Genomic DNA, 72089 nt, shown 5'->3' with positions numbered 1-72089 from the left:
TCTCTGTCTTTAGATGTAGATATACATATGTCTACACATGCAACCCATTTTGTTTTCTTCTTGCTTGCAGGTCCTTCTTCACACACCTGTGAAATGGCAGTGCTTACATTCTTGCCTCCACTTTGCCCCAGAACAGAGCTTAGCACATTCTTTACTCCATATGGCTGATCCCTTGGGGGACAGTGCAGAGTGGTGACTTCTTCCACCAGCCTCTTTGCAAGATACATCCATGACTGATGGCAGTAACAAACGCCCTGGATTATTTCCTAGACCATCTTCTCCTTATCTGGAAAGAGTACACAACAGCAGGAGCCCCATGAAGTGGGTGGAGCAAGGACTCCTAGAAATAAGGGTACAAGAGTGAAATTCTACTTCCACTCCCCGTCTTCCCAGGCTGTATATCCACAGGCCAGCTGCTTTCCTCTAAGAACCTCAGTCTCTTCATCTGCAAGGTGGAGATGGCACAGTATTTGTTCTTCACATACACCAATGGGTTACTTTTCATTTACATTTACTTTCTATTGACTGAGAAAATCCTAAATAATCAACGAACTTCTTACAGAAAATTAATAAATGTCTCTATGTGTTCAAGCAGCAAGACAAAGGGCACAGTGTGCATACCTTGTCATTTAAGTAGTCATCTATCCATTCATCCACCCATCCATCCATCCATCCATGTGTCCATCCATCCATCCTTTCACCAATGTATTCACTCACCCATCCACCCACCCATGTTCGATCCATTCATTCATCCATCCATCCATCCATCCAACCATCTACCACTCATATAACCACTTACCCATCTACCCATTTATCCACTCCACCATTCACCCATAAATCCACCCACCCACTCACACATCTATCCATCCACGCATCTACCCATCCATTCACCCATCCACCCATTAATCCACCCATATACCCGTTTATCCATACATTCACCCATCAGCACATACAGCCACTCACAAATCCATCCTTTTATCCATGTATCCACCCATCTACTTGCTCACCCATCAATGCATCCACCCATTTATCCATTCACCCATTCTCCCATTCATCCACCCATCCATCTGCCTGCTTACTTACCCATCCATCCATCCACCCATCCACCCATCCACTCACCCATCATCCATACATTCACCCTTCCATCCATCCATACACCCCCCTACCAGTCCTTTCATTCATTCATCCATTCACTCACCCATCTACCCATCCACCCATCCATCACCCATTCATCCATCCACCCATCCATCTACCTGCCCACTCATACATCCATCCACCCACCCAGCCAATCATCCATCCATCTTATCTATCCACCCATCCACCCATTCACTCATCTACCCACCCATTCACCCATCTACCCATTCATCTATCCACCCATTTATTCATCTGCTCATCCATTTGTCTACCCACCTATCCACCCACCTACTCACTCATCTACCTATCCACCCATCCACTCACACTCATCCATCCATCCATCCATCCATCCATCCATCCATCCATCCATCCATCTACCCCTCCACCCATTCTTCCATCCACCCATTCACCCATCCATCCAAATATTCATTCATTCATCCATTCACCCATTCTGTCATCCACCTATCTCTTCATCCACCCATTTACCCATTCATATACCCATTCACTCATACACTCATCCACCCAACTACCCACTATCCCATCCATCTATCCACTCATCTTCCCATCCATCCATCTACTCAACCATCCACCCATCCATCCACCCATATACCTATCCACTCATCCATCTATCGATTCATCTACCCATCTGTCCACTCATCCATTCATCCATACGTTCACCCACTCACTCACCCATCAATCCATTCACACATATACCCATAAATCCATCTATCTACCAATGCATTCACTTCTTTCCATCTTTACTTCCATCATCCTAGTAAAAGCCAGCACCATTTTTTATCCTTCAGTACTGTAATATTCGTCTAATTGGTTCCCCTGTTTTCATTCTTGCCTGCCCTTCCTGCAATCAGTTTTATCTAAAAGCCAGAATGATCCTTTAAAAATATAAGCCAATTCTTGTCACTGCCTGCCTAAAACCTTTCTATGACTCCCACTCCTCTTAGCTTATATCCCAAATTTCTTATTTAACACAACGTTCGGAGTGATCTGACCCCTCCTTTCCTCTCATATTCTTTTAGATTACAATCCTTCCATCCCACTCTACCTAACCACTTGAGAATTGTCTCAAGACCTCTATCACACCAAGACCTCTTTTGCCTAAGGTATTTCTGTTGCTGCTTAGATTTCTGCTTCCTTTGAGCAACATGGCCTTGTTAGACACTTACAAATGCCAACTCCCAACTCACCAAGCCAGCATTGGGCACAGCCTCTTGGGATGTCTTGGTGAGCCATGTCTTGGCTGGGTAACATTCTCAATTCTGATCATGTACAAATCTTCATTTTTTTCTCTTCCCCTTTGCCCAACTTGATGAACTTCTACCCAACACAATTTATTCAGATCACAGCACTACTTGGTGCAAGTTTAAGTTACAGTAATACTTTGAGTCTTAGAGCTTAATAGACCAGGTCAATCTATAGGATATGTAATTTGGTAGAAGTTCCCAATATAAATAATAATGTGGTGTCCAAGAAGAGCAGCAGGAGCTTCTACACCAAGGGCAATTGGATTTTCTTCTAAGGGTAGTATGTTTTGACTTGATCTGTCTGAAGCCAATGTCTTGAATTCTGTCTCCTCAAACAATATTTCTTCCACTTGCTGATTTCAGAATTCCATTGCAAATTCTCAGCTTCATGATCTGCTTTTCATATTATTGCCTTGAATGTAACAAGTGTTCTCAACTCCTCCTAATCTTATTAAACTGCTGTTTTTGCAAAGTAACTGGGTGATTTTCAGTCTATACATGTTGAGATTTAGCACAGCATGCAAGCAGCTGAGCTGACGTCAACTTCTGAATTGTAAGCAGCCAGATACACCCAACATCCCCTGCCCCTGGTCAGCCAAAGGCTTCACTTGTCCAGGTTTGATGACTTTGATATCTCCGAGGGCAGAGGGGACACTGCCTCTCTGACTCTTAGGAATAAATAGCAAGGTCAGAGGTGACTGATGGGTGACAGAGGAGAAGAGCTCTCTCCTGATTCTATCATGTGATGAAGAGAACTGGGAGTTAGGAAAACCTTGGTCCCACCTGCAGCTTTGACTGCCTTCCCATGAGCAATATTGACCAAGTCACCATATGTCACTAGGCTCACCTTGGATCCTAGTTCCTTATTTTTGAAGAGAAGTTGAACCAGTAGTTCTAAGTCATTATTTACACTATGGCCTGCCAATCGCCCAGTAAACCCAGAGGCTATGACAAGTCTCACAGACTAGCCAAATAGCCTATGTCTCTAATTTTTAAAATAAAACTCAAAGGGACAGAATTGATCTCTCTAAAAAACTGTCTACAAGATGTCAGATTATACAAACAAAAAAAGCTATTTATTTTTTCTCTTTCTCTCCTTTCCTCATCTTTTCCCCTCTTTCCTCTCCCCTCCTCTCTCTCTCCCCACTTCCTGTCTTTTTTCTCCTTCCTCCCTCCCCCCCCACCGCTTCTTTCCTTATTTAACTCTTGGCCTTCCTTCCTTTCTTAACTTCCTTCCTCCCTTCCTTCCTTCCTTCCTTTCTTCTTTCCTTCCCTCCCTCCCTCTTTAACTTCCTTCCTTCCTTTAACTCCCTTCCTTCCTTTCTTCCTTATTTAACTCACTTCCTTCCCTCCCTCCCTTTCTTCTTCCTTCCTTCCATCCTTCCTTCCTTCCCTCCTTCCTTCCTCCCTCCTTCCCTTCCCTTCCCTTCCCTCCTCATTTTATCTTTCCTTTTTCTGTTATGTGATAACTGCAACCCAGCCTCATCTTTCTCTTGGAGTCTGTTTGTCTTCGATTTCTTATTGTTATTGTGAGGCTGGATAGCATCACTATCCATCAGGGTTCTCCAGAGAAAGAGACCATTTGTCTGTGTGTGTGTGTGTATGTGCACCACATGTGTGTATGTCTATATTAAGAGACTTATTTTAAGAAATTGGCTTACATGATTGTGGGGGCTGGCAAGTCTGAATTTGTAGGGCAGGCTAGCAGGCTGGAAACTCAGGCAAGAGTTGATATTGAAGTCTTGAGGCAGAATTTTTTTTATTGGAAACCTTGAGTTTTGCTCTTAAGGCTTTCATCAGATGAAATAAAGCCCACCTATATTGTTGAGGGAAATCTCCTTTATTTAAAGACTATTGATTATAGGTGTTAACCATATCTGCAAAATACCTTCAAAGCAACTCCTAGAATATTGTTTGATTAAATAACTGGGTACTCTAGACTTGCTAAGTTAACACAAAAAATTTACCATCACATCATCCAATCACTTTCACATACACAGTGCTTGAGATCTTCAGGCGTTAATCAAAATTCTGTACATTCACTCTGATCTGGGTCTTCACTGAGTCCTCCTTTCTCTCTGGTACACGGGACTGGAAGGCAGAGGATACAGCTGTAGCAAGGATTATCCAGCTCAGGGCAGCTCAGGAGCCTTTCTAGGGTTCAGAAAGCTATGACTGTAAGAGCATTCCTGGAGGGTAGAGTTGGGCTGAGGATGGAAGCACAGCCCAGTCCCGCAGGCCGGGCTACTGGATCAGCAGGAAAGAGGCTACTCTGGAAGGAGATTTTCCTTCTTAAACCCAATTCTTGTTGTCAGCAAGAAGGCAAAGGGATGGCTGGTGCTTATAACTGGAGATAAAGATGACACAGGGAATGATGATGGTATGGGTTTCATCAAGAGGGCACTTACTGTGATGGTTAATACCGAGTGTCAACTTGATTGGATTGAAGGATGCAAAGTATTGATCCTGGGTGTGTCTGTGAGGGAGTTGCCAAAGGAGAATAATATTTTAGTAAGTGGGCTAGGAAAGGCAGACCCACCCTTAATCTGGGTGGGCACCATCTAATCAGCTGCCAGAGTGGCCAGAATATAAAGCATGTAGAAAAACGTGAAAAGGCTAGACTGGCTTAGCCTTCCAGCCTGCATCTTTCTCCTGTGCTGGATGCTTCCTACCCTCGATCATCAGACTCCAAGTTCTTCAGCTTTGGGACTCTCACTGGCTTCCTTGCTCCTCAGCTTGCATATTGCCTGTTGTGGGACCTTGTGATCATGTGAGTCAATACTCCTTAATAAACTCCCTTCATATATGCATCTATCCTCTTAGTTCTGTCCCTCTAGAGGACCCTGACTAATACACTTACCATAGTCATTATAATAAGAGAAAACTTGGATGACCTTAGGCTTGAAGCAGGCTGAGACTTCAACAGGGAGAAACAGAGAGGAGAATTGGTTGGAAAAAAGCTTCTATAACTATGAGGCAGCCCATCTATACTTCACAGTAATGGTGGTAATAGTATTAGTAACAGTAACAGCTAACAGTTGTGGTTCTATGTGCTAGCACTGTTCTAAGTACTACACACACATTAATCCATTTGATGCTCATGGCAATGTTATGAGGTAGTTACCATTACCATTACATTTTAAAATGTTAATTAATTTATTATTATTATTATTATTAAAGACAGGCTCTCAACTCTGTTGCCCAGGTTGGAGTGTAGTGGCACGATCATGGCTCATTGCAGCCTTGAACTCCTGGGCTCAAGCAGTTCTCCTGCTTTGACCTCCCAAGTAGCTGGGATACAGGTATGAGCCACCATGCCTGGCTAATTGTTAATTTTAATTTTAATTTTTAGAGACAACATCTCACTATGTTGCTCAGGCTATTCCAGAACACTTGGCCTCAAGCAATGAACCCTCCTGGGTTCATCCACATTTTATGTACAGGAAAGCTTAGGCACAGAGATATTAAGTAACTTATTTGAAGTTCCACAGCTAGTAAGTGGCAAAGCTAGGATTCAAACCCAGGAAGTCTGACTTCAGACTCTATGTTTAAAATCACCATGCAACACTGTAAGAACACAAGATTCAAAATGTGGGGCAAACCTGGGCCTGGCTCTGGCCGGAGACTATACTCAAACACAAATATTCATTGAGCAGTAATTACATTTCAAGTGTTTTTCTAGGCAGTAGCAATGTAGCGGTGAACAGGATGTGACAATGGACTCTAGTCATAATGATGAACTTGGCAATTGGAAGTCCTAGGACAAATGTCAAGTTTATTGATCATTAGTAGCATATAGATCTAAATTAATCTAGAGATCTTGGCATGTCCCCACAATGTGAGGCCTGTGGGATGGTAGGAGTCATTTCCATTTGTCAAACTCAAGAAAGGTGAGTAATTCAGATTTGTAGATTATTGCTTGGATGTTGATGTTCCCAAAGATGATGTCCTAACGTGGTTGAGGAATGACCTCTGGAGCCGATATTTCTGGGTTCAAACCCAGGCTTTGACGCTCATGACCCATGTGACAGTGGGCAAGTTGTTCTACCTTTGTGTACCTCACTTCTCTTGACTGCAAAACAAGGGTAATAAGAGAAAACATTCCTCGTAGGATTGTATTTAATATGTCAATATTTATGAAGTACTTAGAATTGGACCTGGTCGATTGTAAATGCTGTAAGGGTGCTTGTGAAATAAATTCCTCTAGCTTTTATTCCTATCAAAAATCAAGTTGATTATCTCTTTATGAATAACTTTCTTTTTTCAGACTCCACTACTTCTGTGAATGGCACCTGCTTTGGCCTCCCAAGTAGCTGCGACTATAGGTATGAGCCACCATGCCTGGCTATTTTATTTTTATTTTTAGAGACAGCGTCTCGCTACGTTGCCCAGGCTATTCCCAAAGGCTGAACACAATCTTTGCCCAATTGGCCAGATTCACATGGAACTCATGCTGAGCCTCTCCTGGCACTGCCTTGGGGAGACTTTGACAGGCTCTTGAGAGACACCCTCTAGGTTCCTAAGGCTTCTCTCTCTAATGCCATCAACTCCTTTTCACCACTTGCAGCCTGAAACAATTTGATGGTTCCTTATCAATAATCCTTCAGTTTAGAATTTTATTTATTTAAAATTTTAACTTTTATTTTTGATTTTGGGGTACACATAGGTTTGTTACTTGGGTATATGGCATGACACTGAGGTTTGGGTTACAAATGGTCCCATCACCTAGGTAGTAAACAAAGTACCCAATAAATAGTTTTTCAGCCCTTGCCCCCATCTCTCCCACCCCTCTCTAGGAGTCTCCAGTGTCTGTTGTTCCTGTCTTTATGTCCAGTGTACTCAATCTTTAGCTCCCACTTGTGAGAGCATGAGGTATTTGGTTTTCTATTCATGTGTTAATTCGTTTAAGATTATGGCCTCCAGCTGCATTCATGTTGCTTTAAGGAGATGATTTTGTTATTTTTTATGGCTGTGTAGTATTCCATGGTTTATATGTGCCACATTTTCTTTATCCAATCTACCATTGATAGCCACCTGGCTTGATTTTATGTCTTTACTATTATGAATAGTGCTGTAATGAACATATGAGCACAAGTGTCTTTTTGGTAGAATGATTTATTTTCCAGTGGGTATATACCCAATGGTGAGATTGCTGGGTTGAATAGTAGCTCTGTTTTAAGTTATTTGAGAAATCACCAAACTGCTTTCCACAGTGGTCTAGCTACCTCTTCAGACTCTTGTCCCACACTTCTTTGAAAGGTATTCCAAGCTCTCATCTTCCTGAACTGCATAATTTCCCCATTCCCCATCTCTGTGCCTTTGCTGCATTATCATTTATGTCTAAGGTGCATCTTCTCACTATCTGATCAAATGGGGCCCTTCTCCAAGGGCCAGCATGCCATCACTTCCAGCATGAAGTCCTCCCTGATTTGCCATGCATCAGCAGGGGTTTGCTCTCTCCTTTGAACCTCCAGGTTGAGATTTGTACACACCATACAATGTGGATCATTTTGGGTCTTTTACTCAAGTTAGCAGGGAGTTGGTGGATCACAGGAATTAATGGCAGAGAGTCTGGAGCCAGACCATTCTGGCTTTGTCCTCTAACTTCTTTACTTACCAGGGTTGAAACCAGTGATAACTTTCAGCTTCCAGCATCAGGTCTTCTTTTCTTTTCTTTTGTTTTCTTTTTTTTTTTTTTTTCACTCTGTTGCCTTGGCTCACTGAAACCTCTGCCTCCTGGGTGCAAGCAATTCTCATGCCTCAGCCTCCCCAGTAGCTGAGATTACAAGTGTGCACCACCATGCCCAGCTAATTTTTTTGTATTTTTAGTAAAGACAGGGTTTCACTATGTTGGCCAAGCTGGTCTCAAACTCCTGACCTCAGGTCATCTGCCTGCCTTGGCCTCCCAGCCTCAGCTTTTCTGATGTCCACAATGGAAATAGTTGTGGCTGCCCTTAGAACCTCACGACTGGTCCCCAGCTTTCACCCTTGTTCCTGTACATCCTTGTTCATTCCTACACTGTGCTCAGTGATCCTTTGCAAACTTAACTTAGATAGTTACTCCTTTGCTTTAAAATCATCTGTTAAATTTTCACTGTCCTTAGAATAAAACCCAAAGTTCTTCCCTTGGCTTCTTGACTTCTCTGATCTAATTTCCCACCCTCCTCCCTCTCCCTCTGCTTTGGGCTGCTGGCCTCCACATGCTCAGAGCCTTTTCACTGGCTGTGTTCTCAACCTGGAACACTCTTCTTCAGGCATCCCCATGACTCACTCTCTTATACCATTCATTCATTGGTGAGGCTTCCCCGTTCCTTTCTGTTTACTTTGCCTTGTAAGTGATCACCTCCAGGTGTATTATAGACTTCTTTCTTTCTTTATTGGTTGTCTTTCTCCTCACTACCACCCTCAGGGATGATAAACTCCACAAGGGTAGAGGACTGCTGCATTGTTCCTTATTTGATTCCAGGCACCGAAAAAAAAAACATTCTTGACATATTCTGGGCACTTGATTAATAGTTATTAAATGAATGAGTGAGGTTTAGCACAGTACCAGGCTCCTGGTGAGTGTTCAATGTGCAATAGCCATTAGTATTTAACTCTTAGTGCTTGAGCTCACATCCGTCTTCCCCACTGGTGTGTGTGCTCTTCAAGGGCAGTGGCCATGTCTTATTCATCTCTGTATCCCCCATAGAACCCAGCACAGGGTAGGAGCCAACCCATGCATGTTAATGTCAAAGACTTCTGCAGACATCAGAGGGCAAAACTGAAAAAAGAAAAAAAAAAGAATAGAGCAAAAGCAGCCCCTTGCCTCGGTGTGCAGGCATTTGATGGATTCGGAACATTTCATCACCCTGTTATCTCTGGCAGTGAAGACACAGAGCCCTGACAGAGTGGAGAAAGAAGAGCTTCAAGGACTGCCGCTGGGGCCAGGCTGCCATCCCCCTAGGGACTGTGCATCTCCCAGGAGGAGCACACTGGGGTCCCTGCCTCTGCCTGCCTCCTCCCCTCCTATTCCTTCCTCCAGCAGTTCTATGTTCCCAGCACTCAGCCTCCCCTGCTGTCTCAGTCCCTGGAGGGGCAGAGACACCCTCCCCTTTCCTACGTAAACATTAGTCACTCTCCAGGAGAGCGCTATGACAAGATCCCATCTCAGCAGTGCCCAGGGAATCCGACACCTGTGAGCCATGTGTATTTTCTTCCAACTCTTGGTCGTGCTGTGAATGTTATTAAAATGCCCTATTTATCAGAGTGAAAAAAATTTCAGCTTAAGCCAAACAATACATAGGATTTAAAATACAGGCTGGGAATTTAATTTTCATGGGAGCAGTGGTGAACAAGTAAAAGAAGGTAATTTATGATTCTCCTGAGGTGAAGCAGAAGGCTAGCCAAGTACTTGGAGGTGATTCTTTCCTCTCCCCCTGCCCCTGCCCAGACCCTCTCTCCCAGGCCTCTGTCTGCTCCTGGTTGTCTTTGGAGCAATGCAATTCCCTGAATGGGTTGAGAGCACAGCTGGTAGTGGTGTCGATGTGTGAGTGATGGAGAAAGGGGTGATGATCCTGCCAGCACCAAACATCTGGAACATCCCCAGGTGTGTTTACCTAAAGAGAGAGAGAGCATCAGATAACAGGGAGGAGTAGAGGCAATGGTTTAAAAAGAAAACAGTGGCCAGGTGCAGTGGCTCACACCTGTCATCCCAGCACTTTGGGAGGCAGAGGCAGGAGGATCATTTGAGGCCAAGAGTTCAAGACCAGCCTAGGCAGTATAGCAAGACCTCCTCTCTATAAAAAGCTTTTAAAAATTACCTGACATGGTGGCACATGCCTGTAGTTCAGCTACCTGGGATGCTGAAGTGGGAGTATCAGTTGAGCCCAGGAGTTTGAGGTTGCAGTGAGCTATGATCATGCCAGTCTTCTCCAGCTTGGGCAATAGAGCCTGTCTCAAAAAAAATAAATAAATAAGTAATTACTATGTATTATGTATCAGGCTTTATTCTAAGTAATTCTTCTGTTACTTTGATTTTCACCACTACCCTGAGGCAGGTGCCAGTATTCTTCTCCTTTTATAGATAAGAAAACTGTGGCTCAGAGAGGTTAAGAATTTACTCCAGGTCACACAGATGTAGGTGGCAGGTGGATCTGACTAAAGGCAGTTTGGTCAGCCAAACCCCACACTGGAGAAGAGTGGTTGGATCCTGCAACTGTTGCAAGCATCATCTTGCACTTGAACAGTTGCTTTCTGCAATGTAGTTCCCTGTAATGCCCAGAATAATGATAACAATCACCCATATTTACTGGTACTTAGCAGGTGTTTGCTGAACACTTCTCTGTTGTATTGTTTATTCCACACAACAGCCTCAGGAGGTAAGTTCTATTATTATCCCCACATTTCAGATACAAAGACTGAGGATGAGAAACAAGAATGGATGTGCTCAGCATTGCACTGGAACCAGAAGACAAAGCCAAGAAGTCTGCCTGCACAGAACACGCACCTAACCTTTATATATTCTGTCTCCTACACACACTCAGACACAAGATGCCACTCCAATGCAAGAGACTGAGCTTGTTCCTTAACACAATTCCATGATTTCTCCAGGAGAAGCACATGTACTGCAGGTGCACACAATGCATTAGGTGACAATGGAGGAACCATCTTAGTTTTCACAAGCATGTATTATATTTAGTGTGCGTTTAGGAACATATCAGCTCATTATTGCACTTGCTATGTGAACATGTGAAAATCATGTGTCTTCTCAAAGCTGCAGCCTCTTCAATTTCACCTGTGAAATGAGAAAACAAGATGCATCATGTATAGGAAAGTAACTAAATTCCCTGAGGTGTAGGAGGTCCTCTGGGTGTGTGAAAGGCAGAGAATTGAGGGAAGAAGAAAGGAAAAATGGATGTGGGAAGGAAGGAAAGCACTTGAGAGGAAGAAAGGAAGGATGGTAGAGGAGGAGAAAGAGAAGGAAGAAGGAAGGAAAGAAGGGACAAGGAAGGGAAAAAAGGAAAGGAGGAGGGAAAAAAGGAGAGAGAAAGGAAAAAAGGAAGGAAGGAAAGAAGGAAGGAAGGAAGGAAGGAAAGAGGAGGGAGAGAAGATAAGAGAGGCTACAAACTGATGTGAATCAGCATATCTGGACATTTAAAAAATCCCTTTACTGTAACCCCAGCACTTTGGGAGGCCGAGGCAGGCAGATTACAAGGTCAGGAGATCGAGACCATCCTGGCTAGCATGGTGAAAACCTGTCTCTACTAAAAACACAAAAATTTAGCAGGGTGTGGTGGCATGGGCCTGTAGTCCCAGCTACTCAGGAAGCTGAGGCAGGAGAATCACTTGAATCCAGGAGGTGGAGGTTGCAGTGAGCCGCAATTGCACCACTGCACTCCAGCCTGGGCGACAGAGAGAGACTCTGTCTCAAAAAAAAAATCCCTTTAGCTTGGCAACCCTTTAAATGGCAACTTTCTCTGCACCAGGCACATCATTCAATCCTCATGATGTAGCTAACATTATCTCCACCTTGCAGATGAAGAAACTGAGGCACAGAAAGGTGAGATGCCTGCCAAGGATTGCTTCCCTGGTAGCTTGCACAGCCCAGGCTGTAGCACAGGCAGCGAGGTCCTGGGTCTCTGCCATTAACCCAGAGCTGCCACGGTGAGGGGCAAGAGTGGGCAGCTGCAGCAACACTGGAGCTGATTCTATTCCTGCATGGTGGCTGAGCTGCCCCCACACCCCAGATTCAATCAGTGCTGCCTGTGTAAGGATCGTCTTCACATGGGAGGCTGGCATTAAGGAGAGGGTGAAACAGATAAGTACTGGCTATTTCTCATGTGCAGGTGCCCAGCTGCGGTCTTACTCCCTCCATGTAGAGGGTCTCCAAGTGCATTCCACACACCACTGAGGTGGCACATGAAGGAGACAGCTCTGTTTTTTTGTTTGTTTTGTTTTGTGTTCTTGTTTTTTTCTTTTTTGAGTCTCACTCTGTTGCCCAGGCTGGAGTGCAGTGGGGTGAGCTTGGCTCACTGCCACCTCCACCTCCGGGGTTCAAGTGATTCTCCTGCCTCAGCCTCCTGAGTAGCTGGGATTACAGGCGCTCACTACCATGCCTGGCTAATTTTTGTATTTTAGCAGAGACAGGGTTAAGCCATGTTGGCCAGCCTGGTCTCAAACCCCTGACCTCAAGTGATCTGCCTGCATTGGCCTCCCAAAGTGATAGGATTATGGACGTGAGCCACCACGGCTGGCTGAGAGAGCTCTGTTTTTAAAGTTATCTGTTGCTTAATGTGCATTAGGAAAGGACAATGTTATTGTGGTCTGCAGGATGCTATTAATAAAGTTATGGATAAATAATATTCACATTAAAAATAGAAGTGGTTCAATTTAAAGGGGAAAATTAACTAGTAGCCCCAAAAGTACAAGTATATGAAGGCAAGACAAGAACGATGGCAGTTAGGAAATTGCATTGTTTCGTCTAATTCTCGCTACAACCCTGCATTTGAGTTTATTAATCCCGTTTTATAGGTGAGAAACAGTAAGTTTTAGATCAATCAAAAAGCTTGCCCAAGAATGCAAAATGGTGCAGCCACTAACAGCAGTATGGATGTTCCTCAAAAAGTTAAGCAGAACTATCGTATGATCCAGCAATCCCACTTCCTGGGTATTTATCCAAAAGAACTGAAGTCAGGATCTTGAAGAAATACCTGCACTCCAGTGTCCATTGCAGCATTATTCACAACATCCAAGATGCAGAAACAACCTAAATATTTAGCAGTGGGTGAGGGAATAAAGAAAATGTGGTCCTCACATACAGCAGAATCCAATTCAGCCATAAAACACAAGGAAATTCTGCATTCCAAGACAACATGGATGAAACTTCAGGAACTGGGACATTATGCTTAGTGACATACGCCAGTCACAGAAGAACAGGTACTGCATGAGTTCGTATTTAGGATATATCTATATCTAAAACAGTCAATTACATAGAGCCAGAGTAGAATGGTGGCTATCAGAAATGAGGAGGAAGAGAAATGCGTTACTAACCAAGGGACACAGTTCCAGTCAAGCAAGATGAATCAGCTCTAGAAATGCTCCAGGTGAATTTCAAAGAGGTTAAGCAACTGGCTAGGAATTATTCAGCCAATAGGCAGTGGTGCTAGAATTCACACCTGGGGCTGTCTGACTTCTGGGATCACAATCCCACCGCTCCACAAGGCTGTGAGAATGATAGAAATTTATGAAATTGTGATATTTTACAACATTGTACCTATGGTCAACAATAACATATTGTACACTTAATTTTGTAAGAGGGTAGATCTCAAGTTGAGTGTTCTTATGACTATATATATATTTTTCAGTTAGCTTGCCCTAGGTCTAAAATGTAAAATGAGGCTTGGCGTGGTGGCTCATGCCTGTAATCCCAGCACTTTGGGAGGCCGAGGCTGGTGGATCACTTGAGGTCAGGAGTTTGGGACCAGCCTGCACAACATGGTGAAACCCTGCCTCTACTAAAATACAAAAAGTAGCTGGGTGTGGTGGCAGGCAACTGTAATCTCAGCTACTCAGGAGGCTGAGGCAGGAGAATCGCTTGAATCCAAGGGGAGGAGGTTGCAGTGAGCTGAGATTGCACCACTGCATTCCAGCTTGGATGACAGAGCAAGACTCCGTCTGAAAAATAAATAAATAAATAAATAAAATCAAACGTAAAATGAGCAAATTGGAGCTCTGAGTGAAAGTGATTGACCAGTGTGGAGTTCTTTGTTCATCATTTCAATAGTTTATTCCTCTTGCTTCCCTTAACCTTGAGCTCATAGCAAACGCCACCGTCACCCACCCATCTCGTTCCATCTCCGCCTTCCCTTTCTGTCAAAGTACTCTCTGAAACCTAGTGGAGTCACTAAAGCTGATGGAAGTGTATTTATTTAAATTGCCAAGATAAATTAACTTTTAGAGCCCCGTTGGAGGAGTCCTGCAAGCCTGGGCCATGGGTTGGGAGCCATGAGTATGCAAATGCGTGCAGCCATGCCATTGAATTCAGCGGCTGCGAACATAATTGGAGGCAGCTGTTCATTTAATAATCTGGGACAACCACAGGAATAGACAACCGGTGGCTCTGGCCCATTTGCGTGGGTAAAGTGATAATTTTATAACACAACTGCAGCAATTAGGTTTCCCCAGCCAATGCCAGGGGAACACCATTTGGGAGCAATCTCGGGTGTTGTCAGCCGAAGCCTACTGCAGCCTCACCCAGTTGTCAGACATAACAACCTGTTTCCTATAGATGCAGCCTTACGAAGTGGTGGGGAGGCTGACCCCAGGAGTCCGACAGACCCAGGTGTGGATTCCAGTATCACTTCCTGCTGTATAAACCCTAGCACGTTGCTTAATTTCACTGAACCTCATTCATTCATTAATTCGTGAATGAGGAAACTGATGGTACTTTCTTTTAACGGGTAGTTGTGAAGATTAAAAGTGCTAATATATCTAAAACCTTTAGAACACTGTCTGGTAACATGGGTTTCAAACTTCTCTGTGTAATAGAATCACTGGGGAACATCTAAAAAATTACTGATGCCTAGGCTGTACCTCTAGAGATTCTAATTGGAGCATGAATCTTTTAAAACACCCCAGGTGATTGCAATATATAGCCAAGGCTGAAAACGACTCTTCAAGTACAAAAGAGATGCTCTATAGACAGAAGCTAATGTAATTATTTCCTTAGTCTCAGCACTCATGGGGGTAAGTATAAAACTCTTTCTCACTTACAAGGAGGCTTGGAATTCACCTGCAATGCAAACTTAATCCCCATTCCTGATATAGTCAAAGTCTACTCTTCCTAGAAGAGGAGAAAAGTGAGATGTAATGGGATGCAGGAAGCATTGCTTCCACGGGAACTGGGTGATGATGGGTTCAAGAAAAACCATGGAACACATAGACAAAGTGGTCAAAGGGTATTCCCCATATATATGCTCATCCCCTTACCCCACACACACCAAGTAATGGTGTGGACCAGTTACCCTAACAATTCCACCCAATGCTGTAACCCAGCTGTTCTTCCCAGAGGGGCATGGGACATGAACATGACCCCTGGGCATCTATGTGAGAAGCAGGCTGCAGCTTCCTGATCTAACTACCTGTGGCCTTAGTGCTTGTCCTCTGCACCTTTTATTGCAATTCCCCGACAAGACTGAAATCCATCCCACATCCAAGACCTTCTCACCTGGGTCATTGGCCACATACCCAGTCCCATCTTCTTCTGATTTTAACATCTTCTTTGTCACCTTGGCTGGAACACTCTGTTCTAAGCTGTAGGCACACATTGGTGTAACAACCAAGAGCCATTCTCAGGTCTATTTTGCTGGCAGAAACCACTTTCCATCTTAGAGAACAAAATGCCAGATACTCACTCTCCTAGAGTTCCTTGCTGCTAATGGTGGCCCAGTGATGGCCAGTGTGACACAGGCAAGAAAATCTTCTGGAAGGCTTTGGAAAAAGATGCTTCTCTTTGACGGCAAAGAGAGAAAGAATGAAGAAAGCCCTGTGATTTCTGCCTTTGGTCCTGACTTTGAATGCTGTTGTGTAAGGACGTGGTGCTTGGAAATTCTGGGGCACACTGCAGTGCTCCCTAATACCTAGGTTTCTTCTGTCCAGGCAATACACCTATGCTACATTCACCATCTTCCTTTGCAGTAGATGAAGCTCTCTGACCAAGTTCTAGATCTTCAACAGAAGCAGTGCTCTCCACACCCATGCCTGGCCCATGAAACCTTCCTGTTAGGAATATTGCCCTTTTTTTAACCTCTCTACTGGGTAGAGAAGACTCCAGACTTAGAATAGGGTAGAACCAAGATGGAAGGAACCTGTGTCTCTGAGTGACAGACAGGAAAAGAGCTCCTGCCTCAACTTTCTCCCATCAACTCTTGTTGGACTATGATGAGCAAAAGAAAAATATTGTTTAAAGCACATTTTTTACTGCCACTAAAATTTTAGGGTTGTTTGTTAGAGCAACTACATTACCTTAACTGATAGAAAGCCACTGTGGTCATTTTGCCATCCGGTGGGAGATAAATCTGACTCACTGAGAATGACAGACTTGAAAACAGAAGGACTTTGTCATCTGATGGATATTCTGAGCTCCTCCACCAACCTGAGAACTCCTATCCCCAGAGGTAATAAGAAATCTCCCTGATTCCAAGCCACATTCCTCTGAGGCTGGGCAAGGGCCGAAGGTGAGCCCGGACAACTGGATCTGAGAGTTTGAGAGTGAAAGACCGTAGGGCAGTTCAAGATGACTTTATTAAAAAGGAAGTGAGGTGGGATTTCAATAGTTTGGGGTGTGTTGGTCAGGGAGGGGAGGCCCTCTTTCTTTAAAATAATGCTATAAAACCAAGGCAACCATGCACTCTCAATCATTCATCCTGGGGCTGGTGACCCTCAGTCTCAGCCTCCACGGGTATTGTGGCTCATCTGGTTGGGAACCAGCACAGGCTCTAGGAGCACTTTCCCCTCAACTTGGTTTCCATTTGTTACCTGCCTTGGAGCCCACGGCGCAACAGAGGAAGGAGAAAGGTTCAGTTGCTCTCAGAGCCCCAGACACAGATGATGCTGAACTCAGCCTTCACTGCTGTGGCCTCAGATCTGACAGTGAGGACACTTCAAGTCCGAATGTCAGTGATGTCCTAGGAAATTATTTGCTGAGGCTGTGGCTGCACTGGATACACTTGCAATAATGAAAAGTTAATTTGAGGTCCAGAAAGTGGTGAAGTCACTGAGCAATACTGCTTTATTTCACAGAGTCCAACTGCCAAGTATCTCTTTACATTTTTTAGTGTGAAATAATGGAGTTTTATTTATTAAGGAAAAAGGAAAATCCAACCATGATAACTCTCTTTTTAAATGTGCAATGAGTTTATTTATTTTTATTATTTTTCTTCTCAATTTTTATTTTAGGCTCAAGGGGTACATGTGCAGGTGTGTTATATGGGTAAATTGTGTTTTGCAAGGGTTTGGTGAACAGATAGTTTTGTCGCCCAGGTAATCGTAATACCCAGTAGGTAGTTTTTCAGTCCTCATCCTCTTCCCACCCTCCACTGTCAAGTAGGCTCTGGTGTCCATTGTTCCCTATTTTGTGTCCATGTGTACTCAGTGTTTAGCTCACGTTTGTAAGTGAGAAAATGCAATATTTGCTTTTCTGTTCCTGTGTTAATTTACTTAGGATAATGGCCTCCAGCTCCATCTGTGTTGCTGCAAAGGACATGATCTCATTCTTTTTTATGGCTGTGTGGTATTCTATGGTGTGTACGTACCACCTTTTCTTTCTCCTGTCCACCACTGAAGGGCATTTAGGTTCATTCCATGTCTTTGCTATTGTGAATAGTGCCATGATGAATATCCAAGAGCACTTATCTTTAGGGTAAAACAATTTATATTCCTTAGAGTATATACCCAGTAATGAGATTGCTGAGTTGAATTGTACTTCTATTTTAAGTTCTTTCAGAAATCTCTAGACCACTTTCCACAGTGGCTGAACTAATTTAAATTTCCGCCAGCAGTGTGTAAGCATTCCCTTTTCTCCACAACCTTGCCAGGTTCTGTTATGCTTTTATTTTTTAATAACAGCCATTCTGACTCGTGCGAGATGGTATCTCATTGTGGTTTTGATTTGCGTTTCCTCAATGATTAGTAATATTGAGCATTTTTGTATGAGTTTGTTGAACTGCAAAGTCTTTGAAGCTGTAATAGGGATCCCAGAAAGACTTCTATCTTACCATATAATAATAATGGACCCAAAGCAGCCCATTGGTGATGTGACAATTAAGAATGATGATAATGAATTATTGCACATGGCTCATGACCTGGCCATGTGACTGTGCCTTGCTTTGAAACACTAAAACACAAATTCTTTATCCCCTAATCTATAGGCAACAATAGTGCCCAGCAGAAGCTGGCTCTCTGTGGGTGGAATTTGGGATTCTTAGCTAATGCCTAGGGAAGTCTACATGAAGCTCTTTGGAACCTCTGGAACAATAGTATGGAATTATGAAGTCACATGTGAACATTCAGTTGGACTATTGGGTTAGAAAGCACAGAGGCATGGATGCTGGGCTGGATTCCCTCAAAGAATATCTCTTGAAATCTTTTTCTTTGGAGAAAGAGAAGACCTACACATGTTTAATGCTGTTACTGCAGAGGACTGAACTGCCTGTCCCCTAAATTTATATGTTGAAGCCCTAACCTTAATGTGATTATAATTGGAAGTCGAGCCTTTATGAAAGTAAGTAAGGTCAAATGAGGCCACAGGATGGGGCCCTGATCTGATAGGATTAGTGTCCTTGTAAGACAGGATGCAAGAAAACTCACTCTCCCTTTCTTTTCACCATGAGAAGACACAGCAAGAAGGTGGCTGCCCAAAAGCTAGGAAGAAAGTTCTCACCAGGAGCCAAATTGACTGGCAACTGGATCTGGGACTTCTAGGACCTAGATAAATATATTGAGATGGAGTCTTGCTCTGTCACCTGGGCTGGAGTGCAATGGCACGATCTTGGCTCACTGCAACCTCCACCTCCCTGGTTCAAGTGATTCTCTTGCCTCAGACTCCCCAGTAGCTGGGATGAGTGTGCACCACCACGCTCAGCTAATTTTTTGTATTTTTAGTAGAGACAGGGTTTCACTATGTTGGCCAAGCTGGTCTTAAACTCCTTACCTCAGGTGATCCACCCACCTCTGCTTACCAAAGTGCTGGGATTACAGGTGTGAGCCACTGCACCCAGCCAAATTTCTTTTGTTTAAGCCACCCAGCCTATGAGTATTTTATTATAGCAACCCGACTAGACTAAGATGGCAACATGTCAGGGTATTCAGACTTACTTAACGAAAGATCAGGAGAACTGAAAGAACTATGTCCAGTGGGCAGCTGATAACCTCCTGGGTTGACTGTGCAAAGCTTAATTCCCTGGGCTGAGGTTCTAATAAGGGTTGGCATTTTCCTCCACACTTTTTATTCTGCTGTGTGGAAAAGATGCATAACCCTTCTGAGGAAGTTTAACTGGTGTCTCCAAGTCTCTGATGTTTTCTTCTACCCACTGAGACCAAAGTTAGTGGAATCTTTGTATCTTCTCTTTCAGACAGCCAAGAATCCCTTCTACCTTTATGTGGGAATGAAAGTTCTGCAGAACCAGAAAACAAAAACCAAAATCCAATGTAGGTCTGCTCTGCTACATTGTGGCAAAAGAAAATCAAAGGAGGACTAGATAGACTTCGGGAGGCTGAAGTGGGAGGATCACTTGAGCTTAGGACTTCAAGGCTGTAGTGAGCTGTGATTGCGCCACTGTACTCCATACACTCCAGCCTGGGAAACAGAGAAAGACCTGTCTAAAAACAAAACAAAACAAAACAAAACAAAACAAAACAACACACATACACACGCACACAAACACACACACAAAACTAGATGGTAGATGGAAGTTTCTTTTTCAGGGATATATTCAAATACTTTTATCGGCCATTTACTGAAGAGACTCCAGCTCACAAACCTGGAAAGCAATGCATGTTGGCAATTGAGACTTATATTATCTGTGGACAAACATCTGAGGAAATCATCATGAAAGAGCTCCTCCTTTTCTAAAGAGGGAAGACAAGACCACATGACAAACCTATGCAAAGGCCTAAATCTCATTAAGTAACAGCTATCACTCCCAGTTACAATTGCAATTGTGTTTCTATTTACTTTTATTTATTTATTTTTTTGAGACAGGGTTTTACTCTGTGGCTCAAGCTGGAATGTAGTGGCACAATCATAGCTCAATGCAGCCTTGACCTCCTGGGCTCAAGTGATCCTCCTGCCTGAGCCTCCCAAGTAGCTGGGACTACAGGTTCAGGCCACCATGCCCAACTAAGCAATTGTGCTTCTAATGACAAGAGATACTCCCTGCCATTCAATATTACCTAAACGAGACAGACTGAATTGTTGCCTTGACTTCATCTGTTGCATCTCCTGCTTCCTCATTTTAAACCAAATGTCAACTTAGCCCATACTACACCAAAATCCAGTTTGAAGTGGAAGTCAGAGAACAGAAGTCTGCCATCCATGCTGGTGTAGGGTTTTCTGTCTACCTGCACACCCAGCATATAATATAACCTTGCATGTTTTGTTTTGTTTTTTTTTTTTTAGATAGAGTTTCACTCTTGTTACCCAGGCTGGAGTACAGTGGTGCGATCTCGGCTCACTGCAACTTCTGCCTCCCAGGTTCATGTGATTCTCCTGCCTTAGCCTCCCAAGTAGCTGGGATTACAGGCGCCTACCACCAGGTCCAGCTAATTTTTTGTATTTTTAGTAGAGATGGTGTTTCACCATGTTGGCCATGCTGGTCTTGAACTCCTGACCTCAGCTGATCTGACCGCCAAGGCCTAGCAAAGTGCTGGGATTACAGGCATAAGCCACTGTGCCCGGCCACATGTTTTCTTATTTTTAATAAACACCATACTTAAGGAACAGAAATAAATAAACCTTCTTCTTATCAGTTGGTTTTCCTGTTATATGTAGCCAAATATGATATAACCTCAACTAGTATGAATAATACGGACCTTTCCTGTTCCTTCAAATGAGATCCCATGTCCACTCAACCAATCTCAGCTACTACTGACTTTATCCATCATATTCTGGGCTCTGTAGAATATAAGCCTATCTGACTAGAATAAACACTCCATGAGAAAGAGAATCTTGTCTGTCTTCCTAATATTCTACCCATGCATTTAGAATAATGTTGGGCACACAGTGGGTGCGTACTGGTGTTTATCAAATGAAAGGTGTTCCTAGCATTCTTCTATCTGAATTGTTATTTCCTTGACTCAGAGTTTCCATTCCTTTATCATCTACCTCACCACCTGCTTCCCTAGTTAGACTCCTGAGAGAAATGGAGAGACTGAGGCAATGGCAGGGAAGAGAGGGCACACTGACTCAGGAGTCAGAGCAACTGAGGGTCCACCCACCAGCTATGTGGCCTTGGGTCATTTGCTTAATTCTTTTGAGGCTCTTTCATTAAATGATCATGATGATGATGTCAGTGGACAGTGTGGAATTCTGCCCAGATTCCTTCATCAAGGCTGACACACTCATCCCCCAGGTGATGAGAATATTGGCTGTTGACCTCTCACCTCCATGTCCCTCACTGAGTACTGTCCTTTGTAGCAGGGAGCTGCCTTGTGCAAGGTTATGTCCCTTCTATGGGGTAGCCCCCAGCCAAGAAGCAACTGATGTGTCTAGACACAGGAGCAGAACCACTGTGTCTGTCTGCAAGAACTCGGAAGGTCACCCCACTCTGGATCTCTCTGCGGGAGCTTCATTGTAGCCACTTTGCCGGTCAGCTTCTCTACCTCTCCAATCCTGCCTCCCTCACTTCCTTGCTTTCTTTGATCTCCAGAGACTAATCCCCAGGAATCCTTCTGCATGTAATTCTCCATTTCAGGGTCTGTTTCCGGGAAACGTTATCTAAAACAATACTGGTGGTGGGGAGCATAATAGTGATAGCTTATTCAACAGGGCTGTGTGAAAATGGAATGAGATTGTGAGTGTTGAGAGTGCATGTTGTTGCTGCTGTCTAACATGTGCTAGTTAAATCCAATCTGAAGCGTCCCTCTAGCAGGAGAAAAAGAATGAATCTCCTCCAGAGACATTTGGTATGATTTATATCTTCTTATGATGTTGTCCAAGGGGAGATTCATTAGTATCTCTGTTCTGATTGTTCTGGTCCTGGGCCCCCAGGGGGAAGTACTCGATGGAGTGGGGCTGTTCCCTATAATATGTTCCGAGTCCTTGGCATTCTGTATGCTGTGAAAGTTTCACTCCCTCTGGGCTATTTCATCAGAATCCATCCCCAGAAGCTATAAACAACCCCATCACCTCCTTTCTTAGCTTCCAAGAGCGCTAATCCTCTGTCTAGTGCTTTATCAGTCTATTGAGAAATGGCCACAGAAACCTGCCAATCTAAACAGAATATAGTGTGGGAAATCATATTAGACCTCCCTGTAATTCACCAAACATCACAGGCAGTAAAATTCTAATACCATGCTGATTCTTTTATTGTAATGAGAATACAAATGGATGCAACGTCAATCCACCCTTATCGCAATATTAAAATTCTGCTAAAATACTACACTGAACTCACACTTTGGGGGAAATCCCATGATAACCTACTCAAAACTGTCCTAGAATCAGCTTGAGATTGTTCAGGATTTTTCGCCGGATGATACTGAAAGAGGATGTGCCCTTTTAAAAAAAAATCACTCCCATTGGGATCTTGAAATAGAAGTACTTAGAAAATTCACTGAAGGAAGCGTGCCCGATGGGATAGAATTGCAGATAGAGGGCTTGAGATAAGGCACGTGCCAGGCGATTTTGGTCTATATTTATTATTCTTCCCCGACAGCATCTTCAGGCCTACCTGTCAAGGAGGGCTCAGGCATGGTTCTGGCAAAAAAGACACAATTAGAGAAAAACCCTGGGTAGGGGGCAGGCAGATAGTGACAGGAAATTTCAACCACACTTCTAGGAAACGCAGAGCAGTGGACAGGTGTCCAGGTGAGTGACACCGATGTGATTGCAGGTGAACCTACATTTCATGGAAGAACCTGAGCTAATAATCAGTAGGAGATAAAAGCGTGTGATGGTGCCCACATGAAACCGTGCCTATTTCTTACTCTCTCCAGATGCCTGGTTTTGATTAAGAAGCAACGTTCGCAGCCAGGTCTGGTGGCTCACTCCTATAATCCCAGCACTTTGGGAGGCCGAGGCGGGTGGATCACGAGGTCAGGAGTTTAAGACCAACCTGACCAACATGGTGAAACCCCGTCTCTACAAAAAATACAAAAATTAGCTGGGTGTGGTGGTGCACACCTGTAATCCCAGCTACTCAGTAGGCTGAGGCAGGAGAATCACTTAAACCCAGGAGGCGGAGGTTGTAGTGAACGAAGATGGGACCACTGCACTCCAGCCTGGGTGACAGAGTGAGACTCCATCTCAAAAAAAAAACAACAACAACAACAACAACGACAACAAAAAACAAACAAACAAAAAAGAAAGCAACATTCCCAACCACAGGAAATAAATTATATCTCTAAGCCAATCAAGGTCAAGGCAATCTGTGGCTGTGGTTGGTGAGTTGTTTCAGGGTAAGCTTGTTTCTAGTCTGCTGGGGCCTTCTGGGAAAAACTTTCCCTCACGGAAACAGAGAGGTAAATTCTATGACCCTGCCATTCCACTCCTAAGTTATATATTCACCAAAACATGCACACCAGGAAGTCATATCAGCACTATTCAGGATCTACAAAACTTAGAAGCAACTCACATAATTATCAGCAATTGGATAAATAAATCTTGTTAGATATGTGGAAAGGATCACTATATAGCAATGAGAAAGAACAAACTATAGATAGTCTCAGCTATGTGGATAAATCTCAGGAAACAGAAGACAGTTGCCTAAAGGGAAGAGTTGTGTGATTCCATTTATAAAAGGTTAACAACAACAAAAAAGGAAGCCGTCATATCTATGGTGTTTGAAGTTAGGTTAGTGATTTCCCTTGGGGGCAGTGGGATTGGAATGTGGCCAAGGGTGCTTCTGGTGATGTTCTGTATCATGGTTTGTGTGCTTTGTTTCATGCCTCAGTTTACTTTGTGAAAAGTCATCTAATGTGCATTTTTGATGTGTGTACTCTTTGTACATGTGTTATGCATCATCGAACATTTATATTTAAAGTTACAAGTGGATTGAGTAGAGAGCTCTATTGCTTCCTGCTTTGATACTGTCTGGTAAAGAGGCAATGGCTGGAGCAGTGGCAGCTATTTTATAACCATAAAAAAACACACATAAGGAGGAAAACTCAATATTCCAAGGAGGGTGGACTGAAGACTATAATAGCTCCAGTCCTTGGCATGTCTGAGCTGTGGAATTCTCCTCAACACTGCCTACCTCTGGACTTTGCTTTAAGAAGAGAATACGTTTACTGATGGCTCAAGCCACATTGTTGCATCTTCTGTTTCTTGCAGCCCGCAGCAGCCTAATTGACTCTGAGAATGGAAAGCGTATGATATAGACCCTGTGGGGAAAAGAGGACTGGAGGCATCTGAGAAACAGTTGACATATTTGCTTTGTAGTCGAGCTCTAAATCCAGTTGGTGCTGAGCTTGGAAGGTTAGTGAAGGGAATGCTGAGACATAGTGTCATATCCATCAGACTGAGTATTTGTTCTCTAGCAGCAACTCTCATTCCAGACCAACCTCCTTGTGGAAGACTATTGCTGGTCTTCTTGTCTTTGTCAGAACTTGCTCAGGAACTGGATAACTGACAAATGGGGAGAGAGGGACATTAGCCACAATGGTTGCAAGGGATTTAGAGAAAAGGACCCACACACAAGCTGCCTTCCTTCTTGCTTTTGATGTAAGGATTCATTCCTTTTTCCATATTGAAAGCAAGATTGTGTTTTTGGAAAACACCAGGTCTCTTTGTTCTTCATCTGGGTGCCTAGAAAACCCTACCCACTGTTTACGAGTTCATTGCTTGGCAGAAGTTCCCATATGAAGACCTCATCAGAAAAGCTTGCAAAAATAGGTCACCGTCTCTTCCTAAGCCTTTCAGCAAAGGAAGCTACTTTCTCTGCTGATCTGCCAATGAAGCCTTTGGAGTGTCAGAGAGGAGGAAAACCCTGCAGACATGGCTGAGTCCTGATGTCACAGCCCCAGTGGGCTACAGAGACTTTCTCCCTCCACCTCCCTCATAGAGTGCAGGGCAGCCAAGATGTCAGGGAAACTCTCACAGGTTCCTGTTTAAATCCCATGTGACAATGTCCCATGGCCATCGGCCTGGAATTCAGCTCTGACAATAGCCCAGAGGCAGAGGAGAGAAATGCATTTGTAAGAAAGTGTGAGGACCACTGTCCTTGTGAAGATAGTGGCTATACAGTTACCTGATGTCAGGTCCTCTTCAGTCTGCTCATCCTTGCCTGGGCATAACCTCCTCTTACCCAGAGCTGGAATCAAAGGAGGCACTGTCACACCAGACTTGGAAACCCTGAGAAGTCAGATGCTCCTTCCTTCCACCCAGGATGGCCTCACACCCATCAGAAGGCACAGCACTGAGGATCACATGGATGATGACGGTCACCATTTATGGAGCACATACTATAGACCAGTCATTGTGAGAAGGCTTCTCGTTATGGCGTGCATCTCACAATCATCCTTTTATAGTCTCCTTTTTATAGATAACATTCAATGTGGTGGCCTAACTTTCCAAAAGCCACATAATAAGTAGTAGAGCTGGCCTAGTGGACTTTTCCTGCCCCTCTGCATCTGCAGGTACAAGGAGAACAAAGATTATGGCAGCAATAACATTGGGAATGTTGACTTGCTCCCAGGCCTTTATCTATGAAGGACTGGGAAAGTTTCTTCCTCTTTGAAGCACAGTCTCTACCTGGGAGATAAGGGCTCTAATTAAGACTCTTGTTTAGATGTTTTGTAGTTCAAACTTCTGGAAACCATTAATTCTGGGATAATGAAAAGTATTCTCAGAGCCACACAGAAGGGAGTGCAGACAGTGTCAATTTAGGGAGGTAGATAAAAAAATCAATCAGAAGCTTAGGGTCAAGGAAGAAACTTGCATCTATTAGGTGTGTTATGGTCCAAATTGTGTCCCCCCCAAAATTTATATGCTAAGTCCTAAATATAAATATGTGCCTTCATTTGCAGGGAGAGCCATTGAATAGGTAGCTAAGGTAAAATGAGGCCACATGAGTGGGTTCTGATCCAATATGACTGTTGCTCTTTTAAGAAGAGATTAGGGGCCAGGCGAGGTGGCTCATGCCTGTAATACCAGCCCTTTGGGAGGCCGAGGCGGGAGGATCACGAGGTCAGGAGATTGAGACCATCCTGGCTAACACGGTGAAACCTCGTCTCTACTAAAAATACAAAAAATTAGCTGGGCGTGGTGGCGGGTGCCTGTAGTCCCAGCTACTCGGGAGGCTGAGGCAGGAGAATGGTGTGAACCCAGGAGGCAGAGCTTGCAGTGAGCCGAGATCTTGCCACTGCACTCCAGTCTGGGCGACAGAGCCAGGCTCCATCTCAAAAAAAAAAAAAAAAAAAAAAAGAAGAGATTAGGACGCACAGAACACAGACCAAGGAATGAGCCTGTGAGGACACAGCAAGAAGGCGGCTGTCTGCAAGCCAAAGAAAGAGGCTTCAGAAAAACACCAACCCTGCCAACTCCTTGATCTTGGACTTCCGCTTCCAGTACTGTGAGAAAATAAATCTCTGTTGTTTAAGCCAGGGGTCTCCAATTCCCCGGCCATGAACTAGTACTGTTCATAGCCTTTTAGGAACTGGGCGCAGGCAAGTGAGCGAAGCTTCATCTGTATTTACAGCCACTCCCCATTGCTTGAATTACCGCCTGAGCTCCGCCCCTGTGAGATCAGCGGTGGCATTAGATTCTCATAGGAGTGTGAACCCAGTTGTGAACTGCGCATGTGAGGGATCTAGGTTGCGCTCTCCTTATGAGAATCTAGTGCCTGATGATCTGTCATTGTCTCCCGTCACCCGCAAATGGGACCATTTAGTCTAGATGCAGGAAAACAAGCTCAGGGCTACCACTGATTCTACATTATGGTAAGTTGTATGTTTCATTATATATTACAATGTAATAACAATAGAAATAAAGTGCACGATAAATGTAATGTGCTTGAGTCATCCCAAAACCATCCACTACCTTCCACCCCAACAGCCCCATCCATGGAAAAATTGTCTTACTCAAAACTGGTCCCTGGCACCAAAAATTTGGAGACCACTATTTTAAGCCACCCAGCCTGCCATATGAGTTACAGCAGCTCTAGCAAATAAACACAAGATACTACTAGATGTCAGGCAATAGGAAACTCCTGGATCTTGCATCTTGTACTTGCTTAGTATTGGCCACCTTCGTCATGTATCAAAATCCCCCTGGATATTAACATACATATGTTCAAGTTCTACCCCAAAGAATACTGTTTCAATTGGTCTGGAGGTGATTTCCTGGTGATTCTAATGAGCAGCCAGGATTGAGAATCATCTTTCCAGATCTTTGAGTCATTAGCCTTTCTTTTTGTTCAGGTCTGGGCTCAAAGGTCATGTCCACAGGGAAGCCCCCAGGAACACCCCATCCAAGGTAGTCACTCTTATGACCTCACACTGTTTTGGTTTCCTCAGAGAATTAAACCACCCTGTCAACTAATCTTTGATTTATGTTTGTTCATTTTTTTCACCTCATTTCTTTTTGTTGTTTGTTTGTTTTTGTTTTTGTTTTTTTTTGTTTAAGAGACAGGGTCTCAGTCTGTCACCCAGGGTAGAGTGCAGTGGTGGCTCAGTCATAGCTCACCGGAGCCTCTGACCCCAGTGATCCTCCCAGCTCAGCTCCTAAGTGGCTGAGACTACATGTGCATGTCACCACACCTGGCTAATCTTTTTTATTTTTATTTTTTTGTAGGACAGAGTCTTGAGATGTTGCTCAGGCTGGACTCAAACTCCTGGCCTCAGGTCATCCTCCTACCTTAAGCTTCCCAGTAGCTGGGACAACAGGCACCAGCCACAAATTTTTAAAAATTTTTTTTGTAGAGACAGGGTCTCTTGCTGTTGCTCAGACTGGACTCAAAGTCCTGGCCTCAAGCGATCCTCCTACCTTAAGCTCTCTAGGAGCTGGGACGACAGGCATAAGACACCACATCCAACTAATTAAAATTTAAAAAAGTTTTTTTTTTGTAGAGACAGGGTCTTGCTATGTTGCTCCGGCTGCTTTTGAACTCCTGGCCTCAAGCAATCCTCCCACCCCAGCTTCCCAAAGCATTGGAATTACAGGTATGAACCACCACACCTGCTCTAATCTTTGATTTACAGGTTTATTTTTTTTTCTCTATCTAAAACTATAAACTTCACGAGATTGGGGACCTGGGGTTTCCCTTTTAAGGCTGACCATAGTTCTATGGGCTACATGTTATGATCTCTATTTGTGGATGAGAAAACTCAGGTGCAGAGAAATAGTAACTCACCTGCCCTGCTCCAACATGCAGGTCAGAAGTGGTAAAATTTGGGTTTGAGCTCAGGTTTAACTGAATTCATAGACACCCTACCGGCCACTTACACATTAATTATTTCTTTGCCACATTATACTTTATTTACCATTTTTTCATCACAGGATCTCATTTACTCTCACAATGGAACTCCAATATAAAAACTATCATTAACCCCATTTTAAAGATGAGAAAACTGGAGCCTAGGAGAGTCGGGGGATTAATGCATGATTACACAGCCCCAAGGGTGCAGTTTCTTCCGTCCATAAATCCTATTATTTTCTCCATTCCAATTTTGTTTTGTGTCCCTCCTTCACCTATTTATCAAGTGTCCTCTCCTTTCTGCAAAGGAGTAAGGGGACTTGGCCCATCAATGTGACAAAGCAGCAGCTCTCCTAGTCAGACCCGCCAGGGGGAGGATCAACCCACCAAGGACTATCCCAGCACAACTGTTCCCAGCCGCAAGCTGTGCCTGGCTTCTCCCTGGCAGCTCTGCCAAGCCAAGGCTGCCTGTTGGCATGTCAGCACTGAATTAGAAAAATGATAAGGTTAGAACATTCTAGGAGAAGGGAACAGGGATTAGAGTCCCAGTTTTGCATGGCTGTGAAGGAGTCAGTGGGAATCAAGTGGCAAAGAACTGAAGGACACAGGGAGACAAGAACTGGCATTTATTGGGCACCTGTGGTGTGCCAGGCACTAGTCACACATGAGTTCATTTCATCTTTAAGTGGCCTTGTGAGGAATTAGCAGGAAATACAGGAGTCATCATTGACAGATTTCTCTCCTCTCTGCTCAAATTCAGTTCAATGAATTGCTTAATATCACTTGTCACGGTGTTCTCTGCCCCCTGCCATGGACAAGCTTCCATCATTTTTTGCATAAATTGCCTTTTAACCAGTCTGTAACATCCTCTCTGGTTCCCCTCCAATATGGTGTCTATACTGCAGCCAGAATAATCTCCTTTTTTTTTTTTTTTTTGAGATGGGTGTTGCTCTGTCGCCTGGGCTGGCTGGAGTACAGTGGTGCCATCCAACTCACTGCATCCTCCAACTCCTGGGCTCAAGTGATCCTCTCACCTTAGCCTTCTAAGTAGCTGAGACCACAGGTGTGCACCATGATGCCCACATAATTTTTAAAATTTTGTAGAGTAGGGGTCTCACTGTATTGTCCAGGCTGCTCTTGAATTCCTGGGCTCAAGTCATCCTCCCTCCTTGGCCCCCTCAAGTGCTGAGATTAGAAACATGAGCCTCCATGCCTGGCCCAGAGAGATCTTTCTGAAATGCCAATAGGCTGGAGTCTTCCTTCTGCTTACAACCTTTGACAGCTGTCTATTTTTCTTGAGATGAAGACCAAATCCTTAACAAGGTGTCCTAGTATAAATTACTGGAGGATCTGCATTCTGCCTACCTTTCCAGCCCTTCCTTCTTTGCATGCCAGTCCTCCTGGCTCTCTTTCAGCTTCTGCAACACACCATGTTCTCTCCAGTCTCCAGGCCTTTATGCAAGCTGTTCCCTCTGCCTGGTACACTCTCACCACCCTCCTCCAACGGATTCATGCCTGCTCACCCCTCAGCTCTCAGCTCCACTGTTACTCTCTTGGAGTCCTAGACAAGGACATGGCCCTTGCTTACGGTCCTGCTTCTTGTCTTCCCAGCACCTATATCAACCTGAATCATGCATCCATTAAGGTGATTCAGTATGTTTTTGTTTTTGTCATTGTTCATAAGGACAGAGATGTTGCCTGATTTTGGTCCCTTCCTAGGCTGAAAACTCGCACAGTGCTGAGCACAGAGTAGATCCTCAGTTCATGCCACGTATTATCAGGTGCATGTCTTTATTTTACTGGAGAGAAACCTCGGACTCAGAAAGATTTGGTTACTTGCCTAAGCTTGCCCAGTAGAGCTGGGACACAAATCCCCTGACTACCTGAGGCAGAGCCTTGCTTGACTTTCAAATATGTCAGCTGAGGAGGGGTCTCAGAGAGGAGAAAGGAGTTTCTGGGGAGCATTTCAGCTCCAGGAGAGACAAATAGATTGTGCTACACTCAGCCCCATCTCCACTCCATCACCCGCTAGTTAAGGAGTCAGGCTCCTCAGAGCTGCCCACAACCATGGGAGAGAGACGGATGGTCCCTAAAGACCCATCTCATTATCCCAGGAGTCAAATTGGAAACCTGTTAAAGAATAACTGGCCCATCAATAAACCCCACATGAATTCTGCAACTGCACAGGGGAGAGAAACTGACCAAAGCCGTGCTAATGCGGCCTCTTAGCACCTTCCCACCCAGGACTAATGGTAATTCTCGGAAAGTAAATACAGCCCTTCCTGAGCCCCCAGAAGCCATTTGCTATAATGTGGTGTAACCATCTTAAGTAAATGCCTGGTAAATTCATGAGCCTGTTAAGCAGAGTTCATTGTGCCTTTCCACTCACAGGTGGAATGCAGTGGTCATCAGTGGGAAGTATTTCAAGGACAGGTGGCAGATAAAACCAGACACAAGCAATCAGCAGCTGCACTTACCTGCACACCTGCGCATGAATCTGCATCTGCAGAAGGTCTGTGTTCTGCAGACACCTGTCCTTGTGTGTGTGTGTGTGCGCATGTAAGCATTGTGAGAGCAGATGTAGGTTCATGGAGCATGCATGCCTGTGAACACTTACTGCTTGTGGAGTTGCGCACTTTTACAATTACCCTGGGACCCGCAGATCTGCTTGGGCTGGCCAGCATGACACACTGTTCACATTGTAAGAAATGGCTCATAGTAGTTGCATTAGTTTGTTCTCATGCTGTTACGAAGAAATACCCGAGACTGGGTAATTTGTAAAGAAAAGAAGTTTAATTGACTCAAAGTTCCACATAGCTAGGGAGGCCTCAGGAAATTTACAATCATGGTGGAATGCACCTTTTCACAGGTCGGCAGGAGAGAGAGTGAATGCCGGCAGGGGAAATACCAGACACTTATAAAACCATCAGATCTCATGAGAACTCACTCACTATCACAAGAACAGCATAGGGGAAACTGCCCCCATGATTCAATTACCTCCAATCGGGTCTCTCCCAAGACATGTGGGGATTATGGGGATTACAATTCAAGATGAGATTTGGGTGGGGTCACAGCCAAACCATATCAGTAGTCATTCAGCATGTATCTGTTGTTTTAATGGAGAATAAAGCCTATCTAATTATCATAATCATAACAATAAGAATAATTATAATAAACAGAGAGAACAAAGCATTTCCAGATGACCTAAAGAAGTAGAGACATTCTCCATTGCAGCCATTAGCTAGCTGTAAGTGGTTGGAGAGGGCGCTATCCTTCTCTAATCCTCATTTCTCACCTGTCAACAGAGGGCTACCATAGGCAGAGCCAGCAGGAAGTTGAGGAAGTTTATCCCTCCAGGTCTCTCTTTTCTTGAAAAAGGCAAGGCCATTCCTTGAGAAGGATGTGAGCTGGAAGTTCATTATAGAGGGACTTGAGGAAGAGTGGATAAATTTTGGAGGATTTGCCAAGATAAATGAAGAAAAGAGATGGCCAAGGTTAAATAACACAATTACCGAGATGCCGTGGATGCCTGGGTGAGATTTTACCCTCTGAATTTTGGGGGGTGGCAGAACACTATTCTGCATTCTCCGATGTATTTGTAGGTCTACAAAAGAGACAAGGAGCCTGGGAATCTGAAAATGCTGGTAAGAGGGTGGCTGAGTAATTGACCTTGGAACCTAGACCGAATGCAGTGGGAAGCCAGGTCAGAAGATAGAAAGGCTGGAAGACAGAGGGGAGGGAGGGGCCTAGAAGTCTTCAACCAGCTGATAAAGCAGAATTAGCATGGAGAAGTGAGAAAGCTATTTGGACCAAAGGTTATGGTCAGGGAAACCAGAGACGACTGCTTCACGGGTGGGACCGATGCGGACAATGATAGGAAAGTTCATGATGAGATTCAGGTAGAGGCGAATCTTCACTAAAGAAGGGAGGAGGGTAGGGACTGAGAGTCTAGGGCAGTGAATGGTTCTTTTTTTTTTTTTTTAAGACGGAGTCTCGCTGTGTCACCCAGGCTGCAGTGCGGTGGCGCGATCTCAGCTCCCTTCAACCTCCACCTCCCAGGTGCAAGCGATTCTCCTGCCTCAGCCTCCTGAGCAGCTGGGACTACAGGTGTGAGCCACCTTGCCCAGCTAGTTTTTTTGTATTTTAGGTAGAGACGGGGTTTCACTGTGTTAGCCAGGAAGGTCTTGATCTGATGACCTTGTGATCTGCCCGCCTCAGCCTCCCAAAGTGCTGGGATTACAGGCACGAGCCAGCGTACCAGGCCGTGAATGTTTTTTTTTTTAGGGGAGGTGGGGATCCCACAACTCTCTGATAATCTTATAAAAAATGTAGACCTGTTCCCTGTGGAAATGCCAGTCACGCTCTTTCACACAAGATGCACCCTGAATCTCCTGGACCCACTGAGTCTCTAATTTGGTGTCTATTGGATGGTTGGTTGGTGCCACCATGGTGAAGATGTGGCTTGAAGGAGAGAGGAAGGCTGTGAAAGTTGTGGTCAAAGTCAGCGATGAGATTGTGAAGCGACAGGAATGCAGAGGATGCTACAGCCAGGGGTCAGGTCCTCAGGATTCGGAGTGTAACTCTGAAAATTTCATTTTCTTGCTAGAATTGCAAAGGAAATGAGGCCCTCTTGGGGCTGATTCATTTCCCACTGCCAACCTGTGGTCCGTGGGACATAGACGAACAGAGGAAAGACACAAGGATGCTCCCAAGATCCCTTTCCTACAGCTGCTGCCTCCTGCTCTGTGAGCCATCATCATTGTCTCAGTTTTTTGAGCATGACTTATTTCCATTTTTTATTTCTGTTGCATCTATTCCAAGATCTGCCTCCAGCTGTCTGTCTGCCACCTCAAAACGCTTTGGGTGTGTCCTTATGCAACTTTGAGCTGTGGAGCTCCTGACCTGCTCCTCTTCCCCAGGGTCTCTGAGCATCTTGTCTTTAGGAGCTCCTTTTTATTCACCTCCACCTGGTGTCTATTTCCCAGAGGAACCCTGTGCCTGCACTCACAGCTTCAGATCCTTCTGCCCTTCCCCTGGGTCACTGTTCACTTACCCCTCACCAGAGCATATTCAGACATACCTCAGAATCTAGAGAACCTGATGGTGGCTCATTATTTCTCTCTTTGGTTTCAGCAGTGCCAAGTGGCTGCTCAGTGGAGCCTGACCAGCAGCCTCAGAAAAGGAAGGAGTTTAGCCATTCACCCATGCCTGACAGGAGAAGAACACAGGGCACTAATTTACCCCCTACCTGGCCACAGAAAGCAGGCAAACAAACCTCTACTAAAGGGACAGCATCAGTGTCTGCCACTCATCAGCTGAACTTTCCCTGCTGTCTTGATGATAGATGCTCAGTCTGAGAGCTGGGAAGAGCCAAGAAAACAGAAAAGAAAGGAAACCCAGGGAGTCTTATGGGCACCACTAAGCCAGGATGGGGGAGCGTGTTTAGAAGAATCGGAAGAACTTATCAGCCCAAATGCAAAGATGAAGAGTTTCTTGGGTTTCTTGTTCTTGTCCTAAAATAACGTTGAGGATTCAACTTATGGTTCTTACTTTGACCACTCAGGATGGGTTGTTCTGTATTATAATTGCCTATTGATTGATTTCCTTACGGGAATGCATCTCTTCACTGTTGCATCTCCGGTGTCCAAATCCAAGCCTGGAGTATAGTGGGTGCTCAGTGAGTGTTTGTTGAGTGAATAAGGAATGAAGCAAATGATGAATGCCATAACCCATAATTCACATTCTGATAATACATTCAGGAAGAATTCAATGTTATGGATCACTTTATTTAAAATCTGTAAATGGCTAGAGTTTAGTTGTAAAAGAATAATCAACATTGTTCTCAATTATAACTCATTTATTCAGCATCTATTATAAGCCAGGTTCAAGGCATTAAATTGAACAATGAGTAGAACAAAGTTTGGAGTGAAATGCAGAAATAGTGGACCACTCACAAAGTTTATCTCAAGAACTTCCTCAGACCTATGGGAAAAGAGCACAGAAGTGATGGGCCTTTCTAGAAGGCAAGGTAAATTTTACAGCGGAACTATTTTCAGAGTTGAGTTTACTGGAAAAGATTAATTCTAAAGCCCTGTTCTGTTTCCACAGCCCAGGAGGGTGACATGGAAAAATAGTCAGAACGGTGTGGCCTGTTCTTCCATCCTCAGCAGACCTGAACCTCTGTTTACCCATGTAGTCACAACCTATAGGGAAATAGACATATATTCTCACACCTGCACAGAAGCATGCACTTTCACAAATGCATTCACTTAGCTCTTCACTCATGCACACACTTGCACAGACCTCAAAGGTGTATATACACAAGTACTTACACATGCCCAGATATATTTATATACTGGGAAACATGCTCATATAATGATTTTTTTCTTCATTTTTTTTTTTTTTTTTGAGACAGAGTCTCGCTGTGTAGTCCAGGCTGGAGTGTGGTGGTGCCATCTTGGCTCACTGCAACCTCCACCTCCTGGATCCTGGTTCAAGCAATTCTCCTGCCTCAGCCTCCCAAGTAGCTGGGATTACAGGAACACGCCACCACGCCTAGCTAATTTTTGTATTTTTAGTAGAGACGGGGTTTCACCATGTTGGCCAGGCTGATCTTGAACTCCTGACTTTGTGATCCGCACACCTCGGCCTCCCAAAATGCTGGAATTACAGGTGTGAGCCACTGCACCCAGCCAAAGATATATTTATTAAGACTCACTTGGACATGCAAAGATGCGTAGGCACCTAGACACTCATCTCTAGGTGAAAATTGCATGATCTTCATACCATGTTTACACACATATATGCTTACATATGGGTATACAAGCATACGCTCTCATACTTACCCACTTGGGCACATAAACACATACTTCATATATGGACACATACACTTATTCGTGCTTACTTTCTTATTCACACACAGACACGCTTTGCACCTACATAGAGGCTCACATACTGTCAGAGACAGACTTGTGTGACTCCTTGACTTACATTCGTATACATGAAACACCTTCAGTTTAGGCCAGAGGAGTAGTCAAGAGCTTTTGCTCCCTCTCATTTCTAAATTCTGGAGAGAGGATGAGACCCAAAGGATGTCTTTAAGAGACAGATAGAGGGAATGGATGTGATAATCACCCTCCCTGAATTCCCTAGGGAAGTGTGAAGTATTATTCCACAGCACATATCAAAGCAAATGCTGCAACATGGGTCTGATTGAAGTTCACGAATTCTAGAACCCAGTTAGATGAAAAATTACGCCATTGTTTACCATGTTGACTTGAAGTCTTGGGCCTTTTTCTTCCCGGAAGAATGTTTACTTTTATGTTTTTTTCCCACTCTACCTTGAATGCAGAAGTCGACACTAAGTGGAGATAAAAGACAGCTCTATAAAAAAAACACTAGGGCCATTTCTGCCACCTTGCTGGGAAGAATAATTCAGTGCAGGTAGAGCCAGTCAGGGTGATGAGACCAGGGGAATCACTACCACTCTTTCCATTTCCATAGCAAGATGCAGTGGAAGAATCAATGTGGTATTCTTCCTTGAAAATCCCTTTTGTTGCTCCTTGCTGGGGGTCATCAGGAACTGCTGAGACAGAGGCTGAAATGAGCAGACCTGAGTGGAGGAGTCTGCAGCACACACAGGAGCAAAAGGGGAATTAATTCAAGATCAAGCCTCAAGCTGACACCAGCTAGGAAGACACCAGGGCAAGAGGTTTTAGAAAAATTGACCCAGCACAGGGCCAAGGCACAGTACAGAAACAGGTGACACCAGAGGGGAGGGGAGAGGGCTTGGAATCATAAAAGAGGGCCCGAGATTCACAGTCTGGTAGATGTGGAAAGAAATCCTTATCCAGGTCATTCTTGCTGTGAAAACCCAGGCAATTTTCTTAACATCACTCATAAAATGGATGGAATCACATTTGCTATGAGAAGTCAATGAAATCTGTATGGGAAAACACCAGATTCATTCATTCATTTAACAGATTTATAATCGATGATAATTACTCACATTTCTTGGGTGCTTACTATGTACCAGGTGCTATTCAAAACACTTTATATGCATTCACTCCTTCAATCCTTAGAACAATTCTATGAGATAAGAATTATGATTACTATTACCATTTTAAAGGTGAGGGCTTGGAGAGGTTCGGCAACAGGAGAAAGGTCACATAGCTTTGCTAGGATTTGAACCCAGGTCAACTGGCTACAAAGGCCATATTTTCAGCCACTAGGCTTACTAAGAACCAGAACAGCTCTAGGCACGGGAGATGCTGTGGTGAATCAGATCATCAAAACCCCCTGTTCTTATGGTGCTTACATTACAGTAGAGAAGAGAGATGGGAAATAAATAAATGAAGACCGTAATTTCAGATAATGGAGACGGCCATGAAGAAAATAAAACAGGCTGATGTTGTTAGTGACAGGAAGGGCTAACCTGATAGGGCTTCAGGGCCACCTTCTCCGAGTAAACAAAATTTGAGTTGAGTTGAGATTCAATGACTCCAAGGAGCCAACCAGATGATAATATAAGAACGAAAGGGCCCCAGACCAATGGAACAGCAGGCACCAAGGCCCTGGGGTGAAATGAGCTGGAAGACATCAAGAAACAGAAAGAGGCTGAACTGTATTGAGCAGCGGGAGCTGCTGTAAGTTACAAAACAGGTGAGAAAACAGTGATCACATCAAGTACGTGAGGATAAAAAATTGGATCTCTCTGAATGCAAAGAAAATACCCCTTGAATAGTTTTTAAAGGAGAATAGAATGATCTAATTTTGCTTTTAAAAGATCACTCTGTCAAATGTGTTAAAAATAGATAGAACTCCTGCCTGGCAGAGATTAAGCCCTCAACAAATAGAAGAGCTCCCTCCCTACTCTGGGAGATGCCTGGGGGAAAGACAAGAAAGCTAACATCCAGGAGAAATGTCCCTTCTCTTCCAAAAATCATGGATGCTACAGGCTGCTGTAGGGAAAACAGGCTTTGAAACTGTTTTGTTTGACCCTCTGCTACCAGACGGGGTACCTCTCAGAGATGGGAGCTATATTCTATTTGCCAAGTCTCATCCTCTTTTCAGAAGCCTCTTTCCTTGTCCATCCTGGATTTATGTGGTGCTTATCTTATAATGTCACCTGAACCAGGAAGTTTTTTCAAAGCAATATTTGCTAAACATTCAAGTGGACTGAGCAAGTTGGTATGAGGCAAAGATGGTAACCTTATGTTCCCTGGTCATTAAGGTGTCTCTAATCAAAAATTTTTTTTCCTTAGGTTGGCTGCTAAGATATTATTCTCTAGTTCTGATATCTGATTATTGCTTTCTTTCCACTCTGGAACGTGAAGACTGACTCACTCTTTTGGTTGCCAAAGACAATGATGACATAAACACATTTCTTGTCTTTAAAGAAAGAGAGGCATTGGATTGAGCAGGAAATAATGTACTACAACAGGGATAGAACGCATGCTATCCATGGTCAGCCCCAAAATGCGGGACGTTCTATTCCATGTGCAGCCACCTCATCTCATTTCCTTTTCTCTCGTTTTTGAGTAGCTGCCCATGGGACCAGAACCAGACTTGGTAAAGGTCAGAGTTTACCATGCGCTTGTGAACCTGCACAGAGATCTTGGTTCCCCAAACAAGTGTTGCTCAAAATGTCTTTGGGTCTCTGACTTCATAACGTCGATGCAGTAAGGGCTTGAAAGCCCATCACTAGCTGAAGTCTTGACTGGTAAGGTAGTCCATAGATGGCACAATTGCAAACCTGGATGTTGTCCCAAGCTTCAAAGGGATACATGAAAGTTGAAAAAACAGGAGCAGAAAGGTGAGTGCAGGACTCCTGGTCAATAAGGCAAAACAAAACTTTATGCAAAACCTTCTCTATGCCCTAAAGTGTAAAGTTACTAAATAAACAATTTTAATTCAATAAAATAGAATCTGAGGTCAAAGTTAAAAAGGGTGCCCCTCAGGTAATCTAGAGATGATAAGAGGCTTTCCAGGCTCAGTAGAGAACAGAATTTGACCCTCTGGGGCTGGGATTGTAATGTTCTTGGAAAGAAACTGTCTTCAAGCCTGTGGCCCCTTGTAAGGCTACAAAAAGGAATGAAGATTCCTGGGTAAAGTAAGGCACCAGGAAACATATGCTAAGTCTGTAAACAGGGAGGAGAAACTTCCCTTCCAGCTCCAGGACAGAGACCAGAAGTGAATGTCTGTCTGAATCGCTGATGGAAAGTAGTGACTCATAAAATATTAGAACCCTAGAACTGCATGAGGTGTATGTAGTAGATGAGCCTGATCTGTACCTCCTCATATCGGGTAGAAACTTCGAGGCACGGAATTAATGTAAAAGCTAGCCAGGAAGTGAGGAACCTCTGCAGAGACAACCATAAACCCAGACAATAGGAGTCCTCCTAAACCTAGGCACGTGCACGACTGCTGTTAATACCAACTCCTGCTGAAAGTAAGCACACAGGCAAAAATTACCCCCCAAAATTATATTAAAGACCATGAAAAGACTAGGAGAATTTACTACCAAAGAGATGCTTGCTGAGAGAACCTCTAAAGACTATAACCCAGCAAGAAGAAAATTGAATCCAGAAGGAAGGAGGAGGATGAAAGAAGCAATAGGGAGAAAAGAAACAGAAAGAAAAAGACAAAGTAATAAACACGTTCTCTTCTTGGCCAGACAATGTACAAGTTACTAGGTTGGTGCAAAAGTAATTGTGGTTTTTGCCATTCATTGCACCAGTCTAATAGCAAGTGGACCTTGTTGTGGCTGGGGGAGGCACATAACTGGATAGGGAAAGACCACTGGAAGCAGGAGGGAACTATGTTTCCTCTCTCACCTCAGTCTTGGTCTTCAGAGCCAGGAATTGATTCTGGTTTTCCTGGCTACAAAGTCTGTTTACTCACAGAGTCAAAGGGTAAGTGTGTTTGCACCAGACTGAGTGCACATAAGAGAAAACCCAGTTTTCTCAACCCACACAGCATTCCAATGCATGCTCTGACCCACCCACCTGCTCCACCAAATAGACCTAAGTATATCATTGTGTTTGGTGCATTAAGAGGCTTAGGGAATCAAGAGCTTTCTCCTTTTTTTTCTCTTCCTTTTTCCTGCAATATCTGCTGACTTAAGCGTGGCCTCCTGTGTAGCATGCATGAGCTGGAGATGGCAATGGTGGAAAAATCACCTGATGTCAGCACTAACCTATGCATTTGGATGTGAACCTGTTGGCAAATTATAGCCTGTCACTCTCAAATGAGTGAGCCGAGATGGAAATGTCAATTTGAGCAGATGCCTTTTCTTCCTCTTTTTTGCACTACAATTTAGAGAGGTGACACAAATATCACAAAGCACATGCCTAATGCATGAGTTTTAAATTCAATAGTGAAAGGGGGAAGAGAGGAGAACGAGGGTTACAAAAGGATTTCTGTGGTTTATTGAGCAATAAATGTGGGCAATGTAAGGGGAATAACAGGAACTGGAGAGATCAGCTCTTCTTCATTCTGGCAAGATGCAATGAAAAGGACCAGGGCTTGGTTACAAATGCAGCCTAGCAAGGATGAGAGAGAGAAAAGAATTTAGCATAAGCCACAAGTCGCAGCCCGAGGCAACAGAGTATCAGTGCTTCTGGAGATGTTTTTGGCTTCTTGATTGAAGAAGCAACTTTCAAACATGAAGGGAAAGAAACTATTTAGCAACATGTCTGTGGAGGGAACCATGGTCCCATGAAGTTCTTTTGGGTCTCTTTTGAGTCCTATGATATTAAGACTTGAGGGAAAGCAATTTCTGTGCCTTAAGTTCCCCAAAGTGAAGAAACCAGATTATATTATATAAACAGCTTCTAGCAAGCAAAGCCTAAGACAGCAATGCTATTTATTTTCTGAACATGTTCCTTTCCCTTTGATGGGCCCCAGGCATGTGGAGCAAAATATAAACACCGAGAGAGAGGAAGAGAGCAGGAGAAATAATCAGGGTCTTGACCCTTCCTGATTTCAGGTTCAAGAGGTGGAGGCTCAGGCCAGGGGTCACCGAGAACCTTAGAGGTAAAACCTCAGACTTTATCATTATTTCCTGCACTGGAGAGCACAAGGTTAGGGTCAAGTTTACAGAAGGGGATTATTAAAGGGATTTGGGGTGAGCTATATTGGATGCCCAGATCAAGGGCAGAGGAGATTTCAAGCTATCCTGACCTGTATTTCTCTCCTTTTTTTTTTCCTCTTGGCCGTGTTTCCACAGCTTCTAAGCATCCTATCTTAGTTTTGCTTTTATGTACTTTGACAGTCCAGAAATAATTTGAGCGGGAATCTTTCATCTTTCCCCTATTTGATGTGAGCATTGGGTAAGACTTATATAAATAATAAAAATAACAGCTCACATCTATTGAACACATCTAATGGGAACCAGAGATTAGTTTATTTAATCCTTACCACAATCTTTGAGGTAAATACTAACATTTCCTCCATGCTATTTGTTAAAACTCAGACTCATAGGCTTGTTAAGTCGTGGGGCTGAAACTGAACCCAGGAAGACTGACTGTAGAAATATAAGCACCACCATACTCCATAAGTTGTTCCATCAAATGTCACACAGACTGCCAAATTGATAGGTAGGAAAATTGCAGCTCTTTGTCACCAGGTGAAAAAAGACACAAAAAGACAGCTAAAGCACCCGTAAAACCTCTGAAAAGAAATATTAATGAATTAGAAGGAAGGTTGCATTTCTAAGATATTTTCACCCCTACCTACCAATGGCATCCCTTATCAGGAATAAGGTATAGATTACTTTGGCAGCTGTGACAAGCTTTACAAAAAAATTAATAGAATTCCTTTCTTTGTTTGTTTTTTAAGACGGAGTTTTGCTGTTGTTGCCCAGGCTGGAGTGCAATGGTGGGTTCTGGGCTCACTGCAACTTCTGCCTCCTGGTTCAAGTGATTTTCCTGCCTCAGCCTCCTGAGTAGCTGAGGTTACAGGTATGCACCACCACACCCAGCTAATTTTTGGGGTTTTTTGTTTGTTTGTTTTTGTTTTTGTAGAGACAGGTTTCTCCATGTTGGTCAGGCTGGTCTCGAACTCCTGACCTCTGGTGATCTGCCCACCCCAGCCTCCCAAAGTGCTGGGATTACAAGCGTGAGCCACCATGCCCAGCCCCCCACCTTTGTTTTTTGTTGTCGTTGTTGTTTTTTTAATTTTTTTTGACTGCTGTGCTTAGACCATCATTTGCACTCAACTAATTTTATTTTTTATTTTTTAAATGGGCTTCAGTTTTAGTACAGTTTTAGATGTACAGAAATATTGAGCAGATAATACAGACTTCCATATACGCACCCCACCCCTACTCTCTACCTCTAGCATACCTTTTCTCCTATTATTAACATCTTGCGTTAGTGTGGCATATTTGTTACAATTTTATACATTACCATTAACTAGAGTCCTTCATTTACATGATGTTCCTTTCTTTATGTTGTCTGGTTCTATGGGTTTTGACAAATGCATAATGATGTGCATCCACCCTTATGGTATTATGCAGAATAGTTTCACCACGCAGAAAATCTCCAATGCTTCCTCTATTCATCTCTTCCCTCCCTTTGGTAGTAAACTCTCCCAGTATTTATGTGGTCTTTAATATAATTTATTTTGTAATTTTTGCCTGTGAGCCTGCTTTCAGCAGGAGTTGTCGCTACAGGAGTCATGCACGTGCCCTTCCACCAAGCCCCCAGCAAGCACTGATTGTTTCCCTGTCTATAGTAATGTCTTTTCCAAAATGTCATCTAATTAGAATCATACGGTGTGTAGGCTTTCCAGACTGGCTTCTTCACTGAGCGAAATACATTTAAGGTTCCTCCATGTCTCTTTGTGGGTTGATAGCTCATTTTATTTCAGCCATTGAATAATACTCCATTGTATGGATATACCAGAAATTATTCATTCACCTATTGAAGAGCATCTTGGTTGTTTCCAGACTTTGGCCATTACAAATAAAGCTGCTGTAAACGTTCATGTTGCAGGTTTTTGTGCATGCATAAATTTCAACTCTTTGTGGTAAATAGCTAGGAGCATGATTGCTGCACTCATATAGTGGGGCTATGCTTAGCTTTGCAAGCTGCAAGCTGTCTTCCAAAATGGCTGCTCCATTTAACATTCCCACCAGCAGCAAGTAAGTGTTGTTTCTCTGCATCTTTGCCAGCATTTGGTGTTGCGATTTTTTTTTTTTTTGGTTTTAGCCATTCTAACAGGTGTGTCGTACTATCACTTTTGTCTTAATTTGTGGTTTCCTAATGACATATGGGACTGAGCATCTTTTTGTGTGCTTATTTGCTCTCTGTGTATCTTTTTCAGGTGTCTTTCAAATCTTTTGTTCATTTTAAATCAGGTTATTTGTTTTCTTATTGTTGAGTTTTAAGAGTTCTTTGTACATTTTGGTTAAAAGTTATTTAACAGATACATGACTTGTATTGTGTTTCTGTTACTGAGTGTGCTTTTGATGTTGAATCTAAAAACTCACCACCAAACCCAAGGTCACCTCAGGTTTCTCCTACATTACCTTATAGAAGTTTTGTAATTTTGCAGTTTATGTGTAACATCTATTTTGAGCTAATTTTTATAAAAGGTTCTCTTTTTTTGCATACCAAAGTCCAAAAGTTTCAGTATCATTTCTTGAAAAGACTATCCTTTCTCCATTGTCTTGTTGTTGCTCATTTGTCAAAGATTAGTTGGCTATATTTGTGTGGGTCTACATCTGGGTACTCTATTCTGTTCCATTTATCATTCATCTATTCTTTCACCAATACCTTGTTAACATGATTGCTGTCATTTTGTGGTAAATCTTAATATCCGATAGTGTTAGTTCTCTGACTTTTTTATTCTTCAGTCTTGAGTTACATAGTTGTTTCTTTTGCCTTTCTATATAAACTTTAGAATCAAATTGTCAATATTCACAAAATAACTTGGTGATATTTTGGTAGTAATTGTGCTGAGTCTACAAATTGTAAAGTTGTGAGGAATTGATATCTTAACTATATCAAGTCTTTCTATCAATGAAAAGGAACACCTCTTTATTTATTTAAATGATCTTTGATGTCATCCATCAGAGTTTTATAGTTTTTCTCATATAGATCCTACACATATTTTGTGAGATCTTTTTTTTGGTGCCGATGCAAATTATATCTTACTTTTAATTTCAAACTTCAGTTGTTCATTGCTACCATATTGGGGGCAAATTGATGTTTGTATAATGACCTTACATTCTTTGATTTTGCCATAATCACTTATTAGTTCTGGATTTTTTGGTCCAGTTCTTTGGGATTTTCTACATAGACAATAATTTAATCTGTAAACAAAGATAATTTATTTCTTCCTTCCCATCTGTATATCTCTTAATTTCTTTTCTTATGGTATTCCATTAGCTACAAGTTCTGAGATAGTGTTGAGAAGGAATGGCAAGAGGAGACATTATTTCCTTATTTCTGATCTTGAGGTGAAAGTATCAAGTTTCTCACCATTGTGTATGAAGTTAGCTGGAGTTTTTTGTAGATAATTTTCTTTATCAAATTGAGGAAGTTTGGAAATGTTCCTGTTTTCCTAGTTTTCTGAGAGTTTGTATTTTGAATGGATGTTAGGTTTTGTCAAATACTTTTTCTACATCTATTAATATAATCATACAATTTTTATTCTTTAACCTGTTGATATGATTGATTACATTAATTGATTTTAATGTTGAACCAGCCTTGCAAGCCTAGAATAAACCCTACTTGTGCTGTATAATTATTTTTATATATTTACATATATATTTATGTATATTTTATATACTTTTTACATATTTTTGATTCTGTTTTCTAAGATACTGTTGAGGAGTTTTACATCTATGACGTGGGTGTATAGATTTTTTTAAATAATGTCTTTATCTGGTTTTGGTATTAACGTAATGCTGGTTTCATAGAATGAGTTCAAAAGTATTCCCTCTGCTTCTATCTTCTTGAACACATTGTACAAAATTGGTATCATTTCTTCCTTAGATGTTTGGTAGAATTAAGCAATGGAATTATCCGTGCCTGGATTTTTTCTTTTTAGGAAGATTTTTAATAAATATAGACCCTTTAGATTATCTGTTTCTCTTTGTGTGAGGTTTGGTAGCTTGTATCTTTCAAGGAATTGATTGATTTTGATAGGGACAGAAGGCAGGGAAATTCTGGGCAGAAGAGGGAGGGTCCCTGGCAAGGGCCCCACTCTCAAGCCCAAAAACCTGAAACCACAGCCCAAAGTGAGAACTTACATCCCTGTTTTCCCGCTTGAATACTGCCTTTTCCAAAACCACCCATGGCCCACCCTGCCCCCAATCCTGTGCCTATAAAAACCCCAGACCCAGCTGGCAGAGAGAAGCAGCTGGACATTGGAGACTCTGGTTGTACATCAGAGAGAAGCAGCTTGACTTCAGAGGGACAGCTTGATTACATAACTTCAGAGAAGAATCGGGCTGGAGACAGCTGGACTTCAAGAAAAGATTACTTTCCTATCACGTCCCCTTTTCAGCTCCCCTTCCCACTGAGAGTCACTTTCAGTGACTCTCATTGCCAATGAAATTGCCAATGTTATTGGCAATGTTATTGCCAATGAAAATTGGCAATAAAATTCCCCACATTTACTAAACTTTGATTTGTTTGTGTGACTTCATTTCTCCTGGATGCCAGACAAGAGCTCAGCTACCACAAATGTGGATGCAAAAGGCTGTCACATTGACACTTTGCCCTCACTAATGGAAGGCAGCTGCCTCATGAGAAAAGGCAGAGAGTATACTGAACTGGTAACATTTAAGCCATCTGCAGACAACAGAGCTAAAAGAGCACTGTAAGACTGTCTCTGGGGTTTCTGGGGATATGGGCATCTCTCTGCCAGATGCTGCTATGGGGCCCTGTGTGGAGTTCACTCCTGCCAGCTCCCAAAAGTGCTTGCTTGCCCTGGCTCCTGCACCTGCTCACCTGTGTGCTCCTTCCCACAAAGGGGGAAGCCCAGCAGGTCCAAATGAGTGGAGTTTGCCTCTGCTGGCACCAAAGCAGCCGGCTAGTTCCAGTGACCACACACTCCACTTCCTGCCTTGTTTGCTTGCATGGTCCCTCTCACAAGGAGTTGAGTACTGCAGGCTGAGTCAACAAGGCACCCCTTTGCATGTCCTGCGAAGGGGTCAGGGAAATATCCCGCTTCAATTTTATCTAAGTTATCAAATTTGGAGTCATGGAGGTATTCATAATTTTCTTTATTCTCCTTTAAATGCCCATGGGCTCAATTATGGTGTTCCCTCTTTCATTTCTGATGTTATTAATTTGTATCTTTTCCATTTTTTCTTGGTTAGCTTGATGAGAGGTTTATGAATTTCATTGACTGTTTTTAAAAAGCTGATTTTGGTTTAACTGATTTTCTCTATTGACATCCAGTTTTCAATCTTACCATTTTCTGTTTTAATTTTTATTATTTATTTCCTTCTGTTTGCTTTAGTGTATATTGTTCTTCTTTATGTAGTTTCCCAAGGTAGAAGATTAAATTATTGATTTTGATCCTTTTTTTCTTTTCTAAAATACATATTCAGTGCTCTGTATTTCTTTTTAAGCACTGTTTCACTGTGTCCCAATATTTTAATGTTACCATTTTGTTTAGCTTAAAATATTTTTAAAAATTTATCTTGAGACTTCTTCTCTGACCCATGTGTAATTTAGAAGTGTGTTATTTAATCTTCAAGTATGTGGGGATTTTTTGAGCTGTCTTTCTGTTAATGATTTCTAATTTAATTCCATTGTTATTTGACAGCACACTCTTAAACTTGTTAAGGTGTATTATACAACCCAGAATGTAGTCTACTTGGTGAATTTTCTACATAAGCTTGAGAAGAATGCATCCTGCTGTACTGGATGGAGTGCTCTACATATATTAATTAGATTCAGTTACTGATGGTGTTGTTCAGTTCAGCTGTATCCTCACTGATGTTTGTGTGATAGATTTGTCAATTACTGATAGATGGGTGTTGGAGTTGCCAGTTTTAATAGTGGATTTATCTATTTCTCCTTTCAGTTCTATCTATTTTTGCCTCATGTAATTTGATGCTTTGTGGTTAGTTGTATACACCTTAAAGATTGTTATGTCTTCTTGGAGAATTGGTTCCTTTATCATTATGCCATGCTCCTCTTTACTTCTGACAATTTTATTTGCTCTAAAGTCTGCTTTGACTGAAATTAATATGGATCCTCCAGGTTTCTTTTGATTAGTGTTAATGTGTTAGAACAGTATATCTTTTTCCATGCATTTTATTTTTAATCTATCTGTGTATTTATATTTAAAATGGGGTTCTTATAGAGAACACACAAATAAATCTTGGCTTTGTTTTAAAAATAATCCAATGCAACAGTCTCTGTCTTTTAACTGGTATATTTAAACTGTTCACATTTAAGTTTATTATTGATTTACTTGGATTAATATCTATCATGTTTGTAGCTTTTTCTATTCATTGCACTTGCTCTGTCTCTTTTCATTGCACTTGCTCTTTCTTTCTTATCCTCCCCTCTTCTTCTGCCTTTGCTAGATTTAATTGAACACTTGATATAACTCCATGTTCCCACTTCTCTTAGCATATCAGTCATATGTGGTGGCGGATGGGGTGTGGGAGATAAAAAGTTAGTTAACAGGTACAAAAATACAATTAGATAGAAGGAATATGTTCTGGTGTTAAATAGTACAGTAGGGAAATTATAGTAAACAATAATTGTATATTTCAAAATAGCTAGAAGAGAAAAACTAAAATGTTCCCATCACAAAGAAAAGATAAACGGTTGAGGTGATGGAATTTTAATTACCCTGATTTGTATTAGGGTACATGGTATCAGGGTACATGTTGTACAGTGTTACAGGTATCAAAATATCACATGTGCCACCCAAAAATGTAAAATTATTATATATTGATAAAAACAGTGGCTGCTTTTGAGTGTGATACACATTTTAAAATAATCTAATTATACTTTTAAATAATACCTCTCTACTTCATAGGTAGTGAAGGTACCTTATACCACAGTATTCCCAATTCATCCCTCTTATCTCTTATACTACCAGCCTGTTCATTTCATCTGCTATACTCAACCAATATATTGTTGCTATTATTACTTTGAACAGCTATCTTTTTAGATCAATTAGAAATAACAAAAATAAAAGATTTCATTTACCTTTCACTGATTACTTCTCTGTTATTCTTCCTTTCTTTATGTAGATCTGAGTTTCCGACCTATATCATTTTTCTTTTCTCTGAAGAACTTTTTTCCTACTTCCTTCCTTCCTTCCTTCCTTCCTTCCTTCCCTTCTTCCCTCCTTTCCTCCTTCCCTCCTTCCTTCCTCCTTTCTTTTGAGACAGGGTCTCACTCCACTGCCCAGGCTGGAGTGCAGTGGCATGATCTCAGGTCACTGCAACTTCTGCCTCCTGGGTTCAGGCAATTCGTGTGCCTCAGCTTCCCAAGTAGCTGGAATTATGGGTGTGCACCACCAAGCCCAGCTGATTTTTGTATTTTTAGTAGAGACAGGGTTTCACCATGTTGGCCAGGCTGATCTGGAACTCTTGACCTCAAGTGATCTCCCTGCCTCATCCTCCCAAAGTTCTGGGATTACAGGCATGAGCCACTGCACCTGGCCTTCTTTTAACATTTCTTGTAAGCAAGTCTGCTCACAACAAATTTCCTCAGTTTCTGCTTGTCTGAGAATATCTACTTCTCCTTTACTTTTGAGAAAAAAATTTGCTTGACACAAATGTCTATGTTGCTGGAGTTTTATTTTTTTTCAACCCTGAATATCTTATTCCACTCTCTTCTTGCTTGCATAGTTTCTAATGACAAGTCTGTTGTAATTCTCATTCTTGTTTCTCTGTAGAGAAGGTGGTTGATTTTTCCCTCTGGCTTCTTTTAAGCCTGTCTGTTTGTCTTTAGTTTTCTTCAATTTAAATATGGTATGCCTAGATAGATATTTTGATAATGATGGTTGTTCTCTGAGATTACTATGCCTGTGGTTTAGTTTCTGTCATTAATTTTGGAAAATTTCCCATCATTATTACTTCAAACAATTTTTCTGCTACTTTCTTCCTTCTGGTATTCCAATTTTGTATGCATTATACCTTTTAAAATTGTCTCACAGTTCGTGGGTATTCTATTATTGATTGATTGATTGATTGATAGATTTTAGAGTCTCACTCTGCTGCCCAGGTTGGAGTACAGTGGCATGATCTTGGCTCACTGAAGCCTCCGCCTCCCAGGTTCAAGTGATTCTCCTGCCTCAGCCTCCCGAGTAGCTGGGACTACAGGCACACACCACCATGCCCAGCTCATTTTTGTATTTATAGTAGAGACGGGGTTTCACCATGTTGCCCAGGCTGGTCTCAAACTCCTGACCTCAAGTGATCTGCCTGTCTCAGACACTGAAAGTGGAGCCACCATGCCTGGCCTGTTTATTACAGGTGTGAGCCACTGTGCCCAGCTTGTTTATCTTTTTTTTTGCATTTCAGTTGAGAAAATATTTTATTGACAATACATCCAGCTCACTGATTCTTTCTTCAACTAACTGATGAGGCCATCGCAATTTATTTATTTGTGATGTGATTATTTTGATTTCTATCATTTCATTTTAATTCTTTCTTACATTTTTCATCTATTTGCTTACATTATCCATCTAATCCTACATGTTGTCTACTTTTTCCATTACAGCCCCTAGCATATATGTAGTTATTTTAAATACCTGGCTTGATAATTCCCAAATCTCTTCCATATCTAAGTCTGGTCTGGATGCTTGTTTTTTCTTTTCAGACTGTGTTTTTATTTGTCTTTGAGCACGTTTTGTAGTTTTATGTTGGAAACTGGACATGATATATTGGATAATAACAACAAAGGTGGATATGCATTTACTGAAGTTTTCTGTTTATTTGGCTAGGAGTTAGGTTGTGTTTACCATTTTATACAGCTGTAGGAGTCAGAGGCTCACATTTACTTTAATGTCATTTGTTTTTGTCTCCCTGGTTGTCTCTGGGTTTCCCTAGAAACTCCTTCTTAAATAAATCTAAGCCTTATAGCTCTTTTAGCTGTAATCCATATTATTATACAGGAGCTCTATAATGCAGTAAGGTGTGGGAAAAGGTGAGGTGTTCTATAATCCTATGATTAAGCTTTAGTCTTTTAGGGAGTTTGTTACCTCTAAGATGCCTCTAAGCTTTATATCTTCTGTTTAGAGGGACAGGAAGGCTACAGGGAGCTGGAGTTGGGTATTTCTTTTTCTTCACTTGGGAGAAGAAACTAGTAAAGTATTTTCCCTTCCTGGGTAGATCTTTGTTATGGAGAAACCTGTAGGCTTACTTCAGAATGGCTACTTTCTCTTCCTTTGAACAAATATGAGGGATTTTTTCACTGTTTTTCTCTGATCTTCACTGTGGGAACCTAGTGGGACTCCTGGAGATAAAACACACAGAAGCATGGAGACCTCCCTCAAACCAGGCTCCCAATCTGGTCCACACTCAGCTTCCAGTAAGTCATCAAAGGTACAGTTTAAATGTTCCTACCTGTCACTGATTCCAGCGGCCTCTGCTTCAGGTAAGCTGATCTGCTTCCTCTCTGTATTTGCCTATCTCCAGTTTTCAGGGTGGTAGTGTGTCCTGCAATCTCAATTCTGTAATGGATCTAAGAAAAGTCATTGATTTTCAGTTCAGCTGTTTTCTTGTGGTGGAAGGAAAGATGGCTTCCAAGCTCTTTACATGTTGGAGTTAAAACCAGATGCCACAAACTCTTTAAAAACATAAAGCAGGTCATTTCTCTGGTTCATTCATATGGTATTATGAATATATTATGATATAATAGAAATGAATGAACTATTGATATGTGCAGCAATATAGATAACTCTATAGTTTTTTGTGGAAGAAGCTAAACACAAAAGAAGACCCTTTATATGGTTCTATTTATATAAAGTTCAAAAACAGACAAAACTATACCATGGCACTGTATTATAATGCATTATGATGGTACACTGTGAGGAGGAGAAAGTGAATAACAATTGTGAAGAGGAATGCAGGCAATTCTGAAGCACTGAAAATTTTCTATACACTGAATTTCTTAGTTTATTCCCCCCTCTCTTTCTTTTGTTATACTTTTTTATTTTTAATTTCTATGGGTATACATAGTAGGTATATGTATGTATGGACACATGGAATATTTTGATACAGGCATACAATGTGTAATAATCACATCAGGGTCAATTTGGTATCCATCACTTCAAGCATTTATCATTTCTTTGTGTTACAAACTATACTCTTTCAGTTATATTTTAAAAACGTACAATAAATTATTATTGACTGTAATCACCCTGTTGTACTATCAAATACTAAATCTTATTCATTCTGTCTAGCTGTATTTTTGTACTCATTAACTATTCCCTCTTCTCCAACTCCCTGCTGTTTCTCTCATAAGTCCAGTCCTTTGCAGTGGCTTTGCCTCAGTTTCCAGTTTTGGATATCCAGGTCTACAGGAGTTGGAGAAAGGGATGGGGTTTGGGGAAATCACAGCCCTGAGGCTTCTTGGCTGCATTCTAATACTGTCTGATTCTGCCTTTCTCTAATACCAAGATAACAGAAAATTTCAAAAACATAGAAAATCCACCCATAATCCCATCCTCCGAAAACATTTGCTGTTCCAATTTTTACATACTTTCATTTTCATCCTTTGTCATTTTATTTTTTTAAACGTGGTAAATACACATAACATAAAATGTATCATTTTAACCACTTTAAGGTGTACAACGTAGTGGCATTATTACATTATTACAATGTTGTGCAACCATCACCCGTATCTTGTTCTGGAACATTCTTATCACCCCAAAAGGAAACCCTTTTTATGCATTAGCAGTCACTCCACATTCTTTTCTTCCTCCAGCCTGTGGCAACCACTATGCCTGTCTTTCTGTCTCTATGAATTTGCCTATTCTGGATATTTCATGCTGTCTGTCATATTTTTTAAAAAGTGCAGTTATAGTGTATAAGTATATTTAGATTTATTTTAGCTTAAGATTATGCTTTGGGTATTTTTCAATGTAAGCTTACTGACTTTCATGTTAAGTGCTGCATAATATCCTACTGAGAAAGTGTCATAGCTGACTTAATAATTTTCTATATGGGAATTCTTGCAAACATTTTCTGTGATTTTTTTTGTTTTGTTTTGCTGCTATAGCTAACACCATAATGAACATCTTTATGCATATAGTTTTTTTCCCAAGTTGTAGTTATTTCTTTGGAATTGGCTCCCATAGTGGGACACCTGGATAGAATCATGAAGCATGGTGGTAATCTTCAGGCTTTCTTTCAACATGTCCAAATTGCTTTTTAAATAAGATTATATTAATTTTCAACATTACTGGGCATACAAGATGTACCTATTTCACCGTATCCTTGGCAGCAGTGGTCATAATATTCCATAATTTATTTTTTGGAGTCTCCTAGGTTTGTGACATATGACTTTGAAAAAAGAAGATGTTTTCAGCTCTTCCATTCTCTCACCACTGGCAGAGTGATTTTCTCAGAAAAACTGGCGTATCAAGCCAGATAACATTTCCAATTTATCGCTCCTGTGAAAGCGGCTGCAGGATAAGAACAAATACAGTCTGTGTTCAATCTATTCAATTAGAACAGAACAAGGAATTTATTTCAACACATAAAAATCAGAAAATCCCATTCTGTTTGAATCCCACTTAACATTTATGTAGGCTTAATTAAATCACTGTTGGGGTTTCTTGTAAAAAGAACCACCTTCAGGAAATATACTTGCTAAATACTCTTCAACAATGGTTGGGGGGAAATAAACAAGTAATGTGGGTTGGTTCTCAGAGCCACTGGCATCTCCTCCAAGTTTCTGATGTCTGCTAGAATTGTGAGCTTGTAAGCAATCAAGCAGCTGATGCTGGTGTGTGGGGCAGGGCTCGTGGAGTGGGATATTTTGTGACTCCATTCATAAGCATCATGCCCTCTGCACTGTTCTATCAGCACCTGTCTTTAGCAGCAAGCGTGCCTTCTAACACAGGACCAGAATTTTTCTCATATAAACAATCCAGCCCTCAACAAAATGGACAGCCAGCCAGAAGGGAGGGAAGAAGGAGTCATTACTAACAATTCTTGTGGAAACTGATGGCTCATTCCATGCGTACTGCCTAGCTGGCTTTCCAGCTAAGCACACTGCAAAATCCTCCTTCCCCTACCTCCATTTCTCTCTCTCTCTCTCTCTCTCTCTCTCTCTCTGTCCAGTTAGAAAGTGCTAAATAGGCCGGGCATGGTGGTTCACCCCTGTAATCCCAGCACTTTGGGAGGCCGAGGTGGATGGATCACTTGGAGTCAGGAGTTTGAGACCCGCCTGGCCAACATGGTGAGACCCTGTTTCTACTAAAAATAGTCAGGCATGGTGGTGCACACCTGTAATCCCAGCTACTCAGGGTACTGAGACAGGAGAATCGCTTGAACCTGGGAGGCAGAGGTTGCAGTGAGCCGAGATGGCACCACTGCACTCCAGGCTGGGGAACAGAGCAAGTTTCCATCTCAAAAAAGAAAAAAAAATTGCTAAATATTGTTATTAGTAACAGGTAACAGGGTCTCTCTGCAATTAAGACAGCATGTTAATATTGGAATGTGGTAATAAACTATCTAAGTCAGTATGACAATATTCTGAGGAGCTCAGGGACATCTATGACCCTGTAGACTTCATTGTTGATCAGTTGAACATCTCATTACCTTTCTGCTGTGGGCTAAGCTATACTTACATAAACTGGTTTGATTATACCCAAAGAGGGAAGTACTATAATTATCCTCATAGAAATATCCCCTTAGAAACAGGCTAAGAGAAATTAAGGGATGACAGTTTTACGCAGATCTTTCCTGACTGATGTGTGAGTTCAAGCTTTTAACTCCTACCCTGCACCTAGACTCTGGAGAAGAGGAAGCTAAGGATGACTGTTGTCGTAGAAGAATTTCTATTGAATGAAGCCCCAGGAATTCACCAACACAATTACCTATGTGTATTCTCTCCTGATAAAGCTTGGATGTCTTTATTTTATTTTATATTTTAGAGACGGTCTCACTCTGTCGCCCAGGCTGGAGTGCAGTGGTATGATCATAGCTCACTGCAGCCTGGAAATCCTGGGCTCAAGTGATCCTCCTGCCTCAGCCTCCTGAGTAGCTAGGACTACAGGCATGCACCACCACGCACGGCTAATTTCTTATTTTTTAATAGAGAAGCATCTTGTTATGCTGCCCAGAGTGGTCTGAAACTCTTGGCCTCAAGTGCTCCTCCCACCTCAGCATCCTGAGTAGTTAGGGTTACAGGTGTGTGTCACCTTGCCCAAGCCAATTTTACTTTATTGGTAGAAACAGAATCTTGCTTTGTTGCCCAAGCTGGTCTCCGGCTTCAAGTGATCCTCCGGCTTCAGCCTCCTAGTGGGCTCTGAATTTTAAAGCCCTTAGGAAAAGCTTGCAGCCAATTACGCCTTAGAGTGTGATCCAGCATATTGATCAGCAAAAGATTGGCAGAGTAAGTGGAATTTAAAAGACCGTGCTTCTGTTAGTCAAACTTTTGTCTCCCTAACTTTTCATTAAACTCCCTGTTTTAAAGAGTTTTGAACTAATAGTTTTAGGGAACTACTGCAAATAGATTTCTTCCCACAAAGGCTAAGGGAACCTGGGAACCAGCTCATCCATCCTTCTCAATCTACAGATGAGGATCTATGAAGGGAAGTCATCCTGGCCGGATCACACGGAGCGAGAACCAGCTCTTCAGTGCTTATATCCTGAGCCTCATGCTTTCTCCGGGAGAGTAATAGCATTTCTACTCTCTCTGAAAAACAGGGAAGGGCATTTCCCTGGGTCCAATGAGTTCTGACTCAGACAATTCGTATTTACAAAGATGCTAACTCCATTTGCTTTGCTTTGCAGGCCCCAGGTGGTGGTGATAGGGTAGGTTAATAGCGTCTTTGAATATGAAGACATGGGAATTGGAGAACAGCTGAGTGTAATAGAAAAATAAAATTGAAAGTTGAAGACTAGGGTTGGGATCCCCAGTCTACTGCTTGCTACTTGTTCAATCTTGAAGAGCTGTATAACCTCTCTACCTCTGTGCTGTTCACCACTGTATCCCTGGTGTCTTGGGCAGAGGCTGACACATACTAAGCAACATATACATACACTCACATATAAAGTATTGTTTTTCTTAAAAAAAAAATCACTGGGCCGGGCGCGGTGGCTCACACCTGTAATCCCAACACTTTGGGAGGCTGAGGTGGGCGGTTCACGAGGTCAAGAGATCGAGACCATCCTGGCTAACATGTTGAAACCCTGTCTCTACTAAAAATACACACACACACACACACACACACAATAGCTGGGCATAGTGGTGCGTGCCTGTAGTTCCAGCTACTCGGGAGGCTGAGGCAGGAGACTCACTAGAACCTGGGAGGCAGAGGTTGCAGTGAGCTGAGATCGCACCACTGCACTGCAGCCTGGGTGACAGAGTGAGTCTCCATCTCAAAAAAAAAAAATTTTTGATGACACAATAGTCATCATTATACTCTCTGTTATCAGGCTGTGGGGCTCAACATCATGCTGAATCTGTGACTCTAGAAAATAATATAATATGCTAAGCCTCAGTTTTATTGTAAAGAAAATAAGGATAATAATGGGACATTCTCCAGGGTTGCTGAGAAGACTAAATGAAAGAATGCAGATATAGAACCTGACAGTGAGTAAACACTTAAACTTTGTTACTACATCTTTTTTTATTTTGATTTTTTTAAGACAGAGTCTCTCTCTGTCACCAGGCTGGAGTGCTGTGGCACAATCTCGGCTCACTGCAACTTCCGCCTCCTGGTTTAAGTGGTTCTCCTGCCTCAGCTTCCTGAGTAGCTAGGATTACAGGTGCGCGCCAGGACACCAGGCTAATTTTTGTAGTTTTAGTAGAGACAGGGTTTCACCACGTTGACCAGGCTGACGTTGATCTCCTGACCTCAAGTGATCTGCCCATCTCAGCCTCCCAAAATGCTGGGATTACAGGTGTGAGCCACCATGCCTGGCCTGTTACTACATCTTTCTATGTACACATGGAGATGGGGTGCCCAGAGATGGAGAGGGAAAGTTCAGAAGGAATCATATTTTGAATGGTCTTAGGTGCCACTGTGGAATTGAACTTACTCTTATGAACATCAAATTTTAGAAAACTAATTCTTAATTGTGTGAGTCTTGGGAAGCCTATTTCTACCATGCTGGAAATGTGTCCAAGGTAGGCATGTCAGGAAGGGGAATGGTGCTTCTTTTTCTCCTTCCCTCCTTTTGTTCACTCTCCCTCCCTCCTTCTTTCCTTCCTTCTTCTTCCTGAACATCAGATGGTCGATTTCATTTGCAGTTTTTCCTCTTGGTTGCCAAATTCCTGATTAGCTACCTCTCCCTCAAGCAATTGCCTAACTCAGACAAACTAGGTAGTGAACACAGGAAGAAGTTTAAACCCACCTCACTTGGCAGAAAAGCAAGCCCTCCTAATCTTATTAAAATTTCCTGTTCATTTTCTCCTCCATTCCTTGTCACCAAGGTAGCTGGAGCCTCTGTCTTTAGCCTTATCTTCCTCTCATCCTGTCTGATTCATGTGTTGATGTCTCGACTCTGAGCCAGCTGCTACAATGCACTGTGATATCACAGGCAGGATTTATTAGCAGCAAAAGCAGCTGTCAGGAGAGAGTAGAAGAAGGTAGGAAATGTTCCACAATGAGAGAGATAGGCCAGCTCAGACTGGGACAATGGATGAGACTACTGCTGTACTGTTATTTATTAATACCTTTTAAAAAACCAATTAAAGCTTATGAACTAAGTGATTTTAAACACATTAGCTTCCATTTTATTAATAACCCTATGAGGCATGTATTATTATTCCCATGTTAGAGATGAGGAAGCTAAGATTCGGAGGCATTAGTAGCTTGCCCAAGTTTGCATATTTAGTCATTAATAAAGCTAGGGTATAAATTTAGGTCTGAGGAAATATGTTAAAAAATTATGTGCTTTTAACCTGAACTTTCTCCCATGCAAAGGACCTCCTCCAGTAGAAAAAGAATTGTGTAACTATTTCTTAGACATTCTCAGGAGTGAGAATTGGAATCCTGTCTCAAACCAAGTGGAGACAGGTGTGAGGATTGGCATGTAGTTTATATAAGAAGCAGAAAGAGAGAGTGCCTTGGCTGAAATGGGGCAGAGGGCTTGCCTTCCAGGTCAGAACTGGGACAGAGAAACTCGATCTGGCTGCAGATACTGACCCCAGAGGTGCAAATAAGCAACTGAGGACTTGTATTAATGCATAAACTTAATATCAGCAGCCTGGGGTGTAGCAGACCCTAGTAATATAGAGGTTAAATGAGCAGATAGCGTCACAGCACTGGGAGCAGAGGATCACACTCTAGCCCTGGTAAGGAAGGTTGGCTAGAACCACCAAGGCAAGGTGGCCAGCACCTTGGATAGCGACAGAGGCTTCATGGCAATACATATTAATCAGGTTAACTGGTCAAAACCTAGGAGCAGGGCTGGAATTCTTTCATGGCTATTCCTGTATTGAACACAAAGGAATCCAAGATACTGTTCATGTACTTGAGCAGTTAGCCCACAGGCTACTGGCAGAGACAATGGAAAGGAAGCATAAAAGCCTGCTCTCATGAGGAAGCATAGGGGTTTTATTAGCCCCAGGGAAGGACAGTGAACTCAGCTTGAAGTGGTGGAGTCAAAGACGTCTTCATGGAATACATGGCATAGAAGAAGAAGCATCAACCATGAGAACAAAGGGGTGGGAGGTGGAGGGAAGCCTGAGCACAAGAAACAGAAGGTGCAGAGGCTTGGAGGTGAGAAACAGCCGGATGCAGAGGGAAAATCACAGTTAGATCACCATGACTGGAGGGAGAAATGCAGATCGCCGTGTGGGAGAGAAGAATTTGGAAAGATGGAGAGAGAACTGAAATCTACAAGAGCTTTAAAACCCTGATGAGGAGTCTGAGAAATTATGAAGACCAAAGAAACCTAGATGGCTGCTTTTTATTTTAAAAAGAAAACAAAAGGTCTGGCCACACTGAGCCCACATTGCTTTGTATGTTGGAGCCAAAGAATAGCAGTCCCATTTAAGAGGGTGAGCACGCTTCAATTTCCTTTATCTCCCCGCTCCACATGCTGGCAGACCTTAGTAAAACATTTGGGTTTTATTTTGAGAAGTTTTAAGCAGAAGAGGAACAGGATCTTGTGTTTACAAACATTACTCTGACTACTCTGTGGAGCAGAGATTAAAAAGAAACTAATTAATTGGCTATCAAGGCTATATAGGTGGGAAATAATAGTGACTTGAATCATGATGATGGTGGAGATGGAGGAAAGATTACAAAATAGAGATTTGCAAGGGTATTATTCTCAAGGTTCTCCAGAGAGACAGAAGCAATAGTGTTTTGTGTGTGTGTGTGTGTGTGTGTGTGTGTGTGTGTGTATGTGTATTGGGGGTGAGAGAGAGAGAGGAAGAGAGAGATATTTTAAATTTATTTCAAGAAATTAGCTTACATAAATGCTGAGGCTGGCAAGTCCAAAACTCTGCCAGGTAACCAGCAGACTGAAGACCCAGGGGAAAGTTATTGTTTGACCCTGAAGGCAGTCTTCAGGCTAAATTCCCTCCTTGTCCAAGAAAGTCAGTCTTCTTTCTACAAGACTGATTAGATGAGGCCCACCCATATTATAGAGGATAATCTGCTTCACTCAAAGTCAATTGATTTAAATGTGAACCTTACTTAAACCTCACCTTCACGGAAATACTTAGGTTAAAACTTGACGCAATATTTGGGTACTGTGCCCCAGCCAAATTGACACATCAAATTCAGTATCACAGGGAGAAATCTTTCAAACCTGTTAATATGAAAACTCCTATTAGTGATTCAAGAGTGAATATCAAGAGTGAATATCAAGAATGTATATAGGCCAGGGATCAATGAACTATAGCCCCTTGTACTTGCTTGTCATCTGTTTTGGTAACAAAGTTTTATGGGATACAGCCACGTTCATTCATTTATGTATTGGTGATGGCTGCTTTTATGCACTCAACGCAGTTGAATAGTTGTGACAGAGACCATGTGGCCTGCAAAGGCTAAGGTGCTTATTCTCTGGCCTTTTACAGAAAAAGTGTGCTGACCCCTGATACACGCAATTACGTGTACATGTCTAGAGCTCAACTTTCAAGTCTAAACTGGAGACATAAATGTGGAATAGAGTTTGGATCAGAAATGACACAAGCATCTGGATAGGGTTCCATGGCACTCCCACATGTAGAGGTCAAACAGAGAAGTGTGAGTGCATAAAGAAATATGAAAAGAGGCAGCCAGGGAGATTGGAAATAAAAACAGAAGAATATGGTATCACAGCAGCTCAGAGAAGAAAATGTCTTGAGCAGAAGGTAAGCTGTGTTCAATTATCCTAAAATGCAAAGATGGGGACCAATATATCCTCTGCATTTTGCAACATCATAGGAGAGGGCAAAGATGACATTGAACAGTGTGTCAATGAAGTTGTAGAAAAAGAAACTAGGTCAATTTGCATTTCCTCAATTATAATATGAAAAAATGTTGAACATTTTTTCATGAACATATTGGCCATGTGAATGTCTTCTTTTGAGAAGTATCTATTAAGGTCTTCTGCCCATTTTTAAATTGGGTTATTGGGAAGGTTGTTTTTTGGTTTTTTGCTGTTGGGTTATTTCAGTCCCCTATATATTCTGGATATTAACTTTTTGTCAGATGTACATTTGCAAATATTTTCTGCCAGTCCTTGGGGTGTCTCTTCACTCTGTTAATTGTTTTCTTTGCTGTGCAAAATATTTTCAATTTGATGTAGTCTTACTTGTCTGTTTTTATTTTTGTTACCTGTGCTTTCAAGGTTTTATTTTTAAAATCCATGCTCAGCCCAATATTGTAAGGAGTTTTTTGTATGTTTTCTTCTAGTAGTTTTATCGTTTCAGATTTTACGTTTAAGTCTTTAATCCATTTGAGGGTTGATTTTTGTATATGGTGAGAGGCATGATTTTACTCATATGTAGAATCTAAGAAAAAAAGAGTTGGTATCAAAGAAGCAGAGAATAGGATGGTGAGTACCAGAGACTGGGGAGGAGAGAAGAGGAGGATGGGGAGAGGCTGATCAACAGGTACAAAATCACAGTCAGATAGGAGGAATAAGTTTTGGTGTCCTATTACACCATAGGATGAGAATAGATAATAGTAAGGTGTTGTGTATTACAAAACAGCTATACGAGAAGCTTGAATATCCTCACCACAAAGAAATGATAAATATATGGGGTGATGGTCATGCTAAATACTTTGATTTGACAATTATACAACATATATGTATCAAAAATTAAATTATACCCCCCAAATATTTACAAATATGTCAATTAAAAATTACAAAAGAAAAACCTGAAGTTCAATACAATTTTAAAAATGAGACATGAAGAAGTTGATTTATCAACACTAGACAAATGTTTTCAAGAAGTTTTGCTATGAAGTGGAGTAAATAAATAAGATGTTACAGGAAAGGGATTGTGGATTTATAATTAGACAATTTGTTAAAGTGCGTAACATATGCAGAAGAGAACATAAATCATAGGTGTACAGACGAAACATTTTACATAAAATGAACACATCTGTGTGACTGCTACTCAGGGTTATAACAGAATATTAGCAGCAACTCAGAAGCCTTACCTTGCATACCCACAGTCATTGGTGTGATCTGCTCTAGAGACAAGCTTTCCATTTCTTTGTTTGATAAAGTCTTTATTTCACCTTCATTTCTGAAGGATATTTTCATAAGGATTAAAATTGTTTTCTTTTGGCACTTTGAAGAAATCATTACATTATCTTCTAAATTCCATTATTTCAATTGAGAATTGGAGCATCAATTTTATTGTTACTTCTTTGAATGTAATCTACTTACCCCCTCACACACCTCTCATTACAGCCGATTTTGTAATTTTCTCTTTGTATTTTTTTTAGCAGTTTTCTACAATGAGCTTACATGAGTAGTTGTTTGTTTTTATTCCACTTGGAGTTTTTAGCATTTTTTAAATATATGGCTTTTATTTATTTTGGAAAAATCTTTACTATCTTTTTAAATAGTTATTCTGCTGTCTCTTTGTCTCTCTGTCTTCTCTCTCCCCTCTCTAATCCTCTCTCAGTACATATATATGTACATGTATAGATATATAAACATATATATGTGTATATATTCGTGTATCTTTATTTAAAAAATAAATATTACATATATTTATTTTTTAAATAAACATCTCTTTTTCAGTTCAATGACTTTTCCCTCAGTTGGTTCTAATCTGTTATTAAATTCATCCGAATTCTTAAACTTTGCTGTTTTCTTTCTCATTTCTCAATTTTTGATTTGATACTTTTTAACAGATTCCAATTCTCTGGCAAAATTATTCACCCTCTCATCTATTTAATTAAATATGTTAATCAGAGTTATTTTCGAGTTATTTTCAAGTTCTGTTCCATCTTCAATATCTGCATCATGTGTGAGCCTGTTTCTACTAGAGTTCTTCTTCATTTCATTTCTTCATATGCTTAGTAATTTCAAATTGAATGCTGGACATTGCATATGAAAAGATGTTGAGGCCAAGTGCGGTGGCTCATGCCTGTAATCCCAGCATTTTGGGAAGCCAAGGTGGGTGGATCATGAGGTCAAGAAATTGAGACCATCCTGGCCAACATGGTGAAACCTCGTCTTTACTAAAAATACAAAAATTAGCTAGGTGTGGTGGCAGGTGCCTGTAGTCCCAGCTACTTGGGAGGCTGAGGCAGGAAAATCGCTTGAACCAGAGAGGCAGAGGTTGCAGTGAGCCGAGATGGTGCCACTGCACTCCAGCTTGGTAACAGAGCGAGACTCAGCCTCAAAAAAAAAAAAAAAAAAAAAAAAAAGAAAGAAAAGAAAAGATGTTGAGTCTCTAGATGATGGTATTTTTCTCCAGAGTATATATTTTAGCCACTGGAAGGCAGTTAGATTGTGGTTGATCATGTTAATTCAGTCAGGGGTTAAGCTAATTTAAGACTGAGTTTCAGACAGGTCCTATTTCTAGTTTACTTTTTTTTTTTTTTTTATTGTATGATTTTTTTTTCTTTTATTATTATTATTATTATTATTATTATTATACTTTAGGTTTTATGGTACATGTGCGCAATGTGCAGGTAAGTTACATATGTATACATGTGCCATGCTGGTGCGCTGCACCCACCAACTCGTCATCTAGCATTAGGTATATCTCCCAATGCTATCCCTCCCCCCTCCCCCCACCACACAACAGTCCCCGAAGTGTGATGTTCCCCTTCCTGTGTCCATGTGTTCTCATTGTTCAATTCCCACCTATGAGTGAGAATATGCGGTGTTTGGTTTTTTGTTGTTGCGATAGTTTACTGAGAATGATGATTTCCAATTTCATCCATGTCCCTACAAAGGACATGAACTCATCATTTTTTATGGCTGCATAGTGCAGTCTAGTTTACTTTTAACCCTAGGATAGAGCCCTTCAAGAGTTTCTATGAGAGATTCTTGAGTAGCTTGCAGGACCCTGAAGTTCAATTTTTGTTTTGCAGCACTGTGAACTTGTCAAAATATGTGCTTAGATTCTCAGCCTCTTAAAATGTACACATCATTTCCTGATATTGCCCTGTGACGTTTATAGGCTGGCAAATGCCTCTGGGGGAAGCATGGCCTACAGTTCCATGCCTACTTCTCTGAGCCTTCTTTCTCACCGAAATCTTGGTCCCTCAAATGCTAATCACTTTGGTAACTTTGAACCCCACTTTTCATTAATCTCACCCCAAGAGACTTCAAGAGGTCTATTTAGCTGTCACTTTCTGCTCCAGTTCTTGACCTCTTCCTTTGTGCTATTGTAATACTTCAAATACCTCCAGGGACAAGTGAGTGTAGAAAATTTAGCTTCTCTCTAAAGGTTCCCAACTCTCCAGGACCTTGGCTTATCGGGTCTTGGCTGCCTCTGTGGCTCTTTTCTACCCTCAAATAAATGAGGTGTTTTGTGTTTTATTCCTCTTTTATGATTGCTGTTAGTGGAGTATCATGTCTGTTGACAGTTAAATATTTTATTTGTTTCATGGAGATTATTAGGACATGTACACATGAGGCTGGGAATGATTCTCTGGATCTGGAGAAAATGATGATGAAGAAACCTGTAATCCCAGCACTTTGGGATGCTGAGGTGGGTGGATCATAAGGTCAGGAGTTTTAGACCAGCCTGGCCAAGATGGTGAAACCCCATCTCTATTAAAAATACAAAAATTAGCTGGGCACGGTGGCAGGTGCCTGTAATCCCAGCTACTTGAGAGGCTGAGACAGGAGAATCTCTTGAACCCAGGAGGTGGATGTTGCAGTGAGCCGAGATCGCGCCACTGCACTCCAGCCTGGGTGAAAGAGTGAGACTCCGTCAAAAAAAGAAAGAAAGAAAGAAAATAATGATGAAGAATAGGGGAAAATATCATTCAGAGTTCTGGTGAGAAGCACTCGGCACACACAAAGGGTAAGTGTAAGGATGACTTAGCAAGGTGAGGGCAGATGAAGCACAAGGGTAGCCATGAAGGAAAGGCACACACAGGTCTGAAAGAGAGAAGACCAAGGAAACAGTGAAACCCGAAGCCAAAAAAGTGAGGGCTGTTCACTAAAAGCTGTGGCTATAGAGGAAAACTGCTATTATCAGATGTGTGATCAGGACATTCAGAACGTGAAATATGGAGACTGCAATCTTCATGACCACACCTCATGCCCTGTGGTCTCCTGGTTGTGCCTCCAGCTGGCCAAACCTAAGAAACTTTGATGTATTCCATAGAGGTCAGCCTCCCAGCATGCAGAGAGGGTAAGAGAATGGAACAGAGAACCAGCACATTGGAGACTAACTAAAGGAGTAAAGTCTGATAAAACGATAGGCGATAAATCCAGACTGTAAAAGATTGGCCTAAAAATGGAGGGAGGATATTTCCTGCACCTGCTGTTTGTTTGCTTGTTTGTTTGTTTTTGATGGGTTCTCAACTCTAAAGTTAATACTTCTTCCTTTGTAATTAAGGCCTATTTTTGTTGTGGTAAAATATACGTAAGATAAAATGTATCATTTTAAAGTGTAGAGTTCAGTGGTCTTAAGTGCATTCACGTTGCTGTATCACCAATAGTATTATCCATCTCCAGAAATTTGTCATTATCCCAAACTGAAAGCCTATATCTGTTAAATATTAACTCCCATTCCTCCCATCTCTCTATATCCCTCATCTCAACAAAAGGAAAATCTACAAAAGAGGGAACAGTTATGGGTAGATTTGTGGTGAGGTAATGAAGGACTTCTCATAATGACTTCTATTTTCTCAAAATATATGAATTTATATCATCACTTGAGAATAAGAATTATGGAGAGCAGGAATGCAAGGTTTGAAGAGAGTAGAGAAATTCTAAAATTTCCATCTGGAGGATAGGAGGTAATCTTCCTGGAGAAGCACTGTCAGATGTCAGAGCAGTATTGAGTATCCACATGAGGTCTGTGGTCATGAATTTTAAGTGAAACTAGTTGGTCTGCTTATTTGATTTTTCTTCACTAATGTTTAGCTAGCCATCTGAACAAGATAAAAGAAAAGAGAGGCCTGGGATTTAAGATGTTTTAAAGGTAGTCATTATAAAAATGGGTCGTGAAATCTAAGCTGATGAAGGGGGCAAGAGAAGGTAGGAGCAGATTAATGAATAATGAAAAGGTGATACAACCAATGGGCTGGAGGATTATAAAGATGAAAGAATTATTGCACTGAGGGCCCTGGAATTATTGGGAAGGAATATTAAGTGACAATGTAAGAACGAGTTGTTTGAAATATATCTTAGAAGTGGAGAAGGGGTAAAGTCACCAGTGTGTAAAGTTCAGGGTGGGAACACCTGGAGTGAGTGGCAGAGATGGGGGTAAAATAAGGTGGTTGCTCCGATAAATGACCAGTCACGTGCATGAGCTTGTAAGCCACCCAGAATGATGAAAAGGGAAGACAGGAAGAAAGATTGTGAGCCAGGAGCTAATATGCTCCATCAATAAAGAAACTCGGGGTGTCTCTGCTTCTACTTTCCCACCTACACACACTTACCACCCTCCTGTATCCCACACACTTCAACCCTGTCAGAAGGCTTCCAATGGCCACCCCTCAAACCTCTTCCAAGCCTCTCACCCCTCAAAATCTCACTTTGTGTCACCATAAGATAATTCTCAGATCAGAATGTGTCAGCTGTATTTTGACGTGCCTCGCTTTGGGAAGAGATTCTCAAAGCCAGCATGGAACTGGTTTCAGAATCTAGCTTGCACATCCCCAAGTTCTCTCCAATTAAAAATAATAACAACTATTAATTCCTTGAGAAAAATAAGTAACTACGTAAGAAATTCTACTATTCTCCTCAATATCCACTTATCTCATTGAGAAGTAGCTGTGTGGTTTGGGTGGAATTGACTCTACCGTCAGGTTAATTAGCATAAGGTCATTCCCCTCGAACATGACTGGCTTAGAGTTAGGCAGGCAAACTAAGTTATACCAATCAGAGTGAAGCTCAGGAATTTTTGTTTTTTAAAGGTTGGGGAAAGAGAAGCTCTCTCAGGCTCTTGTAGGGCTCACTCAGATATGAAGGCTAGCCCTGTCTCAACTATGTTCCTACCATGAGGACAAAGTCAGTAGGGCAAGCTAAGAGGGTGACAGCAGTTGAAAAATTATCCTGATTAAAAAAAAAACAACAAAAAACTATGCCTTAAACCTAATGACTGTAGACTTCCTTTTTTTATGAGCCTGTACATTCTGTCCATATTTAATTTAATTAGTTTATGTTTATGGTAAATTGCACCTAAAAGCGTCCTTACTAATTCAAAAATACTTGGCATGCACCCTTCTGTGCCTAAATCAAATACAGCCACAGCCAGAGCATCTTCAAGATAGAAGCTGATATTTAACTAGGGCTGAAGCCTGACCAAAGCACACACAGATAAGCTAATGTTCTGTTCTTACAATGCTTTGGACAAAGTTCTTCAGTGGGTGTTCTCCAGTAAAAATAATTGAATGCCGAATGACCTGAGGATTTAATTTGAATTTAGATGCACCTGTTCTCACAAACATCATTCCGCCAACGGAGGCTCTGGGTTTGGTTTCAGGCAAGGAGTAGATATTGTGCAAACACACTTGCCCTCATCAAAAAGGTTCTTCTCTGCATATACAAGCTTCATCCAACATTTTGTTTTCTTCGGGCCCCTGCTCCTTGAGATTGGAGCTGATTTAAGCTGTTAGATTGTGGAATATAGCTTGCTCTGATGCCCCGAGGGAACTCGGTGGAGAGACTGCTGGCAGCTGATTAGGTCGGAAATGCAGCCATATCAAACATACCTATTGACAATCTAGCTTGAAAGCCAAGAGCTTTCCTTGCCCATTAGGCTTGCTCTAGTCAGCCTCATTGCTATCTGCACCTAATGAGAAAAATGACTCAGAAAGGGTTCGTGGAAGAACAACACCTCCCTCTAAACTGGCAACCAAACTCACTGTTGCATAAAGCACCATTTGATTTACCTAGGGAGGAAAAAAATGATATTTCAACAGCTGCAGGATCTAGGGGAGGAAACAGCCGAACTCGGCTCTCCTTCTAGAAACCTGGGCTTATTAGACGATGAAGAAAGCAGGAATCAGGAATAGAAAGTGAAAATCTCTTGGCCATTGTTTTACTTAATGAAAATTAATTTTAGCTTCTGATTTCCTCAGCTTTGTTGGACTGCAGGTGTTTTTCCGTTTATTTTAAACTTCAACATGCAAAACAGTCCTTCCTAGTAAGGAATACAAGGCAGAATATGTCAGGAGTTCCATCTGCAAGACTTTTCTAGAAATGGTATTTTAGATATGTGTCTATTTTACAGATTAGGAGGCTAATGGTATGTAGTTATATAACTTATCCAAAGTTGTAAAGCTAATAAACATTGCAGCGGAAATATAACTGGATCCTATTGAGTAGCATACTTTTTCCTATAATGGTGGTTCTTAGTCCTACTTTGCATATTGGAATCACCTGGGAACCTTTTATAAAGAATTCCTGATAAAAGGCCCAAGGTGCCACCCAATTAATCAGAATATCTTGGAGTGAGGCTTGGAAATTTATATATATATATATATTTTTTTTTTTAATTTTACTTTAAGTTCTGGGATACATGTGCAGAATGTGCAGGTTTGTTACATAGGTACACATGTGCACCTATTAACCCGTCATCTAGGTTTTAAGCCCTGCATGCATTAGGTATTTGTGCTAACGCTTTCCCTTGATATTCTTAAACATCTCCTCACATGGGCTTAAGTTGTTGTTGTGAGTCAAAGATAGGGCTATAGCAGAGATTCTCAAACCCTAAAATGTTTGCAAACCATTTGGGGAATATTCTTAAAATGCAGATTCTGACTCAGCAGATCTGAGGTGGAGCCTGAGATGCTGCATTTCTAGGAAGTTCCCATATGATGTCAACACTGCCAGCTGGGAACCACACTGATTAGTAAGACTCTGAGCAGTGTTCCTCAAGCTTTGGAATGTATAAGAATCACCCATAATGCTCATAACCAAAGGGGGAGCTCAGACTTACTGAAGTAGGGTAGGAACTAAGCTCCTGTGTTTATTATATTGAGTTCTCCAAAACCACTGCTCTACGGCACAAGACACTGATTCTCAAACTTGGCTGCATATTGGAATCACCTGAGAATTTAAAAAAGGAGAAAAAAAATCCAAGTCCTGTTTCCAGGCAGTTCTGATTTGATTGATCTGAGTTGAGAGACCAGTCATCGGCAGCTCCCCAGGTAATTTTAATATTCACCTGAGGCCGTGAACTGCTGACATATGCATTGACAAACTAGCTAAATAATAAGAATAACAGATTTCTTCACCATACCCCTGGCATTGTAAGTTTTAATCGATGGGAGAGTAACTTGAGAATCTGTATTTCTTACAAGCACCACAGGTTGTTTTTTTGATCAAGTAAGATTTAAAAATAAACACCAGGTATAAAACAAAATGATCCTAGGAATGTGTAAGAAAATGTTTTCACTTTTCTTTGAGTCCAGTGTAAATGTCATCTCTCATTGAATATTGGAAATTTGGATTCCATCATCTAAAACTTGATAGCTAAATTTTGGTTAGTATTTGGTCTCTGCTACAAACTATAGTTGTTGCTTCTCTCAAGATCCTTGAGACCTGATGTCTTCATTTATAAAATGTAGGCCATCCCATTATTAAGTCTCTGAGAACTTTTTTTATAAATATATTCTAGGTTAGAGAAGCAGGCTTCTGTTGTTTGCCCTTCCAAAAATGATTCCACCTTCTTCCAGTACCAGCTCTTGTTTTCATTTAAGGATTTTTCTCCTCTTCCCCTTTCTGAACCAGTTAGAGGAACTGGCACATGAGCCATCGTCTTGAACCCTTGTTCAATAATGGCATGTGCATAAGCTGGTGACCCAAATTCAATGAAAAATGAAAGCAAACCAAAGAAACAGAGGGTCTTTTGCTGCTGGGAGACAGGTGAGTCCTATTTTCTCATTGGGAGTGAACCTGATAGCATGGGAAGAGGGGCTGCTGTATTCATCTTGTCTTCTGAGAAAGAGGCTGGATCACTGAGTCTGAGAATTAAACCAACATGATAGCAAAAGTAAAAGACAGAGACAAACCCAATCCTGGTTACATTGCTTAGCCCTGGATCAAGCTGTACCTGAATATATTCCCTATTGCTTTTGTGAGCCAATTTGGATTTTGCACAAGCCAAGTTTGTATACTTGAATGTCTTTTTCACCTAGAATCAAACGTGACTTCATTGAAGTAGATAGTGCTTTGAAGATGACTCAGGTATCTCCCCATAAGAATAAGGAAACTAGCCTAAAACTTAGAAAGAATATACATAAAACTGTTATATTCACAGAAAAATGTACTCCCTTTAGATATTTTTCTCCGCTTAGTACGGGATTGGGAGGCAGATAAAAACATGACTACAATGGTAGCTGTCTCACATAATAAGAGACAATTTCCTTTACCCATTATTAATATATATGAAAAATTCAAAACGGTCTCCCTAGAGCTGTGTCTCTTCACCTTATATCATCATCAGACCACTTTGTGGTCATTCAGTGTCTACAAGTACAAGTTTTTTGTAGTTTTTGAAAAATTCATCACAATTTTTGAAAGGATAAAACCAGCATATAACATTGTATTAGTTATTTAATAAGAACAAAAATTTTTATTCTCACTAGAGCAGTGGTTCTCAAACGGAGACTCTTTTTCCTTCAGGGGACATTTAGCAATATCTGGAGACACTTTTTTGGCTGTCACACTGGAGGAGGGACTGCTGCTGTCACCTGGTAGACCAGAATGGCCAAGGGTAATGTTAAGCAGCCTATCTACACAAAAGCCTCCAAACATAGGGCTATTCACAGGGCTAATGGTGCCAAAGTAGATAAATCCTCAGCTTGAGGTCTGCTTATGTTTGCAATATTTCATCTGGATTAATCATGGCTGAATCGGCATACGTGAGGTTTAACATGCAAATTTGTTATCACTTTCTACCGTATTAGAGAAACCAGTGCACTATTAAATTAGAGATCACTGGAAATAATACAAAATATACAGTAGCTCTACTGGATAGCAGAGAGATTCAAGGTTATAAGTAGACCTAGAAAGCTATTCAGGAACCAAGGAAAATCAGAAGACGACCTCCTCTCTTTCTTATGCCTTTTGTGCGCTATCGTTCATGGTTCTTCTCTTTTCTCCATATCTGCTCCATTCCCCTCTCCTCCTGGTTGGCCATTGTCCTCCCTGTCAGGCCAGTTTATGTGAGTAATGGCTACACCAATTATGCAAGTCACAGAGCCATCCTTAGTTCTCAAGGGTCTCAAGAACAACTCATTAGGTGACATAACTTAGTAACAACAATTCTTTCTATTTAAATAGTTCTTCAAGATCATCGAAATGTGTTCACAGACATTGTCTCAGCTGGCTTGGTGTGAGGAAAAGCCATGTAAGGAAGATAAATGAGTGGCATTAGAGCGAATCTACAGACAAAGAGGCAGAGACTCAGAGTGTTTAAATTGCTTTTCTGATGTCACACAGCCCTTAAGAGGAAAAACCAGGAAGAGGGGTTGGTTTCTGTGACTGCTATTCTCATCCTATCAGAAAAAAAAATTTTTACTTTCTTATTTTGTTTTAAATTACAAATGAATTATGTTCTTATTAATTAATGAAACAATGAAATACATAAAACAATACTTGAAACTCTTTGTTTCTAATTTCTGAAGTGATGATTCTCAATGATTCTCAATGGGTTTGAAGCTATCGCTCCTCCTGGGGATAATTAAAGTGTTTATTTTATTTTAATTTAATGTACTTAGTTTTAATTGACAAATAATACTTGTGTAAATTATATATTTGTGTGGTACAATGTTTACATTGTGTTTAAATTGTGCAATATATTTACATTGTGGAATGATTTAATCAATCTAATTGATAAATGTATCACCTTGCATGCATTTTTTGGGATGAAAACATTTACCTTGTATATTTCAAAATTTTTAAAACTGTTAAGGCTAGGGACTCACCTACAAGGATATTTCAGTGATCTGGGTTAGGTTATAGGCATCAGTGTTTTTTTTTTTTAAAGTTCCCCAGAAGTGACATAAACAAAAGATGATCTCTGTGACTTTGGAAAATGGCATTTTGACTGGAAACTGTAAGGTTAAGGACAAAAAGAACTTTATAGAAACATTGAACTTTATTTTATAAGTTTGTTTGTCATAGGGGTACCTACAGTTGGTAATTCCCAAAGTATTTTACATCTAATAGAGGGTTAAGCAAGTAAGTAAATAAATGGAGGATAACAACAGCAAAATTTGTTACTATCAGAGACAAAATTATAAACAAGCAAGAAGGGGAATGAATCCTTGAGTATTGGTTTAGAGTTGAAGACATCAGTATGAACTCATGTTTAATTTAAACCATGAGAGCAACAACAAATATCTATTTCCCCTTCCCTCTGTGTGTGTGTGTTTATGCGTGTATGTGTGTGTTTATATGTGCGTGTATGAGTTTATTTATATACGCATACATATATATACATATACACATATATGTATTTGTATACATATATGTATGAATGTATGAGTTTATGTTCTTACTAATGAAGCAATGAAATATACTTCATTAGTGCTCTGTGTATGTGTGTGTGTGTGTGTGTGTATACAAAGACAGAGAGGTTGAGATTCAACAATAATTCTAGACACATGTGTACACCTGGGTTGTATACACATATATTTCCTACCTCTATCCACAGAGAAGTCTCAGAAGCTGTGACACCCCTATAGCAATGAGAATGCCTCTTCCCAGACCTTGGTTTCTAAATATCATTCTCAGAGACATATCTGAGTCTAAAGCTGGGAAAGGAAATACAAAATATGAGACTAGAGTATTTTATAGTGCCAGAAAGTAAGAGAGTGGTAATAAAGAAAAAAAAGGCAAGGGGATACGAAGGGAACCCCAGAGCCAACTGGAAAGAAACCGTAATGCCAAAGACTGGAACAATTTGAGAAACAAAATAAATAATGTAGCATTGGAATATAACCTAAAGTATAAAATAAATATGCACAAGTTTTTGCTGATAATAAATAAATGAGAAAAAAGAGCCAAATATTCCTCATAGAACAATTCCAAATAATAAATGTATGTCTTCCCCTACCTAGGAGTTGCAGTTAAACTCCTCCCCCTAAATGGGGACTGGACTTAGTGGCTCACTTCCAAACAATAGGCTATGGAAAGGGAAAGGAAAAATTGTAACTTTTCAAGTGAGTAACCTGGTAGACACCACCTTAGCCAAGTGATCAAGGTTAATGTCACCAGTGACTGTTGGTAGCAAATCCCTGACAGAATGTGCTAAAAAGGACAAATGACCTGCCCTTGGTACTTCCCAAAACCCATAACGTCAGTCTAATTATGAATCAACATCAGACAAATTCAACTTGAGGAACATTTGACAAAATACCTGGCCAGTACTCCTCAAAACTTTCAAGGTGAGGAAATTAAGAGAAGGCTGAGAAACTGTCACAGACAGGAAGAGACTAAGAAGACGTGATGGCTAAAAGCAGTGTTGTACTGTTAATTGGATTCTTGAACAGAAAAAAGGACAGTAGTGGAAGAAACTGGTAAAATACAAATTAAAGCCTGGAGTTGGTTAACGATAATGTATCAATGTTGGTTCCTTAGTTTTGACAAATATACCATAGGTATGAAGGACATACATGATAATGTATGCTAATCTTGCAAAAATCTTTCCTATAATCTAAAGCTATTTAAAAACAAGAATTTTATTGAAAATATTCAGTTTCCTAGTATTAACTTTTGTGGTAGCTATGAAGGAAATTTTCTAATTTTTATTAGAAATTATTAGAATTATTCTAATATTTAGTCAAGGCTGAGGATCACCTTTCCAACAAGGTC

General features: G+C 41.5%; 1 long non-coding RNA gene across 2 annotated transcripts; it reads right to left on the bottom strand.

Annotated features, from left to right (window-relative positions):
• Nucleotides 1-34343: 34343 nt before the first annotated feature.
• LOC134760439 (uncharacterized) lies at nt 34344-56153 on the bottom strand. Of its 2 annotated transcripts, none has more exons than XR_010137874.1 (4): nt 56028-56153; nt 51920-52123; nt 50061-50283; nt 34344-34486 (listed from the first exon to the last, which is right to left on the bottom strand). It is a non-coding gene; the product is annotated as an uncharacterized LOC134760439 (long non-coding RNA). The 2 variants fall into 2 exon arrangements; XR_010137873.1 differs by lacking the exon at nt 34344-34486 and adding an exon at nt 39911-40047.
• Nucleotides 56154-72089: the final 15936 nt, after the last annotated feature.

This window comes from Pongo abelii, chromosome 18, assembly GCF_028885655.2.
Source record: "Pongo abelii isolate AG06213 chromosome 18, NHGRI_mPonAbe1-v2.0_pri, whole genome shotgun sequence".
NCBI classification, from domain to species: Eukaryota; Metazoa; Chordata; class Mammalia; order Primates; family Hominidae; genus Pongo; species Pongo abelii.
Note: the sequence above shows the minus strand (reverse complement) of the source record. Positions and strands in the feature narration are given on the sequence as shown.